Below are 72089 nucleotides of genomic sequence, written 5' to 3' on the forward strand. Positions count from 1 at the left end.
TCTACCCACAGATTTCAGTTGCAACCCATATCAAACACACCTGTCTGTAATTATCAAGTGTTGTTCAAATCCTAATTAATTGGTTCAGGTGTGTTTGATTATGGTTGGAGCTGAACTCTACAGGAAGGTAGATCTCCAGGAACAGGGTGGAGCACCCCTGCCATAGTCGCTGCATTAGAAACGCTTTGCATGAGTGATAATTAATTTTTTTTACAATTTGATGCAAAGATGATTTAATACATACATAAATACATTTAAATATACAAACATTATTTTTAAAAATAAATAAATAATATATAAGTTTCAAAGATTTAAGATGATGACAACAAATGCATTGCTTTCAAAAGTAACTTTCCCCAACACTGGTCATACTCATGTCATTACACAAATTTCTGTCCTTGTAAACCACCAAAGCCAGTACATACACTCACTCACTCACAATCACTCTATGTGTGTGTACAAAATATCCACACTTAAAATGCACAATTCATGTGTTCCTCCTACTCACTTCAATAGACTTTATCAAATACCACCAGACAAACACTGAATATCACACACACACTTTCATCTGTACCCACTAGCTAACTCATCACTAAGAATCAAAGGTTAGGGCAAGGGACCATGTGGGGCGGGACACGCAGCCTGCAGAACCGTGCTGTAGACATAGTAGTAGGCCACTCCTCGTCATAAATGCCCTTTGTTTTAATGGTGTGCTTTGCAAAAAAACATGCAGGCGAGCCTGAGGCCACATGAGATACACATATCTTAGCCCACCAGCTCAGTCATCACTGCACAATCTCTGCACTACAGGGGGCCGTGGGGGAAGACACACACAGATACAAGCACACACACACATGCACACAAGGCAAAATCAGACAGATGACCACACTCCCCCTCACCACTTGGGGCAGTGACACACGCTTTAAAGAGCAACAGATGGGTTTGGGGAGAGTGTGCAGATTCTTGAGTGTCTATGTCAGTTCATATGTGTGCCCTTTGACAGTTGCCAACCTGTACTCAGCAAGTGAGCAGTTTGAACATGTTTTTGCAGTTTTGTACATGTGCTTCTTACCAACCTAGACAAAAACCATTTAAATCAGCAATTTTGTGCTAATTGCAAAAACAGTGCTTATAGGTTGTCATAAATATTTTAGATTAGATGTCGCCTACAATATTGTTGTCTATTGGAAGGAATGTTTCAATAGAACCGCCATTTTAGTACAGGGTAGCGCTCCTTTAAAATCAATGTGGGGTCAAGGTGCAGTGGCGGACTGGCCATCCAGAGCCAGATATATATACACATATATACATGCATCTATAATTGGGAGTTTTCCCATTAGTGAGTACAATGTTACATCTCTTTTCTACGTCGATATGGACAAGTGATCACATGGGCATTGCTGACAAAGAACGTGTGTTTGTGTGCATGGAAATGTATTATCCTCTCTACCTGTTAAATTTGATCTAATCCATGTCCTGAAACACACCCTCTCTCCCCTTTCACTTCTAATGCTAATGGAGGGAGCGATTCATTTGTGAATGAATCTCTGCGTTATAGACAATTCGTGAGAATCATCGATTTCCCTGCATCTCAATGTGCATATCCACCTTTCCGTTCTAAATGGTTTATAACATTTATAATATTCAATAATTTAGGGTGGATAGTACGCACATTGAGACACAGGCACTATGTTATCAGGCACCCTTATAAGTTAACGTTATTTTAAAAAATGGCTGTTGCTTCACTTAGCCGACAATGATAAAAGTATCATGCACCACAGAATCTTGTTGTCATTTGTCTTTTACATTGTTAGCTTATCTTATGCAACAAAACTAGTATTAGCCTAGAATTTAGGGCAAGTTGGTGCTACTTTGCCTTATGGCCAATGCAGTAAGTGACTGTATTATCATCAATAACTTTACTTGTTTAGCACAAAAGTCTGTAACATATAAAAACGTAAAACACTAAATCTTACATATGAAATGTTATGCCTGTATGCTTTGTTGCTCGTAAGTACACCAATACGCAGCACTAAAGTCCAGCATCTTCACATTGGCTTTAGTCTTGACTAGTGCAGTTAAATGACGTTTGTCCTGGGAGCCCTGTACAAATTTGGCAGCGCTATTGACCCACGCTCAGGGTTCGTATGTGATATCTAATGAATATATCTATGATATGTTGTTAGCAACAGAGTGCTCCCTTACAAAAAAAACTGCAGTATACTGAAGTATAACTGCAGTACAACCGCACTGTATAGAAGTATAACTGGAGTCAAATTAAGTACAATTGCAAAATTGCAATACAATGAAGTATAAACACAGTTTAAATACAGTACAATAAAGTTCAACAGCAACATAAGTTGCAGTTAACTGGAGTAAAAACAAGTAAACTCCGTCTTTACTGCACTTGTGCTGCTGTAGTCTAATATGCCAATAGTGTGGTAAGAACTGTACTGCACTTGTGTTTGTTCTACAACATCTTCCAAATATATTTAGTACTTTTTTCAAGGATGTTTTTTGGATTCAAGTAATTTTCTAATTAGAATTTTAAGAGTTTAATTGCAAAAACGAATGCAGTGAACTAAACAGTACAACAACAGTAGCCTTTAAACAAGGAGAACTGTGGCAAAATTCAATGCAACTGCAATATCGCAGTATAATGAGGTATAAACACAGTTCAACTACAATGCAATAAAGTTCAACTGCAGTAAAATCTGCAGTACAACTAAAGTACCATTAAATAAACTGAGGGGCAATATAGTGATATGTTATATAATGTATTGCACTTAGGTACATAAGTATTAAAAATGCACTTTAGCTTTATTATGTCTTGCAATATTGTAGATGTATTTCTGTAGTTAGTTATACTTCTGAAAAGTGCAATACAATATACTGTGGTAGTACTTCAGCAATTCAACGGAAGTACTGAAACCTCATTTGGAAACTATAGTCCACCGAGCAGGAAAAGTAGTAGTTGTACTGCAGTTGTCTTACAATAGTGGTTTTGTAGAAGTACTTCAGTTGTATTGCAGTAGCAGTACTGCATTATAGTAGAAGTATCACTTCAGTACTGCTGTAGTTGTATTCCATTTATACTCTAGTAGTACTTTGCAGTATTGCAGTAGATGTACTGCAGTTGGTTGTATTGTAGTACTTTAGTTGTATTGCAGTAAAACTGCAATATATTTAAATAACAGTTTTTTTTTCGTGTCCAAAAAACTGCACTTTTCAGAAGTTAACTAATACTGCATTATTTCCTTAAAACTGCAGTATTCTTAAAAAAACTGCAGTAATTTTTTGTAAGGGCTGTAGGGAATGACAAACAGTATTGAAGTACTTTGGTCCCTGTTAACACCTTGAACTAAGATGCGATTTTGTCTATCCAATTCTATTCAATTCATCTTTATATAGCGCTTTTACAATGTAGATTGTGTCAAAGCAGATTAATATAGAAGTTCTAGTAAATTGAAACTGCATCAGTTCAGTTTTCAAAGTTAAAGTTCAGTTTAGTTCAGTTTAGTGTGGTTTAATTTTCACTGAAATTGAAAGATTGAAAGTCCAAACACTGAAGAGCAAATTCATTGATGCGCAGCTTCACAAGTCCCAAATAAGTAATTTAAATAGTCTCTGTTGTAATCTTAGCATGCTACATCTGTGAAAACATCGGTCTGGCACCCCACCTCACACCGCACTTCGGGTTCAGAGAACTGATGGAACTGTTGTACAACCGGTGTACAAGAGACACCCAACAAAGCATTTTCAGTCAATAATATTGAAGTAATATTGCTGTAAACTACTTAGTAACTTCAGTCATTTCACTAAGTAATGTCTTCAAAAACTGAATGAGTACTGTTGACAAACTTTGCTATCCAAATATTGTAGTGATGTTACTGTAAACTTAGTAACTAAATTCATTTTGACTAAGGTATGTCTTCAAAAACTGAAAGACTACTGCTGATAATAGTAACTTACTTTGTCATCTGGTGAAACATAAACAACGAACATTGATCATACACTTACCAAATCCGTAGAGACCGGGCAATCAAAAAAAAAAAAGAAGACAAGAGGCAAATCTGGATTTTACCATTTCCAGATTCGAAAGGCACCAGATTCGCATTTTAGCACACATGAGCTGTGCTCTCATCGAGGGGAAATGGAAACAAAACTTGTTTTGGCACATTTTAAAACAGAACACCGACGACCCATGCCACCAAACAATTCTTCTTCTTCTTCCACTTGTTTTAGTTACAGTTGGCAACACAACGTGGCGTCTCTCTGAACACTGTAACAGGTAAAAAAAAAAAGTCTAATTCACAATAGAGCATGCTGATTGGTTCAAACCAAGTCTTTCTCATGAATTAATGCTGAAAACTCAATGACATCACTTTGTATCAAGGATCTCATGGCCGTGACGTTGCTTCAAAATTTCTTTTCAAACCAGAAGAACGAATTTGCTCAAAACAATGCAAAAACAACCTATTTTCATTTTTTTGTGAAATATATGTGTCCTAATAGTGTTTTTAGCAACGTGGTACATATATATGTCAGCATCTCAAAAAAAATTATGTCTTTTGTGGCCCTTTTTAGTGCTGCAATACAAGTACAACACTGTCTAAAGTGAGCTATTAAGCAAACTGACCACACTAGAAATGTTGTTCACATGGAAATAGATTGGTAAGGCAAATGTATTAAATTACAACACTGTTAAGATGTTTTGTGGTAGTTGTGCAAAAAGCTGCAAGAACTAACCATTGATTCTTCTGTGTCCTTGTAAATATCACTAGTGTGAAAAGGAAAAAAAGATGTTGGCATCATACTGTCCCTTAGCGTTCATTTTATACAGAACTACAGTCAAACATATGTAGAAGTACGTTTTTGCGGTTTCATAAATTTCACAAAATTTGCGGTTTCACACTTGCTTTTTCAATGAGCCTGTTGCAAAAAACTATGCAACTTACTGTCAACTAACACTCACTGGAGCATTAATAGACTATCTGCATAATATCTGCTAACTCTTTATTTTGATGGTTCCAAACCAGATTTGTACTGATAATGTTCAAAAATAAAGAACATTAATTAGTTTTGGTGCTGGTAAAACTGTTTAAAAACTACAGTTCCAACACAATCTAGTGGCTAATTCATATGAATTCGTACGATCTAATTCGTATGATTTGCTCATTCCCCAATGATGGTTAGGTTTAGGGGTGGGGTTAGGTGCCACGTCTCCTTTTTAAAATCTTACAATTTCGTACGACTGAACTCGTACGAATTCGTACAAATTCGCCACTAAACTGACAAAATGTAAAATACTTACGTTTTCTCGTGAGATCAGGCTGACAGTTCCCAAAAGTTAAATTTGGTTTGAATCCTGCTAAAAGAGGATATAAGCAATGGTCAGAAAACATCTGTGAGATATCCTAGTCCAATAAATAGATGTCATGTCTATAAAATTAAGAATAAACAACGAAAAATCTGTCCTTCACATTCTGCCACCAAACAAAACACTCTCCCACCTGTTCAGTACTTTGTTTTTGTCTCAACACTGTCTACATCAGTGGCCTTTGCATAACTCCTACGATCCTTGCACTTCCTATAATAGAGAACTTTATCATCACCCTGTCATGTTTGTCTCAATGACTAATATTTACCTCAATTCCTTTTTACTGCCTCCATCATCTGTCTATCTGGTGCCTATTCATTCATGAGTCTCTATTTTTATACAGAGGCTGTCCCTGTCATATTTCAGTTCATTATGACGTGGAATGATTATGCGGAAAGAATAGAGAGAGATGAAGATAATTTGTTTGAGAGCGGAAACAAGATGCATTTAATTGTAAATGCTCTTGGCTGGAAGCATATAATCAACCTGCTTTTGAAAGTTTTATTTTCCGTGTTTTATCTCCCATATTTTTTTTTTTTTTTCTAAAACAGTGAGCATTCAGATACTGGAGAACAGATTGAAAGCAACTGACACAGAAAACAAAGTCTTGAAGCTGAAAAGTGTCAGCTCTGTGGGATGGCTGGGTTACAGAATGGAGTAAAGATGAGCAATAGTGAGTGGCTACTGAAGAAAATCAATGCATGTAATTAAAGGCCTCGAAACTGTGAAATCAAGGCTTAACGCACAACAACAACACTGATACACCAAGAAAAGAACACTCTTAATGTGCCTACTTACAGCTGAAGTGCCATAAGAGGACACCTGCAGTTCTGTGACCTTCACAAGTCAAAACAGATACCTTCAAAACAGCAGATGCCCAAAAGAGGGAGAACTAAACAACATCAGGCTCTGGTATTACTCATACTTATGAGAAAACTAATAGGACTAAATTGTTGCCTAGTGGTACAGATGATTGAACTCCTACCAGCAGATTGTTGCATATATTAGCTAACATGGTAATACAAAACTTGTAGAAAAAAATCTAGCATTGCTGGTAATCAACATAAGGGACGTTTTGGCATCTGGGACCAGCAAAACCAACATAAACCAGCCTGAACTAACTTGAATTTTTTGCTGGATTATGCTAGATTTGTTTTTCAGTTGGATTGCTCAGAATTGGAAACAACAATTGATCTTAAACTTTCAGCAGTTGAGTAAGATCCCACAAGTCAACAAACCATCATAAAAAAATAATGGTCATTAGGATAGAAGAACATACAGAAGAAGGTAAACAGGAGGTGCAGTAATGTGCCAAGACGCGCTCTACCAGAAGCTGGAAACGGCAGGACAGAATGAAAATACACAGGAACTAATCATGGCAGCACAAATGTGAGATCAATAGGAGAGTTCAAATCAAAAGAAATGTTTGAAGTGAATGGATAATTATAAAACAGACTCCTCTACCGTCTGAAAGCAGGATTCAATTACAATGGGACATTTCATAGAAAGATAAAGGCTTCCTGTAGTTCAAAAGTGTCTAATTCTGCTCCTGAAGGCCACTTTACATCAAAGTGTTGCTCCACCACACCTGCCTGGAAATTTCTAGCAGTCATGAAGGCACTGATTAGGAGGATCAGGTGTGAGCATGGTGGCTCTCCAGAAGCAGGATTTGACCCTTAAAGGCTGATTTATACATCTGAATGCTACCCTAATGTAGAAGTAGCAAAAACTTGCTCATTCAGAGAAGGGAACCGGCGGATGTGCAGCAAGTTTAATCATAAGGTAAACACAAAACAACAGTTTCCATCTAGAGCAGGCTTGCCCAAACTTTTTCTTATGAAGGGCCTTCTGCAATGTCTGCTTATCCATCAAATGACTGTATTTATTTATTTTTTTAAATCTGATTCATTCACAACATTTAATTTCAATTTGCCTTGTTGTAGCTTAACAGTTAAAAAACAAAAGTTATGTTAAATTAAACATTACAATCTCTGTTAGGTATTCCCCCCCAAAAATTCCCCATCATTCTCCCTCTTTTCTCAGATGGGATGGAGGGCCTAATCAAAGGTTATCATGGGCCAACTTTGGCCATCTCGGATCTAGAGCTACTTCATGGGACTCAAGGGACCCAACCTACTTCATGGGACCCAACTTTCTTGCTGTGAGGCGACAGCACTACCTACTGCGCCACTGCGTCACCATATATATATATATATATATATATATATATATATATATATATATATATATATATATATATATATATTTTTTTTTTTTTTTTTTTTTTTAATTTTCAAGTGTAAAAACCTATTAGAATGGTGTGTATATATATATATATATATATATATATATATATATATATATATATATATATATATATATATATATATATATATACCAAGGTTTTTACACTTAAAATTTAATTTAGAAAATTCACCATGCCATTTATGTAAACACTCAATTGAAAACACAGAACACATATTTTTTACTTGCAGCTCCGTACAAGTAAAAGTGCAAGACTGGTTGATAATAAAGAATGTGGATGCTGAAGGTTTGACTTTCTCATTCAAGATGTAATATATGGAATTACTAAAGATTGTCCTGTTTTGCACAGTTTGCATTAGCCAAATAATTTTTTCATAAATGCAGATATTTTAAAACCCATCAATGTCTTTATAAAAGAACTTAAAATCTTTTCGGAAGCCCTGACCAAAATGAAAACTAAAACTGTCTTAAAAATCATATAACTTGCCATAGCAGAGATCTGTCTAATATTGATTTCTTTTTGTGTGTTTTTTATTTTCACTCTTAATTTTACTTTAGTTTGGATGGTTTTTGTCATTTACATTTTTGTATTTTTTATATTATTTTGTGTTGAGCCTTCCACGTGGGATACTCAATTTGTAAAGTTGAATGCCATTTTGTTGTATTTGGATTTTGTAGTTCCAATAAAAATTAAAAAAAAATTTAAATAAAAAAAGTAAAGCTGTATGGGTCGTTCTGATATCATATGAGAAGAACTTTTCACAAAACAGATGATTTATAAATATAAATACTTGCGTATAAATGTTCGTTGCAACCCAGGCTCATTCTGAGAACGTAGTCCCGGGGACGTTTCTGGAGACCGCGAAATATGTAGCCCGGGGTACGTACGGCTGCATTTAATTTTTTTAAGCGAACGCAGCGGGGCGGTAAGACACCGTTCCCTTCGGCGCTTGCCGGCCGGCCGCTCGCCTCCGTGTGGAGGGCTTTCCCGCTGCAACCAGTTTGTCCGGTTAGCTCTTCGTGTACTCTGGTGGACTCAAGGCGCAGAGAGGGGCTGACCACGACGACGACCGGGTTCCAGAAGTTACAGAGCGGTTCCAGAAATCAGGTAAGACAACAAAAACAAAATCCAAAAAATGAAGCAAACAAGTTCGTCACAGGGCGAGAATGTGGTCAAAATCCGAAAACGTGGTAAAAATCAGACGAGGGCTTTTCTTTTTCTGGACGGCTTTTGTGAATCGTCGTTGGTTGGGTTGAAGGGACGAAGGAGGGTGGGTCAGCCCGCTGATTGGCCGGTCGCACGGTCAATCATTCTGTGATCCAGGCAGACAGGCGGAAAGTCGTTTGACAGTGGCCTCCAGCGGGTTTACGCGAGAACAAAAAATGCAAAAATACGTACCTCCCTGGACGTATTTCGCGGTCTCCAGAAACGTCCCCGGGACTACGTTCTCAGGTTCATTACTAACCTTTCTATGAACATGATTTGATTATAACTGCAGATGATAGTGCAAAATAGCCTACTGTAACATCTGCGATTATATAAAATAAATAAATAAATGCAACACATTTGAACAAATACACAGTCTTACATTCTCCGAGATGTTACCAATCACAGAAAAACTACACACAGCACACATTTAGTCCTTATCTGGGTTCAAAAACAACACGTAACATTTAGCATACAGTCAGTGCAAACCTCTCATGTTGTTAGAAAGTAATTCTGTCATAATAGTCCAAAAGGTGCTGATAATAGATAAACATGGCAGTTTGTTCATATTTTAGGTTGCTGAAAAAATTATTTGCTCCTTAGTTTTTTAAACGTCACTTTTGCGTTTAGCCGTTTCTAAAAAGATTGGATGTCAGAATCATGCGCACGTTATTATCATCAGCTCAAGAAGTTATTTCAAATATAGTCGTGCATGCGAGCTCTCTGGAGAAAGTGAAACCATTCACTTTAGACAGCCTTGTACACAACTATACGGTGCACAGGGTTGATTCTGCTCTTCTTCTAGGCTTTGAGGCTGTTCATCAAGTCGACTAGGTTTATTTGAGCTCGGGTCGACCATGCCTCGTTATTATATGTATGTATTATTACAGTGTAATATCTCAGCTGTGTATTTGAAAATTGCGCTTCCTGTTTTCATTCTGCCTGCTTGCGCACAAGCTAGTGATGTATCTCTGTAAACCAATAGCGTTCAGTTGCACATCTGGCTCCGCCTTTTGATACCATTTGTTGTGCTAGGTTCCTTTTCAAAAGGGTACCCAAAAAGTGGTACGGTACGGTTCGACTTTTGGTACCTTTTGACAGTGGAAACGGCTCTAAAAGCATACCGAACCGAACTGTATCTTACCGTATCACTCAGTGAAAACATAGTGCATGCATAGTTTAAACATGCCAATCAAACTGTATACATCTTAGCTAAAACAAAGATAAATTTGAGCTGTCTGTGAAAATCTAATAGACGGCTACTAGTCAAATGAATGAATACACATGTGAAGTCTTTTTAATCTGTCGATTTTGATGACAAGTCTATTGGTGGACTGTTGGTACACATCCATTAGATCTTTCGTTGGCCTTTCAAATACAAAATTGCTTGGTGGGCACCGCTCTAATAGACAGCTTATGAACCAATGATTAAGAATAATCAGAAGTAATGAAAATGGCAGACGGTGCAAAATAGAACTTCTCATTCTCTGAAGCTCTATTACAAATTATTTTGTGGTGAGAATAACTGATGGGAAAATGCTTCCTTTACACTTTTAGTTCTGTAGTTTCCTTTGGGAATGATGAATACAGATTACTGGCATCTGATGTAATGAACAGTTATTTATGTGCTGGTTAATTGGTGAATGTAGTGTATTCAAGCATAACATTTTGGCACAGATATTGGTGATGTGAGGCAAAACTATCATCACTGCTTTAGCATATAACACATCATCAGTTGGATATGCACATAAAATACTTCTAAATGCAAAATTCCCCCTTTTTTTCTTTATCTTATCAGTCTTATGTCCACATCATTGCACTTACGTGTATTTTATTTAACCAATGTTTTTGTTGTGCTTCCTTAAATCCTGGTATTTCCATTTATAGTATGTTTAGTGCCTTCGCATCTTTCTGTCACATTCATGTCACTGACTAAGATGCTCAATAAGTCATTTTACACAGCCGCCCTCATCTATCTATTTCTGCAAGCCTTTCTCGTAATTTTAGTGGCGCTGTCAGACCATGTCATATCCCAAACAGATGATCACACCGAATGAACGTTCAGTGAAAAAGATTACAACACATACATATACACACACATACAGAGCCTAGATAGTTCACACTCTTCCGAAAATAAATTCAGATTTGTTGATCATGATGTAATCTAGTACATCTGCTGGATTTGTTGTCATAATGTTTCAACATGCATATTATACACACTAAGGCAATGATTTCCTTTAAAATACAACCAACACTACTTTTTAAGATGGCACAGTGGCTCAGTGGTAAGCACGGTCGCCTCACAGCAAGAAGGTCTCTTGTTCGAGTTCCGGCTTGACCAACTGGCATTTCTGTGTGGAGTTTGCATGTCCTCCCTGTGTTCGTGTGGGTTTCCGGGTTTATATATATATATATATATATATATATATATATATATATATATATATATATATATATATATATATATATATATATATATATATATATATATAAACACAGCAAATAGTTGTATAGTATTATAAAATATAGTATAATAATAATAATAATAATAATAATAATAATAATAATAATAATAATAATAATGATTACATACAAATAAAAATAAAGAAATGAATAAAATAATAAATCAGAATAATAAATCAGCTCTCTCTTTCTCTCTCGTTACCATTAGTTTAATAAGAATAAATATTATAAATATAAGTGTGTGTGTGTATCTGTGCAGCGTGTATATACAGTATGTATGTGTATGCAGAGTGTATATACACTATGGATGTGTGTGTGTGTGTATGTATATATCACACACACACCACAGTATGTATGTATGTATATATATATATATATATATATATATATATATATATATATATATATATATATATATATATATAAATATAAATATATATATTTACTTACATGTAATGATTTTTTTAGTTTGTAAATAATAAGTGGTATCGGTATTGGTATCGTAAAAATTTAAACAAAAAGTATCGGTATCGTATCGCATTAAAAAATTGTGGTATCGCCCATCGCTATTATCTGACACTGAGGTTGACACTGAGATTGAGGCACACTCTGACAGGCACATGGGAACAGTGGGCGGAGAGAGCTAGCATTATAGGCACAGGCAACAAACAAAAACAGCTACTACATTGTGTTCAAAGTAGAACATTTCAACATTCTGAAAGTTATAATAAATAATCTAATGGGGGTTTTGAGCTGAAACTTTACAGACACATTCTGAAGACACAAAAGACTTCTCTTAAATCTTAAAAAAAGGGTCAAATAGGTGCCCTTTAACATAATTTTAATTAAAAACTAAAAAAAAATAAATGTCTACATTGTGAATAGCGAGTACATAGTAAAATTATTAGTAAATATATTCTCTACTATCTTGATAAAGCACAGTATGCTGATCTCAATAACAATAACAGTAAATAGTGCTGTAAATATGCTTATTATGCAGTTGTAAATGTTATTGATGTGTGACCTTATGGTCTCTAATCTGCTACTTGACGCAGCACATGCTGAAGACATTCCTGACAGAAGTCTGAGTAAATAAATGAGTACAGAGCTTTCCACAAAAACACCACGCTTTGCGCCATCTGCTGGTTCACTCTGGTAGACATAAAGTGCAGTATTGTCAAGTATGGTTTTACACATACTCGAAATTGGTCCTCTGCTTTTAACACATTCATATACAAAGGCGAGTGAGTAGTTAGAACACACACGCACACACACATACTAACAAATTGTCTATTTTTTTTTTTTTTAATTCTGTTCAGTGCTCCAATGTTTGGAAAACAGTAACAGGCTATGTATAGAGAACCATGGTCAACGTCTAGCTTTGTTTATTGGCAGTCAATTGACGTATGCCTAAAATTTGTTACTTGTTCATTCATTTTCCTTCCGCTTAGTCCCTTTATTCATCAGGGGTCGCCACAGCGGAATGAACCGCCAACTTATAGCATATGTTTTACACAGCAGATGCCCTTCCAGCTGCAACCCAGCACTGGGAAACATCCATACACACTCATTCACACACACACACAGCCAATTTAGCCTATTCAGTTCACCTATACCACATGTCTTTGGACTGTTGGGGAAACTGAAGCACCTGGAGGAAACCCACGCAAACTCCACACAGAAATGTCAACTGACCCAGCGGAACTCAAATCAGCGACCTTCTTGCTGTGACGTGACAGTGCTAACCACTGGGCCATCGTGTCGCCCTAAAAAAATTTATGCTAAATGAAATAACAAGTAAAAAATGTTAAAATATCAATGATTACAGGCCTACAGTACATAAAATGTTCTGTAGTTGATTGTTAAGTGTGCATGATACAGGTCAAAAACACACTGAGTGCTGTAGATATACAGGTTTACAGTTATATATGATGACACAAAAACAGCTGGATGTCTGGATGATCTCACAATTGTATCAAGTCAATCAATTTGTTGGGTGGGTAAACCGCACTCCTACGTCACGTTGCATGGGCCTCAAAATGGGAGAGATTTGGATCCTATTTTAACATCAGGAAATAAAAAAGAGACTTATTGTCTTTATATCACTCCAATATGACAGTGGACACACTATACCTACACACAGTTCTGTCCAAACAGCTTACAAATAAGGATTTTCATCATAGGTGCCCTTTAAATACTAAAGTAAGTTGTAAAAATGATATATACACAGCATTTAAGTATGTTTTTTGTTAATTATCTAGGCCTAAACAAATTGATGTCACTATGTAACATATTTTTAAATGATGTTCATATGACATTCAAAAGTGATGATACAGTAGGGTTATACTGTAAATAAAAATCGTACCTTCATGTTTACATTTTTAGTTGACAAGCATTACAAAATTACGTTCTCACGGCATAACTAAACATTCATAAAACATATTGTGCAGACTGGACATCAAGAACTGACACAAACCAATTCAACTGACTGCACAAAATGTCTTATAAAAAGTCCCTTTATTTGGAGTAATACTGATATATTTCAAAAGAACATCGTACAAACAGCAAATAATTTGGGGAAGTTGTTGGTCAGACGAGGACGTGTTTCGTGCAATGTCCAGCAGAGGTCCCTATAACCGACCAAATGGTTCTTACAGCATGTAAACATTGCAGGAGAAGCTAATGCTACAGTTTTCTTTACTCAAACGGAGTTAAGTGCTCAATTGACAGTAACAGCAATAATATCAAGACACATTAAATATTTACCTGTTAAGAGATACATTTGCAGACATTTCTTTCAGTTTGGTCAAAATATCCATGTCATATCACATATACTGTATAGATATATTTAACGGTGGTCCCTTTATGAATATCTCTAGTTTTACAGAAATATTCACATTCTTGTTCACATTCTTCTTCTGTTTTTTTTACAACAAAAATAGTTTCTGTTGAACAGTTGTCTATTATAAGAAAATGTTTTAATACTGTTTTAAAAAAATAGTATGATATACTATGTAAATACTTTCCATATTGTTTTGAACTTAACGGAAAATGTACTGGCAGAAAATGTCCAGTACTTTTCTGTTCAACTGTACAATGTGTTTACAGTGTGAACATGCCTGCGCATCTACATCTTAAGTGGCCATTGTCATACTTGAGATTATTAGTAAGTAGGGTGTAGCAGCAGTACATTTCCTGCTTTAATCAGCACTAATGACACACTGCATACCACCATGGGGTCAAGAGTTAACCACCGCAAAGACAGCTCAGTGAAAGGTTAGTAAAACATTTCTTACCACCACACATTTTTGTGTGTAGCCTTCTGAAGAAAACTAGCATGTAAGAGAAAGCAGTTTTGAAGGTCGGAGGTCAGGCTAATATTCCCTTGTGCCTGGAGGCCTCATGAAGATGATGTTTTGTTGGAAGCTCTTCGCTGGGCTGTCTGACGCCGACAGTGCAGGTAAACATACAGAGGGTTGATGAAAGCCAGGAGACTCAGAACAGTCAGACCGATGTTCACCTACAGAAGTGAATTATTACAATTTAGTCAACACTACTGATCTGAAACAAGAGCTGTACTGTACAGTCAAACAAAAGATTAGATAGACATCTTCATCTTTTCTCACATTATTGCAGTTTATACACTACTAGCTGGTAATAAAAATGGACAAGAACTCAAGAGGAGTTCTAAGCAAAGTTAAATTGTGTCTGAAAAAATGCATCTTGATAATGTCAGACAGCTTTCATAGAAAAGTACAGCCTGTAGTCACTGTTGTCAACCAGATTCATGCAAACCTTAACTTCTATATTTCCTCAGACTTACTGCAACAGTTTCTTCACTTCCTGTTCCTTTTTAGTCCACTATATATATAGAGAACTGTTACGTTCAAGGTTCCAACTTTAAGCCAAATATCAAATTCCTTTCACAGACTAAAAAGCTAAAATTCCATGACATCTAATGATGAATGGAAAAAAGGCTACTGTTTTGCTTATATTAATTATATGATATTAAAATCACTTCATTTCAATTTCCTTCAGCTTAGTCGCTTTATTAATCAGGGGTAGCCACAGCTGAATGAACCGACAACTTATTCAGCATATGTTTTACACAGCAGATGGCCTTCCAGCTGTAACCCAGTACAGGGAAACATCCATACACTACAGTCAATTAAGCTTATTCAATTCATCTAAACCACATGTCTTTGGACTGTGGGGGAAATCGGAGCACCTGGAAAAAACCCAGGTGAACATGGGGAGAACATGCAAACTCCACACAGAAATGCCAATTGACCCAGCTGGGACTCTAACCATCTTCTTGCTGTGAGGAGCCACTGTGTCGCTCTATATTAATAATATAATATTAAAATAATAAGTTCAATAACAATATTTAAATATTTGCATGACTTTACCTCAGATTTACCTCAAAAGTACAGAGAAACTTACTATTTGTTTGGCTGTGAAGTTCTGCCTCTCCTATACTTGATAGCTCAATAGTAGTTTTACTTTAACTTTATATTTAGCTTTTCTGTCATTTAGTTCTTAAAAGTTCTGTGATGTGGTCATTTTGAAACCAAAGCTTTTATAATGTACATTATCTTGACATGTTATCCTTAGCTAAAAGGTACAGTCTGTTGACTGCATTTGACTTCAGTGATTGCCAATTGATGAGCATGAAAGGAATAAAAATAGAGCTTAAAAGAAGTCTAACCAAAACAATGGACTTTCATTTTGAAGTTTACTTTCTTTGTTTCTGATGTCTTCTGAGATCTGTTGGTTCCTAGGTTTCTATGTACAGTAGGTATGTTCTCTTTTGTTGCTGTGGTAACTGATTATTCTGCGCACCTGTTTCTGATTTAGTTACTTATTATCTCTCATGTATGTTTTATTCTCTACATTTCAGCTCAGTTTGATTTTGTGGAATTATGTAAGAAAATAAGGTGTAGAAACATAGGGTCCTATCATACACCCGGAGCAATAAGGCACACAATGTGTGGCATGATTTGTTGCTATTTTCAGACCAGCAAAACCCTGATTTTCACGTTTTGCAGCATATTGTTTAAATAGCAAATCCATTTGCGCCACTCTGTGGACTCATGGGTGTGCCGGTCTATAATGGAGGTGTGTCAAGTCGCATTGTTGGTACGTTGCTATTTTGAGAAACTGAAATAGACTGAAATCTGTTCTAAAGTGTAGCACAGAGCACATTAGTGCCTATGCAGGTTCAAACGCTTAATACACACAGGATGTACTTCAATACACAAATATCTTTACATATGAAAAATAAATGGATTAAAATGTTACAAATATTATTGTTTTCTACATAGATGCCTGCATTCCGTCTTTGTGTCCGGGGGTATTATTTCAGTTTATTCATTACAATTTGCATTTTTATTTTAATGTTATTATTATTAGCAGTAATATTTATTATATACATATTTATATTTGTTTTAATAAAAACAAGTTTAAATTTGTCCACCTGTCGGGTTTTGGAGATACATCACCATATAGGGCATAAGAATAGGACGTGTGTTTGGATATAACTCTTCGTTATAGTATACAACGTTATCCACGTTATTATTGTTCATTTATTCCTTTGCTGGAAATTAAAACTGAATTTAAAAGTAGTTTTGAAACTAATCTTTGTAGGACCTCAAAGTGGCACAGTGGGTTGCACAATCGCCTCACAGCAAAAAGGTTGCTGGTTCGAGCCTCGGCTTGGTCAATTGGCATTTCTGTGTGAAGTTTCCTCCGGGTGCTCCGGTTTTCCCAACAAGTGCTATAGGTGAATTGGGTAATCTAAATTGTCCGTAGTGTATGTGTGAATAAGAGTGTATGGGGGTTTCCTAGTGATGGGTTACAGGTGGAAGGGCATCCACTGCGTAAAACATATGCTGCATAAGTTGGCGGCTTATTCCGCTGTGGCGACCCCAGATTAATAAAAGGACTAAGCCGAAAAAAAAGAATGAATGAATGATAAATCTTTGAGCTTAACAAACAAAACTAAATATGTAGGCTAACGGATGTCTTCAGTGGAGTGCGTACAACACTGTTTCTATATCCACGAAAGTAAATGAGAAAAGTAAAGAGTAGAGTAAAAGTAAAGGAGTAAAGAGTCAAAGTAAAGTAAACATGCCCTTAATGCTTTTGCGCCACACACTTTAGACTTTGCACCTAGATCGTTAAAATAGAGCCGATTACATGCTGATTAATGGAAACTACAATTTAAACCAAAACAAACAAAAATCCCTTTTATCCTTAACAAAAATCAACAAACAAAAATCCCTTATACACTAGGACAAAAACAAAAACACTGAATTTCAATATGTGGATTAAAACCTTTAAAATTGCATGATATTCCAGAAATGCCATGACCCATAGGAAACCTGTGCTATCTTCACATACTGTACGTAATTGTGCTACAATGTCCTGCACCCATCAGTAAAAACTAAACCAGTAAAATCTATGGTGTCTGATTAATTTTAGATTTGACTGTATATGTTATCTTTTTTGTCAAAATGAGTGCCTGTTTGAAGAAACTTGAACAGAAGAGAGCAGTTTCAAACATCTGACTCTAAAAACATGACAAATATGCAGAATCTGTATCTGCCAAACAAATATTTCCTAACTTTCAAGAACAGCTGTATCTTATCTTGCCTCCCACTTTTACTTACAAATCAAAAGGAGAAAAGCCTGGCAGACATGATAAGGCTAATGTTAGATAAATATTCAAAGAAACATTAACTACTATTAAAGCCAAAACATGATCTCCACTGGAAGGTTAGAAAAGTTTTGTTTTCTGTGTTCATAGTCATCAAAACAAAATCCAGTAATTTCAAATGTTATTCCTCATGGATGCACATAGTTAAAGATGGTATGATATGAATTTAAATCTACTGTAATGGCTTTGGAAATGACTTTTTTGTGTGTGAGTGCTTCATAAATCACTACAGGATTGACATTTAGACAATAGGCCTTTTTTGTGTGTGTGAAATGTTGTTAATGTGCGTGTACTTGTGGAAAAGACACATTGAAAGCATTGGGAAGCTTACATAAAGAGGGTCTCCACCCAAAGTCCCTTTAATGAGAGCAAAGCAGGGATACTGCAGCAGCGAAACCACAGCCGAAAGAGCCATTACTGTTCCATACAGCTTTCCAAAGTGTATGGACGGAAACCTGTATTTAAAATAAAAACAGAAATGAAACCATCATTTTACTTCACTTATGATATATACTACTGTAAAAAAAGAAGAAGCAGCATTTTTTACTGTACTGAATGTGGAAGTAATAAAAGCAGGGCTTCTGCAGGTTTGACCAAGACTTTTGAAGACATTTTTAAGACCATTATGAATGAATAAGGTGCACAATGTGTTTGGCACGATTTGTTGCTATTTTCAGACCAGCACAACCCTGATTTTCACGTTTTGCGGCATATTGTTTAGATAGCAAATCCATTTGCACCACTCTGTGGACTCATGGGTGTGCCGGTCTATAATGGAGGTGTGTCAGGTCGCATTGTTGGTGCGTTGCTATTTTGAGAAACTGAAATAGACTAAAATCTATTCTAAAGTGTAGCACAGAGCGCATTAGTGCCTATGCAGGTTCAAACGCTTAATACACACAGGATGTACATCAATACACAAATACCTTTACATATGAAAAATAAATGGATTAAAATGTTACAAATATTATTATTTTCTACATAGATGCCTGCATTCCGTCTTTGTGTCCGGGGGGATTTTTTCAGTTTATTCATGACAATTAGCATTTTTATTATGTTATTATTATTAGCAGTATTATTTATTATATGCATATTTATATTTGTTACTTGAAACTATATTTGAAACTTTAGATTCATAAAGGACTCATAAAGGACTAAACACTAAGAAATGTATTAAATTATATATATATATATAATTTAATACATTTAATAATACAATAATTAATTAATAATGAATAAATAAAATATTTTTGATATTTCTTAGCAAAATATTTAAAAATATTGTGTAAATACAAGCAAGCTCTAGTTGTAAACATACATTTTTTTCCAACATAAACTTTCTTTAAAATAATTTTTTAAATGAACAAATGTTTTAAAAAGTTTAAAAAACTAGAATAAACTAAATCTATGCACAACAATCTGTCCAGGGGTGCGTTTCCCAAACAACGACCTAACTTGCGGCTGAACAACCATATACGATGCTTAGTCACATAACCTGGGTGTTTTGAATCACCTTAGCCACGTGACCTGAGTGTTTAGAATCACCTTAGTCACATGACCTGGGTGTTTCGAATCACCTTAGCCACGTGACCTGAGTGTTTCGAATCACCTTAGTCACATGACCTGGGTGTTTCGAATCACCTTAGTCACGTGACCTGAGTGTTTCGAATCACCTTAGCCACGTGACCTGAGTGTTTCGAATCACCTTAGTCACGTGACCTGAGTGTTTCGAATCCCCTTAGTGACATGACCTGAATGTTTCGAATCACTTTAGTCACGTGACCTGGGTGTTTCAAAACACCAGTCACATGACCTGGGTGTTTTGAATCACCTTAGTCATGTGACCTGCGTATTTCAAATCACCTTAGTCACGTGACCTGGGTGTTTCGAATCACCTTAGTCACGTGACCTGGATGTTTCGAATCCCCTTAGTCACATGACCTGGGTGTTTTGGATCACCTTAGCTATGTGACCTGAGTGTTTCAAATCACCTTAGTCACATGACCTGGGTGTTTCGAATCACCTTAGTCACGTGAGCTGGATGTTTCGAATCCCCTTAGTCACGTGACCTGGGTGTTTCGAATCACCTTAGTCATGTGACCTGGGTGTTTTGAATCACCTTAGTCACGTGACCTGAGTGCTTCGAATCCCCTTAGTCACTTGACCCCTTTGCACTTAACCATCCCTACTCAAACGTTCAACTAATTGCATTTAATACTGTGTACAACAATACATTCAAATAATGCATTCAGTACTCACTTAAGTTACTTGTTTTTTTAAGAAAATATATTTTTGAAATTGGTAAATTAGTTTTTTATTGACCTCCTTTAACATGTATGTAACCTTTACTATCCTGTATGGATACTTCTAAAATTCTTTTTTTTCTCATCCTCATGTTACTCCAAATGTGTTAAATTAACTTTTTTTTTCTCAGAACTGCAGCCATTAAATAATGTTTGTCTTCCAAAGCCAAAAAAAAGTCATTCAGATTTGGACTACATGTATGCAAGTAAACAATGTCAGACAATTGATTATTGTGTGAACTGTTTCTTCAATGATGACTCACGCCACACTGATAAAGGCTGCGTTTCCACCGTAGAGGAAGGATCTATTGAGCACTTGCAGGATGAAGGTGAGGTACTGGAGGGGGAGGATGGGAGTCGCAGCACATACTGAAAACAGCACACACTGCAGAGCCGTCAGAGACAGAGACAATATGGCTGCCTTCAGGTCTGCTTCTTGTTCGCTTTGTCCTGGACAGAAAAAAAGGGAAGAAAAATCTTGTGGATTAATGGTTTTATTCAGAAAATGATGAACAGAAAACAGTCAGTGAATAGTATCCTTTTATTACATTCCTGTATAAATATTTGCCATATAAACTAGTGTACTTAAATTTAGACAAATTTAAATTAAAGACAAATTTAAATTAAATATTGTAATTAAATTTGATTATTGAACTAAAAGCAGACTAATAAAATATTTAAGTAAACTAAAGAATTACTTATAGACTTTATTAGAAAATGCTAATTACAAAGAACCTGCCGGTAGATTGGATTAAGGTTTTCTACACATTTATCAAGACTTTATTGTGCACTATTAGCCTCAACGACAGCCTGTAAGCTCTGCTGTCAGCCAGGTTCATGTAAAAAAGACTTTCTTCTGTTCCTGTTGCTTTGTAGTCCACTGTATGAAGAATTTCTGAGTACAATATGTCACAGTTTATTTTATTTTACACTCACCGGCCACTTAGGTACACCTTACTAGTACTGGGTTGGACCCTCTTTTGCCTTCAGAACTGCCTTAATCCTTCATGGCATAGGTTCAACAAGGTACTGAAAATATTCATCAGAGATTTTGGTCCATATTGACGTGATAGCATCATGGAGTTCCTGCAGATTTGTTGACTGCAGATACATGATACCAATGTCCCATTCCACCAGATCCCATAGGTGCTCTATTGCAGTGGTTCTCAAACTGGGGGTCACAACCCTTGCGGGGGTCGCAGAGTAATTTCAAGGGGTTGCGAGAGTGACTTAAAATTTTTGTAATTTTCATAATATATATTTTTCAGTATTACAAGTGAAAGCTAATACTTTCAGATTTTTAAAAAGATATAACTGATGAATTCATAAAGTATTTAGGACACATTCAGGCAGAATGCATCTTTGCACTTGAAACGCAGCGCTCAGGAACAGTTTAAAACTTGTCATGTCAACTTGCAGCCGCAACCCTTCCAGCCGCAACCCATCTCTGGGAAATGCTATTAAAATGACTTATGCAAATAATAAGGTAAATGTCAAAAGCATCTGTGCAATATCAGACACCACCCGTGAGAACACAGCACAGTTAACGTTAACAGATTCATTCATGTCAAACAGTGCGTGCTGGGCCGGTGAGCGGTTCGTCCGTGTATCTTTTGGTCACTCAATTATGTTATAAAAATGTATTCTTTGTGATAACGGCATTTCATTGAGACATATTTTCCTCACACATGCATATATATTTTTTGCTTGGTTTTTTTTTTATTAGGGTTGATTTCAAATGCAATAAATCTGTTTATAAAACTTGTAGTAACATAGCGATAATTGGTGGATGCCACTAAATTTTGGCTGGTGCGCCCAAATTATTAAAGTTAGGAGCACCAGTACTACCAAGCAAAAATGTTAATTTCGAGGCCTGTAATGTATAGTAAATATAGGTAAAATATTGTGAAAAGCTTAAAAAAGTTATTTTTATTGTTTGGATATGCTTTGGTGGTGGGGGGTCGCGAGTTCTTGACGATCTTACATTGGGGGTCGCTGGTTTAAAAGTTTGAGAATCACTGCTCTATTGGACTGAGATCTGGTGACTGTGGAGGCCTTTTGAGTACAGTGAACTCATTGTCATGTTTAAGTAACCAGTCTGAGTTGATTCGCGCATTATGACAAGGCGTATTATCCTGCTGGAAGTAGCCATCAGAAGATGGGTACACTGTGGTCATAAAGAGATGGACATGGTCAGCAACAAAACTTAGGTAGGCTGTAGCCTTGACACGATGCTCAATTGGTACTAACGGGCTCAGTGTGTCAAAAAATATCCTGCACAACATTACAACAAAGCATACAAAGATACAAAGCAGGATGGATCCATGCTTTCATGTTGTTGACGCTAAATTCTAACCCTACCATCTCGAAATCAAGACTCATCAGACCAGACAATGTTTCTCCAATCTTCTAATGTCCAATTTTGGTGAGCCTGTGCAAACTGTGGCCTCAGTTTCCTGTTCTTAGCTGATAGGAGTGGCACCCGGTGTGGTCTTCTGCTGCTGTAGCTCATCCGCCTCAAGGTTAGAAGTGCTGTGTGTTCAGAGATGCTCTTCTGCATAACTCGGTTGTAACAAGTGGTCATATACTGTTGCCTTTCTATCAGCTTGAACCAGTCTGGCCATTCTCCTCTGACCTCTGGCGTCAACAAGGCATTTGCACCCACAGAATTTTTTCGGACCATTCTCTGTAAACCCTAGAGATGGTTGTGCGTGAAAATGCCAGTAGATCAGCAGTTTCTGAAATACTCATAGAATCCTGTCTGGCAGCAACAACCATGCCACATTCAAAGTAATTTAAATCACCTTTCTTCCCCATTCTGATGCTCGGATCTCGGCAGATCATCTTGATCATGTCTACATGCCTAAATGCATTGAGTTGCTGCCATGTGGTTGGCTGATTAGGAATTTGCATTAACAAGCAGTTGTACCTAATAAAGTGTCTGGTGACTGTGTATATATAATTTTGTGTGTTCTCTTAATGTTTTTTTTCCATAGCTGTATAGTTCAGCTTTCCATTTAATTGTAGAAAATTAACAATGTAAAATATTCACAAATCTTTAGCAACTATGTGCTTTTGTGACCACAACCATCAAGTCAACTCCCTATAGAGATAATCAGGTCCTGTCCTACCTTTTTTCTTGTTTGTGCAAATATGCTGAATACTTTTACAAGATAAAAGAAAATTCAGTTTCTTGTGATTAGACCCAAAGGAAAGCATGTTTATGTACTGACCTGGTTCTCTCGACTTTCCCTTGTGGCGGTCCATAAGAAGGCCATTCCATGGGGCACACAATATCCCACACAGCTGAGTGAATGCAAACGCATTTGTGTATCTACTGACTAAAAATAAAAACAATATAAGACTGTTTACAGCCAGCACACACACACACACACACACAACTAAATTCAAACTCATGATGCACATATGACTGTTTACATCTCCCTATCTGTACATTCTGCTCAAAGGCATGGCTTCACCTGCACATAAATAGATGGTCATGAGGATAATAACAGTTTGTGTATGTGTGTGTGTGTGTGTTTTACCAAGGCTTGGATCTCCAGCAGTTAGATGATTCAACATAGGGTTTAAGGTCCCGATGAACAAATAATGTCTCAACTGCATCACAGAAAGCCAGAGCAGATGCCACAAGAAGAACCAGGAGAGGAAACAGCTCTTGAAACTACGCTCTGACAAAAATAAATAAAATAATAATAATAATGGCGTTAAAACACTTCACATGGTAAAATAGATCATTAAACTTTTATATTTTTTAGATCAGCAAAAAATAATCTATAAAAAATTAGAAAAATGTATCATTTGATTTATTTTATTTTAAGAGCTTCTGATTGTATTAAAATTTTAAATAAATAACCAGCTTCTGAATAATAATAACACATAAATAGTGCATTATTAATAATAATTAATAACCACAATAGTTATTTGTTATGCTTTAACTTTGTTTTTTAAAGACGTCAAACAAATACAATATATGGTAAAATCGGAAATTAATTGCAAATTAGTGAGTGATTCCCTATTTTCTTTTCTTTTCTTTTTATTTGATTAATATTAATCATAATAATTAATAATATTATATATATTAAAAATAATATTAATAATCATCTGAACTGGTTACATTCACTTAAGTCAGAGCTAGTTATGTTTATTTGAAGATATCATGAAATACTGTGTATCTGATCGTTAAAACATAATACCACACTGAAGAGAAATCAGGATTGCATGGCATTAATGGATCTGTCTCAGCTTGTGTTTAAGTTATGCAAGACTTTTTGTTTTTGTGAATATTCCCCTTTATTTGATTTCTCATCAGTGTACATATGCAAAAAAAAGTATATTCTGTATAGACAAGGATGAATAAACATGTATATAGTACAAACATATCTTATGTGTATTAGTTTCATTCATTCATTTATTTTCTTTTCGGCTTAGTCATTTTAATCTGGGGTCGTCACAGCGGAATGAACCGCCAACTTATCCAGGATGTGTTTTATGCAGCAAATGCCCTTCCAGCTGCAACCCATCACTGGGAAACATCCATACACACTCATACATTACGGACAATTTAGCTTACCTAATTCACCTATACTGTATTAATAAAAGTATTGTCTTTTGACATATACTGATATATACGTATGTCTTTCTGATCATTCAGTTCCATTTTTAATATAAAAGATTAATATATACATATATTGCATCAATTCACAAAATTATAACTAATTCACATACTATTTCACATAATTTCAGTTCCATTTTTAATATAAAAGATTAATATATACATATATTGCATCAATTCACATAATTATAACTAAATCACATACTATTTCACATAATTATTTTTAAAAATGGCTTTGCTCAACATATTGTAACTTGTTCATTTTATTTTACAGTGAAGCCAAAATACTTCCATACAAGAGTCTGCGATTGCACTTTTGGCATGGCTCATTTGAATACGTTTGAATAGTGTAGATCATTTGAATGTGTGTGAAGCCTGAATATCTGGACCTTGATGTACACAAAACAAGCAGAGTAAGACTTCTGAAAAAAGTGTTCTCTGTTTGCTTTAAAACAAACTCGAGTGTGAAAATGAAATATGAACGCATCACATATCAAAGACATCTAAACGAACCAAAAACAGGACATGATGTCAGAAGAAAACAGGCAGAATTCTGATCCCATTCTTTTCTTGTCACAGTCACAATGTTACCACTACAGTTCAGTACAGACATTTTTTGATATGTACAACAGGAATTATTGCCACTCTTTTAACTCTTTTAAGCATTTTATAAACTCTTCATGTTATGAAGCGGACAGGAGACAGAGGTAAGGAAACGTTAGGGTGTTTATTGAATGACAACAAGGAGCACATGAAGGATAGCCAGGAGGATCAGGAATGATGTTGGGGTCTTTTCCTCCGTGGCTGGGTAACAGGAATACACGAGGATGGACAGCACACACCAGATACAGCTGACAGAGGATGACACAGACTTGGAAGGACTGGAAGACAGGACGATTCGGGAGGACCAGGAAGACTAGGAGGAATACAAAGAGAACAGGTAAGTAAATCGTTTGTTTAGCTGAGGATGACTACGCTGAGTGGTCGCTCAGTTGTCCGCTTTCGTCGAGACGAGCCCGGACAATGAGCGACTGGAGTGCTGTGCTTTTATCTGGTGCTCGTGAATGTGATGCAGCTGTGTGCTCATTAGAAGTCAGGTGATGGTGATCTTCGTGAGTGGGGATCGTGAGAGCCTGACCAATCCGTGACAGTACCCCCCTCCCCAGGGCCCGCTCCTGAGGGCCGACACCTCCGACGCCGTGGTGGTCTCCCTCTGCCTCTAGGCGCTGGGAACTCAGGGTGGCTCTCATGAAACTCCACCATGAGACTAGGATCGAGAATATCAGCTCTGGGAACCCATGTCCTTTCTTCGGGGCCGTACCCTTCCCAGTCCACCAGGTACTCCAACTGGCCACCACGACGTCGGGAACGCAAGATCTCCTCCACTGCGTAGACGGCTCCTTCTTCTAGGAGCAGTGGAGGAGGGGGGTTCCTCTTCGTGGTCAGGCTCTGTGGAGGGAAGAACAGGATCGTGATAGGGTTTCAGGAGTGATACGTGGAATGTAGGGTGAATACGGTAGTGAGAGGGTAATTGTAGTTTGTAGGTGACGGGGTTAACCTGTTCCACGATGGTGAAGGGACCAACAAATCGGGGACTTAACTTGCGAGAGGGCAGTCGCATGCGTATGTCCCGGGTGGATAGCCACACCTTTTGTCCGGGTGTGTATCTGGGTTCTTCAGACCTTCTTCTATCGGCGGTTACCTTGCTTCGACGGACTGCCCTCTGCAGATGTTGATGAGCCTCGTCCCAGACTCTCTCGCTCTCCCGGAACCAGTGATCCACTGCGGGGACATCAGATGGTTCGCCATCCCAGGGAAAGAGCGGTGGTTGGAAGCCCAGGACGCACTGGAATGGCGTGAGTCCGGTGGAGGGTTGCCGCAGTGAATTTTGGGCATATTCTGCCCAGCCCAAATACTGGCTCCAGGAGCTCTGGTGACCACTGCAGAAGGTCCTCAGGAACCGTCCCACCTCCTGAATCTTCCTCTCTGTCTGCCCGTTGGTTTGGGGATGATATCCAGAAGAGAGGCTGACGGCCACACCTAGGAGCTTGAAGAAGGCTTTCCATAGACGTGAGATGAACTGTGGACCTCTGTCCGACACAATATCTTCTGGAATACCAAATGACCTGAAGACTTGATTAAAGATATTGTCGGCTGTTTCAAAGGCTGTGGGAAGACCTTTCAGAGGGATTAGTTTGACAAACTTTGAGAATCTATCTACGATGACTAGAATACAGGTATTACCTTCTGACGAGGGGAGGTCAGTGATAAAGTCCACTCCTAGGTGTGACCAGGGACGGTTCGGAATCGGCAAGGGATGGAGCTTTCCAGCGGGTAGATGACGTGGGCTCTTGGATTGGGCACAGTCCTTACAGCCCTGAACATATTGCCTCACATCCCTTGCCATGTTTGGCCACCAGAATCGTTGGGATACTAGCGAGAGAGTATTGTTGATCCCTGGATGTCCAGTGCCTAGCGAGGTATGTAAGGAGTGGATCAGATCTACCCGGTGTTCAGGTGGTATGAACTGCCGATGAGGAGGGCATCCCGGCGGAGCAGGGGCTTCCGGAGTGGCAACGACTGGAGGAGCGTTCCAGGTGATCGGACAAATGGAGATGTGTTCGGGAAGAATCTTCGTAGGGAGTTCTTCATGATCGTGATGCTCGTGTAAACGAGAGAGAGCGTCTGCTCTTAGATTCTTGGGTCCTGGACGATAGGAAATGGAGAAATCAAAACGTGAGAAGAAAAGTGACCATCTGGCTTGACGTGGACATAGTCTCTTGGCCTCTTTGATATATTGGAGGTTTTTGTGATCTGTGATCACCTGGAACGGATGTTTGGCTCCCTCCAACCAGTGACGCCACTCCTCCAAGGCTAGCTTGATTGCTAGAAGCTCCTGTCTCCTATGCTGTAATTCTGCTCCGCCGGGCTCAACTTCCGAGAGAAATAGGCACAGGGATGCAGTCGGGGCGGTGTATCATGATGTTGGGATAATACTGCCCCGACGCCGGTGGTGGATGCGTCCACTTCCACCACGAAAGGAAGATTTGGGTCAGGATGAGTCAGGAGTGGGGCCCTTGTGAACTCCTTCTTAAGAAGGCGGAAGGCTGCGGCTGCTTCTTTGGTCCACTCCAGTCCTTTGGGTTTACCCTTGAGGAGATTAGTGAGAGGTGATGTAATCCTGCTGTAGTCCTTGATAAACCGTCTATAAAAGTTAGCAAACCCAAGAAACCTCTGGAGCTCCTTAATGGAAGTGGGTTCTGACCAGGATAGAACAGCCTCAATTTTCTTCCCATCCATACGTATACCGGTTTGGTCAATGATGTATCCCAAGAAATGAATCGACTTCTGGTGGAATGAGCATTTCTCCGCTTTGAGGTAGAGGTGATGTTCTCTCAATGTGTGTAGGACCTCCGCAACGTGTTGGCGATGTTCGGCCTCACTCCGGGAGTAAATGAGGATGTCATCTATGTACACTATTACAAAGTGGTGAAGAAACTCCCGGAGGACTTCATGAATGAAGTTTTGGAATACGGAGGGGGCGTTGACCAGACCGTAAGGCATGACCTCATATTCATAGTGGCCAGTAGGGGTCACGAATGCTGTCTTCCATTGGTCCCCCTCACGTATTCTTATCAAATTATACGCGCTGCGGAGGTCCAATTTAGTGAAGACTTTAGCTTCTCGGAGCTGTTCCAAAGCGGCTGGTACCAGAGGAAGGGGATATCGGTATTTTACTGTACCGTTATTTAGGACCCTGTAGTCGATGCATGGACGCAGCCCTCCGTCCTTCTTGGCCACAAAGAAGAAGCTTGAGGCGGCTGGTGATTTGAGTGACGTATGTACCCCTGACTCAGAGCCTCCCTTATGTAATCTTCCATTGCCTGATTCTCTGGAAGCGAGAGCGGGTAGATCCTACCTCTTGGCAACTGGGCATCTGGAACTAGGTCGATCGCGCAGTCCCATGGCCGATGCGGCGGTAGCTGGGAAGCTCTCTTGGGGCAGAAGACATCATGAAAGGAGCTGTACTCCTTAGGAATGTGGATAGACTGCTTCTCAGGAGGACTCTCGACCGATGTTGTAAACAAAGAAATGGGGTTCCGACCTTGAAGAGGGAGATTTGGAAAACAGGTAGGTGTACATCCAGATCCCCATTTCTTTATCTCTCCTGTGCCCCAAGAGATGATGGGATCGTGCTTCACCAGCCACGGGCGCCCTAGAATGATGTCCATATTTGCACCCTCCAGAACCAGAAATTGAATCCTCTCTTGATGTAACAACCCCACTTGAAGAAGGATGTCATCGCATTGTCGATGGATACGGGTCGAAGATCGAGTGCACTGGGTTATCGGTTGTATCTGGTATATATGCGAGGACGCCTCAGTACGTAGGTGGAGTTGACGACAGAGGGATTGGGAGATGAAGTTCCCTGCTGACCCGGAGTCGATGAGGGCTGTGACAAGGAGAGAAATAGAGGCAGTAGTTATTTGTACGGTGGTAGTAAGTGGTTTACATTGTTCAATATTCGTACTGAATACACTCACTGAAGTCCGAATGGGACGAAGGGGACACTCCATACGGGTGTGTCCACTGACACCGCAGTATAGACACAGACCCCGGGTCAGCCTCCTCTGTCGTTCCGCTGATGTCAGTCTTCCAGACTCTATTATCATGGGTTCTGGTTCTGGAGAGGCTGTTGACTCAGGCGATTGGAGGAGTGCAGACGAGGGGGTGATGGTGTCCTGTTGATAGGAACGGAGACGATCGGAACATCGGAGAGAATGTTGGATGAATCTCTCCAGACCCATAGTATCATCTAATGTGGCCAGCTGGATTCGGAGAGTGGGTTCCAAGCCGAGCCGGTACGTGGTCAACAACGATCTCTCATTCCATCCACTTGCAGCTGCTAGAGTGCGAAACCGGAGAGCATATTCCTGTGTAGATAGAGTACCTTGCTTTAGATGATACAGCTGCTCTCCAGCGGCTACTTCCCCATCAGAACGTCCAAACACCTCTTTGAAATACTCCGTGAAGGTAGTGATGGAATTCATGACCGGCCCGGCTTGGTTCCAGATCGTCTCAGCCCATTTAAGTGCAGGCCCAGAGAGTAGTGATACGATGTAGGCGATCTTTGACTTATCTGTGGGATATAGAGAAGGTTGCATTTCGAATATGAGGGAACATTGTAACAGAAAACCATTGCACTCCCCCGCTCCGCCTGAGTAGGGCGCTGGTCGGGCCATGGGACTGGAAGGAAGGGCCGAAGAAGAAACTGTGGAGGCGGAAGTGCTCGGTGCTGGTGGTGCGTTGGAAAGTGGAGCTGGTGGCTGTAGAATCCGCTTCAACTGGTCCACCAGCTCTTGAAAGTGATCGGGGGTGCTCATGTTGTCGTCGTTATAGGTCCGGGCTTCTGTTATGAAGCGGACAGGAGACAGAGGTAAGGAAACGTTAGGGTGTTTATTGAATGACAACAAGGAGCACATGAAGGATAGCCAGGAGGATCAGGAATGATGTTGGGGTCTTTTCCTCCGTGGCTGGGTAACAGGAATACACGAGGATGGACAGCACACACCAGATACAGCTGACAGAGGATGACACAGACTTGGAAGGACTGGAAGACAGGACGATTCGGGAGGACCAGGAAGACTAGGAGGAATACAAAGAGAACAGGTAAGTAAATCGTTTGTTTAGCTGAGGATGACTACGCTGAGTGGTCGCTCAGTTGTCCGCTTTCGTCGAGACGAGCCCGGACAATGAGCGACTGGAGTGCTGTGCTTTTATCTGGTGCTCGTGAATGTGATGCAGCTGTGTGCTCATTAGAAGTCAGGTGATGGTGATCTTCGTGAGTGGGGATCGTGAGAGCCTGACCAATCCGTGACACTTCACTGATAATAAAGTATGCTTTTGACTTTCAGTAAATTGCATAATCAAATCTACAGTATAAAAGTCTTTTTTCTCACATTTATATGTTTAGTCTTAAAATGACCATGTCAATGCAAAGTGAACCAGGACTGAACTGACCCAGTAAAAAATTTTGTGTTTAATAGACGTCTAATAGACATCTAAACATAGACAGCTTGGCTAAAAAAGCTAAACTTTAAGGCTGTCAGTGAAAATCTGATAGACATCTAAGAATAGCCCAAAACTAGACTAGTGGTCAAATAGACAGATTAGACAGATTTTATATGTGTAGTAATTCACTTCTGTTTATTTGATGACAAGTCTAGTTTTGGCCTATTCTTAAACGTCTATTAGATTTTCACTGACAGCCCAAATTTAGCCTTGTTATAGCCAAGACAGCTATGTTTAGATGTCTATTAGACATCTATTAGACATCTTTTAAAAATAAAAAATGCTTGTTGGGGAACTACAAGTGTGAACACATCCTTAGATAGGAAGTGACATGCGAATCACAGACCTTTAGGAAGGAGCTTTAGGAGCAGGCAAATTATTCAATGTTAATATCAGTACTGATTTAAGATACATTGTACAAATAATATCCTTTTAAAAATAATAATAATAATTCAGTGGGTGCCAGAAAGTAGTAGTTAAAAATATAATAATGCCTGCAGATGTGTAACTTACAGAATGACTTGTAATGCTAATATACCACTATTTATGAATGACCATCAAAATGCTATTTTTAACACACACACATAAAAATTCTTATTAAAAAATGTGATTTTTTTAATTTTTTATTATACAAACTTTTTTTACAGCTTAATTAAATAAACTGCATTTAAAAAAAGGGGCATTGCACAATAAAACATGCAAGAAATAACATAAAGTAGCATAATAAATAAGTGTGTTAATTGCACTAATTTGAAATTTGAACACTTACAGTATGCTTACCCGATTTATTTGTGTTTTGGCCCTGGGGAGAACTCTCAGTAAATGCCACTTCCTCTTCAGCTAGGGAAGTCTGGATGTTTTTCTCGTCGACCTTTGCAATGGTATAATCTTGTGTCCCTCCACAGTTTATGCTAGAAAATCAGAGACAGATGAGGTGAACTATTGTTGGCAGAAGCATACACTATAGAGGGTGAAGAACAACACAGCACAAATCTATGAAGAAAAAGCAACTAGTATTCTGAAAAATAAATAAATAAATAAATAAATAAAAAGGCCAAAGAAACTGGGTAACAACTGATAAAATCTGACTGCTGATCCTGGTGTTTGATGTTTTCCTCCAGGCAATGTTCTCATACTAAGGATAATAACACAAAAATGCAACAAAATTAAACAGTTTCATACTGCAAGTATCTATTTCTAATGTCTATTTTTATAGTTACTAGTACATAATAGTGCTTATTCTTTCTCGTACTTATTATATGTACTTATTGTTCAATACTTTTCACTACATTTTATTTTTTTTATTAGATATTACTATTTATATGTTACACACTGGTCTCTTTAGAAGTAACAACTAGTAACAATTCATGTACAAGTCACAACCAAGATATAATTTACCCATTTATGTTATGACTAATTAGAATGGTCAGAGTAAAGCTTAATTATAAATCTTACTACTAAAATATGTGAAAGATACAGCTAGTTTCAAATAAATAAGAACTACTATGTAATAAAAAATCTCAAGTGTGTAATGAATAAAAACTATTATCTATTTAATAGCTTGGAGTATATCATAAATAAGTAATAGCATCTAATGATTAAGTATTGTATCTATTAATACACACTTGTAGCTAATAATTATTATTAATATAATGTACTAAAAAATAAATACTGGAACCTAATTATTCACTATACTACTATAAAAAATATGCATTAGTCCCGAACTCTCACATTCAATCTGCCCAGTTGGTGGAATGAACTCCCTAACTACATCAGAACAGCAGAGTCACTTGCTGTCTTCAAGAAACGACTAAAAACGCAACTGTTTAGTCTCCACTTTCCTTCCTAATCTGCAACTGCCTCTCTGGCTATACCACTAACTGTTTTCTCTCTCTCTATCTCAAAAAAAAAAAAAAAAAAAAAAAAAAAATTTTACTAATGCTTAGCTTCTTAGACTTTACACACCTGAAACTTGTCTATAGCGCTTGTTCACTGCTGCTCTTATAGTTGTGTAAATTGCTTCCTTGTCCTCATTTGTAAGTCGCTTTGGATAAAAGCGTCTGCTAAATGACTAAATGTAAATGTAATGTAAATGTAGTCACAACTGGGATACATAATGTACTAGTCAAAATGAATAGTTAATATCTCAATGACTGATCTCCAATGTGGTCAATGACAATTTTTAATTTTTAATTTAATTAAAAAAATATATTTTTAGTGACAATTTAGTCACTACTAAAGGCACTACTGAGAGACTCATATCTAAAGAATTAAGTATTGGTTTTAATGAAAACATATTCAATTAAAGTAATCTATTAAGTACTAGTATTAAATTATAAATATTAGGTTGATCAGACGTTTAGTCACAGTATGATTTAATATTGATACTCTTAGCCAGTCATACAATATTTGTCGATACTTCAATAACAAAAAAATACAAAAAATTATGTGATACATTTTCAGTTCAATTCAGTGGAATATCAATAAATATATCAATATTATGTGCCTAAGTTACATGTTTATTTAAACAAAGAATGTAATATGATCATCAAATTAAACTCTACGGGCTCTATTTTAATGATCTAGGCGCAAAGTCTAAAGTGCATGGCGCAAAAGCATTAAGGGCGTGTCCGAATGCACTTTTGCTACTTTAAGGATGGAAGAATACAGTTTGCGCCCCTGCGCATGGTCTAACATGGTTGTGCTTATTCTCTTAATGAGTTATGACATATGGTATTTGCTGTTTACATGGCGGACTTTGTAAGTGGAAAAACTGAATGCTTCACTAGCGAGAAAACAGTTAAACAGATCATCTGCAGCGCTAGGATAAAGAATGAACCTCCTCCATTCAACCTCTTTACTCCTTTACTTTACTTTTACTCTTTACTTTACTCCTTGACTTTTGAGGATAAGGAAACGGAGCTGTACGCACTCCACTGAAGACATCCATTAGCCTAAATATCAATTTTGTTTGTTAAGTGCAAATATTTGTTTTAAAGCAATTTCTAAATTCAGTTCTAATTTCCAGCAAACAAATAAATTAACAATAATAACGAAGCGTGAGTTATATCCAAACACACGTCCTATTTTATGCCCTATATGCTGATGCATACTGTACGCCTCATAAACCCAGGTGAACAAATCTAAACTTATTTTTATTAAAACAAATATAAATATGCATAGAATAAATAATACTGCCATTATAACATTATATAACTATATATAAATGCAAATTGTCATGAATAAAATGATAAAAGACATGGAGGCATGAAGAGGGCATGGAAGCAATGGTTTTCATATTTATGTAGAAACTAATAATTTTTAAACATTCTAATCCTTTAATTTGTTTTCATATGTAAATATATTTGTGTATAGCTGTACATCCTGTGTGTATTAAGCACTGTGTGCATTTGGACCTGCAAAGGCGTATAACTAATGTACTCTGTGCTGGACTTTAGACCAGCTTTTAGTTGGTCAATGCAGTCCGTTTAAGTTTCTCAAAATAGCAACGTGCCAACAATGCATCTTAACACACCTCCTTTTTAGACCGGAACACCCTTGAGTCCACAAAGTAGCGCAAATGGATTTGTTATTTAAAGAACGTGGTGCAAAAAGTGAAAATTAGGGTTGCGTTGGTCTGAAAATAGCATTTATGCTATTGCAATTGTGCTTAAGTATTATGAACTGGTTTTGAAGCTCCAATATCAGTGTGTTTTAAAGGAAAGAGGTGTTAAATATGTGTTTTACCCATAGGTGTAGTTCTCTGGGAGCGGGTATGGGATATGAGTACGAGGCATCAGCACAAATGTCCTAAAGAGATGAATGACACTGCAGCAGGCCATGAAGACAAAACACCCCCGCAGAGACACTCCATCCTCAAACAGCAACTAAAAGAGATTCACGGGCACAAACGTTATTAATGCAGTCTTATACACCAGCATTTTCATTTCCCATAATCATTTTAGCTGAGGAGATTTGTTTCTTACTTTGATAATGAGGAATACAGCAGAGGAAGAGTCAAAGGCTCCATTATATAGAGTGATTATGGTGGAGCGGTGAGTGCCAAAGAGATTTCCCACCTAAATCAAGCAGATGATAAGTTTTCATCATATACCAATACACTAAATGTACACTGCTGAAATTCTGAAATGCTAAAATTGAGAAACCTCAAGGTTTGGTTAATTTTAGTGAAAATAAAATCTTAACGCGTGAACAGTGGAGCTTGATTCTCAAGATTTGCCTCAAGATTTGGTTCTTTTTCATAAATCAAAAACATACAGCATTAACGATTTGAACATTCCAGTCTTAAACAATTGACAATAACACAACTAACTTGATGTAACATTTAACAATAGCAGTTAGAGAATTACAATTAACAATTACCTCAAAAACATACTTAAACTACTAAAGTATGATGTCAACATCTGTTGTTCCTTTTCACACTAATGATATGATCAGTATTATCAGATATATTATCAGTGAAAATTTGATAGTAAAAATTGTTTCATGCAGTTCTTTGCACAACACCAAATAAATACCACAACCGCAACTTTGTCTAAGATTTGTACATAATATATTTGCCTCACCTAAAGAAATAAATACAAGATAAAATCATTGTAAAACAATGTAGTCACAGTGCAATTTTCACTAATGTTTGGTTTTGAAAACACTATTAGCTGGGGATATGTCAGTGGTGTGCAGGTCTGGGGGACATACAGAAAAGGTAAAAAAAAAACAGATCCTAAGTAACACATTTCAGATTCTTAAAAAAGCAGACAGCACCATCTAGTAGATTTGTCATCTGAAATGTGCAACAAAACATATGCAGAGTAATGTATTTTACGTTTCACAAATAATGTAGGAAGATGTGTATTTCCAATGAGCCTGGGTTGCTATAAGCAACTGATCTCTTTAAAGCTGAATTATTATTGATTGTCCATGTATCTATGTTTCATCAGCTAAAACTGAAAATTAAAAAAATTATTTTAACAATATGCCATTGTTGTTATAGCTACAGTTAAAACAAAAATACAAGAAACATAAAATTCATAGCTTTTATTTGAGTTTCTCCTGACGCATCATTCGTACTTGAGGACATCTGATGCATGTCTTTCGAATCAGTAGTACTATCAACTATATTACGCTAAAGATTAGAACAAAACAATAATAACAATGGTAATAAACAGCTAAAATTGAATTAGTTTCTTAACTGGTGAATTTCCACACATTGAACTGAACTGAATCAGCTAAACTGAATAGTTTCTCATGCTATGTACACACTGATAGATGTTTGACAGAAATTTCAAAAACCTGTAAAAACGTTTTATTTTGATGGTCCCTTAACAAATATTCTACTTTGCAAGTGCATGTCAGCTTACCCTAACCTAAAACTTTAGTAAATAAATCATTATGGTCAGAGATAGTAACTAAACCATGGTTGGCAGTAAGCACTGTTTTATGTTTGAAACGCTGCTTCACATAGAGCAGTGTTTCCCAACCCTGTTCCTGAAGGCACACCAACAGTACACATTTTCACCCTCTCCCTAATCAAACACACCTGAATCAACTCATCAGAAGATTAGAAGAGACTCCAAAACCTGAAGTGAATGGGTCAGATAAGGGAGACATTCAAAATATGTACTGTTGGTGTGCCTCCAGGAACAGGGTTGGGAAACACTGACATAGAGCACTCTTTAAGTTTTGCCAATCCATCTTATTATAAGTAATGGTTATCACTGTATATGACTTAAAGCTTAAGTAACTGATCAAATTTATGAAGTTAATAAAGTAGGATGGGATTTTAGTATGTGACTTATGTATTTCTATTTATTTATTATTTATTATATATTATATAATATTACATTTTAAATTATGTATAATTATTTATTTTATTACAACATAGTAGTTCAGTTCATATATACAGAATTGTTTTTTTTTTTTTTAATGAACAATTCCCTTTTTTACTGTGTGTCATAATGGTCAGGTCATAATCCGCCAGTGCTTCATTCAGTTAATTTACTCATAAATTAAGTCAGTAACTTTCTTTATAAATGGCTCATTGATTCATTGGTTGAACTGATTCATTCAAAACATGAATTCATTAAACAAACAACATTCTTTGTTGTATTAACAAATGTTCCGCTGTGTCTTTATAGCTAATAATTTCACTGGCAATATCACATTTGTATTTGTGCTATTGGTAGAAAAAAATCCTCTTGTATAATACTGACCTTGTTGCCACTCGTTTCGAATGTCAACTGAATAGGCGTTATCATTGGTTATCATCTGATAGATATAGGCCAGTAGGGGCCTTCTGCACCTACTGGTAGACTTAGAAGGCTGTTATCATCCATCCACATGGTTATTCAGCTATACTTTTGTATATGTTTTTAGATTACTGTATATGTTTTTTTTTTACTGTATATGTTTTTACATTACTGCAACCCTTGGGTTTAGGGTTGGGGTAGGGGTAAACATTAATGAAATACAATTAATGGGAAATTTTATCAATTATATCAATCTCGTTACTTCCAGCCGCAGCTGTGTGTGATCTATAGCTGATTAACCATGTTGATGGATAATAACAGCCTTCTTCAACCAGTAAATCCCCCCCCCCCCCACCTTGGTTGTAAATATTGACGTATTTTCACAATATTGTTGGATCATATATCCAACTAAAAGTAGCTAAAGAAGGAGGCATTGACAGAGCAATACAGTTGGTAACACTTTATAATAACTACACACTACGAACCATTTATTAAGCATTGGCAAATAGTGAATTCATTATCCGTTAAGCACTAACTCTAATCTACTGTCATTTCTAAGGGATTTATAAAGCATAAATAGTCCTCACTTTAGATTAGGTCACAAAACTGCATGAAGTTGAGTTAATAAAGCATTTATTAACAAACATAGTAATCATTAATATATGCCTGAATAATAATATATATAAACGTTGATTTCAATATTTCATTAATCATTTACTAACTCATTCTGAATTATCTTAAAAACCACCGACTACTGTTAAATAAAAATGGTTTGTAAATAATGCAATACTTAATTTAGTAATGAAAAATAAATCATTAACAAAGTATGAAAATACAATTATTAAGCACATTATAAATGTGGTTTTAAGTCAACAATACAGCAATTGTAGCTGCAGTTATAAACTGCTTACTAACGTTTATTAATATAGAGTTAATGCTTAACAGATAATGAATTCACTAGATGCTAATGCTTTGTAAATGATTCATAGTGTGTAGTTATTATAAAGTGTTACCATATAGTCTAGTTCTCTATCATCTACTCATCTCAGGTTCATGTAGGGTAAACTCTCATGAAGGGTCAAAATTACTGCAAAATATATGCAAATTATCTACAAAAATATGTAGAAGAGGGATTTTGTGTAAAAAAACATACCCAAATTAACACATTTCTGATCCGCAAAAATGCAGACAGCATCCTCTGGTGGATATGTCAATTGAAATGTGCAACACAATGTATCAAGAGTAATACATTAAACGTTTCACAAAAAAAGTAGGAAGACTTGTGGTTTTCAATGAGCCTGAGTTGCTATAAGCAACTTTAAATATTTTATATCTTTAAAGACGAATTATTATTGATTTTTCATTAAAAAACTTTTTAGTGCCTTGTGCTATACAGTTAATATGGCTCTATATAATTGCCTTTTTAGTGAACGTAGTGTTCAAAAAATGTAACGTTTGTCAAATGTAAAAATTCTCCTAAAAGATCAAAATTACTGCAAAATATCCAACCCAGGCTCATCAACCAAATATCTGCAAATTACTTTGTGGTTTTACACAAATCACACCCTTATTGACTTTTTTTATTATTCCTGAAACAATGTTGGTACAAGATAGGCTCTTAGCTGTATTAGCCACTGTAGCTTCAGAACTTGCAAGCATAATGCTACTGCATAAATACTAAAGAGGTTGAATACTGCCATAATAGTACGGCTTTTTTTTACAGAAATATAATATATAAAAATGATATTTGGATATGTGGGTGTCTGGATCACACAACTCACCCATTCTTTTGCCCAAAGTCTATGCCCTAATATCTTGAACTGTAAAGCCATATAACTGCATTTCAATGGCAGAACATGTGTTGGTAACACTTTAGTTTAGGTAATCATTAATGCTATGACCTACTGGCTTTTTATCTGCCTATTATTAGTAAGTAATGTAAGGAATGTGTATTTATATAGCACATTTATTGTATACAGGAGAAGTGGAGAAACAGTGATACAGCCAATTCAGTGGATTTTTTGAGACCATGATCGGTAAGGGCCGATGGGGGGAATTTGGTTCGGATACCAGGAAAACACCCCTCTTTACGAGAAGTGCCATGGGATTTTTAATGACCACAGTGAGCCAGGACCAATTATTAGTATATTAACTGTTCACTACTTATAAAGTATGATTTTATTCAATATACCTAATCCTACCCAAAATTGGTGGCGGGCGGTGTTAAGGCTTAGGTGAGTTATTTGGCGGCGGTGTTAAGGCTGAGGTGAGTTATGATCGCACGAAGGGGCTGTTTATCGTGGGGGCCCATCTGCTACGCCACTGCTTCTACCTTACTAGATGTGAATAAACAAGTAATTTGTAGTTTATTAAGCTGGTAGTGTTAGTTAATGTAATACCATGAATTGTGATTTAAACTAGTGTGACTCATATGGTTTTTAAGGTTGCAGACAACAAAACAGCCAGATATCATGGGAAAACCCGCTGAACACTTCCTAGAGAAGTGCAGCAGCTCGTATGTTTGTTATTAGGATCCCAAAGGGTGGTTCAGTACCTGTATGTTGGTCATCAAGAACAGAATTCCTCCCACAGAAATGAAGGACAGCGCGGGGAAAAGAAGGATGGAGCTCGCTGTGGGAGAAAACAATGGAATGACTACAAGCATACTCACATGTATCAATATACTAAAGGTCAAACAAAGATAAAACTGCTCACCAGTTGTGGAAAAGGCTATTAACAACATTCCTGCAGAGTAAACTGATCTGTAAAGTAAAACAAAACAGAGTAAGAATATGAGAGAAGTGTAATAAATGGAGTAAGTGGTAGATTCTGCTGGATATTTTCTTTGGCCTCTGTCTCTGTCTGTGAAACATGCGGATTGTGTTATTGTAGATTTCTGAGCTGCAAGATAAAGTGGGCTCCCAAAAATATTTGGATACTTGAGCCATACAAAAAAATGTGCAATGCTGTTCAAATAAGTGCACAACTTCAAATAAACATTTAAAATGAATTCTGAACGTTCTAGTCATCAAATAGCCCTAAAATAAAACATCACAGTTTCCACTTTTTTATCAGGCATTTTAATGCTGATAATTATAACAAATGATTCCTGAGCAAATCGACATATTAGAATAACTTCTGAAGGATCACGTGACACAGACTGGAGTATATTTCGCTTGAAAATATGCTTGAGATATCTTTTTTTAATATAAATTCCATTGGATACATTGGGTGTGATTTGGACTTGGATTTAGTGAACACTATATTTCATCAGTTCTGCCTTTTTTCTCAGTATACCACAGGTCAAACTGTCCTGCCAAATCTCGCTTCTGCCCTCATCTGCGATATCACCCGTCTCTCTGCTAGCACTCCTCTCTCCTCACATAATCTCTCTTCTCTTTCCCACAGCAGAAATACAGGTCAGTTTCTTCTCAAAGAAGTGCTTTTGAGGCACAGACATAGGTAATGGGAGAGTGGGTGACCTTTGATCATGACTACACACACAGGACAGCAAATTTGAGTGTACAGTTATGGTGCTTCTAGGAAGACTACAGAGAAACACATTCCTTGCATAAAATGCAGTTTGTGCAGTATGACAGTGTCAGATGTCAATACTGTCTTGTTGAATGATTACCATGTATTGTTAAATCATTACAAGACACTACAATTTTACTCTTCTTAAATTCAGAGTGTTACTTGTTGCCTAAAACATACATTCTACCAAGCCTGCCAATTGGTGGGGATTTGAAAATAACTATTATTATTATTATTATTATTATTATTATTATTATTATTATTATTATTATTATTCATTCATTCATTCATTTTCGTTTCGGCTTAGTCCCTTTATTAATCCGGGATCGCCACAGCGGAATGAACCGCCAACTTATCCAGCACATGTTTTACGCAGCGGATGCCATTTCAGCCGCAACCCATCTCTGGGAAACATCCATACACACTCACTCACACTCATACACTACGGACAATTTAGCCTTCCCAATTTACCTATACCGCATGTCTTTGGACTGAAATCGGAGCACCCGGAAGAAAACCCACGCGAACACAGGGAGAACATGCAAACTCCACACAGAAACTCCAACTGACCCAGCCGAGGCTCGAACCAGCGACCTTATTGCTGTGAGGCGACAGCACTACCTACTGCTCCACTGCATCACCATTATTATTATTATTATTATTATTATTATTATTATTATTATTATTATTATTATTATTATTATTATTATTATTGTTACTATTAATAGTATTGATATTGTTATTATTACAATTATTAACGGCAACACTTTATAATAACTACACACTAAGTCATTTAATAAGCATTAGCATATAATGAATTCATTATTTGTTAAGCATTAACTCTACATTAATAGATGTTAGTAAGCAGTTTATAACAGCAGCTAAAAATGCTGTATTCTTAATGTGCTTAATAATTGTACTTTCATAATTTGTGACTGATTTATTTTTCATTACTAAATTAAGTATCGCATTATTTACAAACCATTTTTGAGTAGTTGGTGGTTTTTAAGATCATTCAGAATGAGTTAGTAAATGATTAGTAAACTATTTGAAATCAATGTTTATATATCTCATTATTCATGCATATAATGACTGATACATGTTACTTAAAGCAACATACATGTTACTTTGTATGTTAATAAATGATTTATTAACTCAACTTTATCCAGTTTTGTGACCTGATCTAAAGTGAGGATTGTTTATTATGCTTCGTAAATCCCTTATAAATGACAATTAAAGGCTCAGTATCAACTGAACAATACATCTTTGCAATCTTATCTAAAAAATATAATTGCTGTAAAGTTTAAACATTGCTGAATAACAGGAGTGTCAAATACAACATAAAACTGGATAAAACAACAACAATATAATAATTTAACAATATATTATGATACAACATTTCAATGTTATTTAGCGAAGTTTAAACTGCACAGTACGGTTATTTTAGATAAGGTTGCAAAGAATTAATTTGCTGTCTAGAATATAACTGAGCCTTTAATTGTCATTCAGTAGAGAGTTGTGAAGCATTAATCGTCCTCACTTTAGGTCACAAAACTGGATGAAAATTAAGTTAATAAAACATTTATAAGCATACAAATTAACTATTACTATATGGTTGAATAATTAGATTCATAAATGTCAATTTGAATAGTTTATTAATCATTTAGTTACGCATTCTGAATAATCTTAAAAAAATATCATTCTTAAATAGCTGGTTAGCTGTTAATAATGCCATAATTAAATTAGTAATGAAAAATGAATCATTATCAAAGTATGAAAACCCAATCATTAAGCAAATTATATATGTGCTTAAAAGTCAAGAATACAGTATGTGTAGCTGCAGTTATAAACTGCTTACTAACATTTATTCATATCGAGTTCATGCTTAATAGATAATTCACTATTTGCTAATCCTTAATAAATGGTTCCTAGTGCGTAGTTATTATAAAGTGTTACCGATATAATTATAATAATACTAGTACATGTGAACTAATATTTTAATACATGATAATATTGTTCGTAGTTGATTTTCAATCGTTTAAACGCTAAACCATATAGCTTTTTGAGAGTAAAAATCGCAGGAAATAATTAAATTATAATTAAATTATAATTTCTGATTGTTGAAATGTGTTTCTCTACTATAAAAAAGATATGCTAGGAAACAAAATGTTTTGGTGTTGTAAACTGCAAAACCAGTCAAATTTCCCAAAAGAGAGAAGTATATTTTACTCAAACATTACTGAAAGTTCAATTTACTAATTTGAAAGTTACAGGAACTCATTACAAATTAGGTAGAACTTCAATGGATTGAGTTACGGTAAATTTGTTCCCATCATTCTTTGCTGTTTGACTGTTAAAAGGGAGTACATGTTAAAATTAAGTGTTGTTTGAGGTGATCAGGATACTTTTTGTTTTTGAAGTTACCATTGTGTTGAAGATTAAAAGCTTTGATTAGGTGGACAACTGGTGTAAGTCCATCAAGGCCGTCTATTGTTTTATTTAAAGGGCAATGGCTGTGTATTCTTCATCACAGTAATAGTCTCTTTGCTGATTACATCAGTAAGTGTACTTGTTATATGTTTAACTAGCACTTAACAATGAAAGATATAAGTTTATCTAGTTAGGATTTAATTGGTTTAATGACACTAAAATGAATAGTTCACCCAAAACTGATAATCCTGTCATCGTTTACTCATCCTTTTACTTTCTCCAACTTTCTTTCGTCTGTTAAAGAAGATATTTGGAAGAAAGCTAAAAACCTGTAACCATAGACTTCCATATTAATTGTTTTCCAACAATAGAAGTCAATGGATACAGGTTTCCGGCCTTCAAAATATCTTCTTTTGCGTTTAACAGAATAGAAAATCAACAGGAAAGAAACATTTGGGAATTAGTTGAAAATAGTAAATAGTAAGTATATTCACATATTTGGGTGAACTATCCCTTTAATTGTTATTTAATTTCATTACAATTATGTTTAATATTTAGTGGAAGTTAACAGTACTCACAAATATAAGTATCTAAACTTATATGGCCTAAGTTTCCTTAAATGTGTTGAGTTGTACAGTGTAATGTGACACATAATTCAAACACACATGCAAATCTGACTCACATTCCCAGTAGCCTGGCAACTGTGGTACCAAAGCGGTCAAACAGGAAGCCGTTTGGAAGTGTAAGAAAGTTGTTCATAAAGGATGCAATGGTAAAGATTAGGGAAAACTGCTCATCCTGTCTGCTGCAATCTGCAAAACATACAACAATGGTTAAAGGGATTGTTCGTCCCAAAAATGAAAAATATTACTCACGAAACATATTTGGGTGTCTTACTTATGTTGAACACACAAAAGAAAGTAATGCTGGTTGTTTGAACTCATTTAATTTTTATAGTAATTTTTCCCTCCACTATGGAACTCCCAGTCCCAGCATTCTTCAAAATATCTTCTTTTGTGTTCAACAGAAGCAGAAAAAACTCCTAAAGGACCACATGAGGGAGAATATACTGTATGACGAGGTCATTTTCATTTTGGGGCGAACTATAGCTTTAAATCTACCTCCACAGTTTAAACAGGTAGATGTGCTAAACATTTACAAACTGACCTTCAACAGCTGTTCCATTGATGGTGGTGTTCACACACAGACTGCTGAAGTAGCCTTCGTTCTTGAGCACAAACACCAGCGATGCCCAGCCGAAAACAGCCCCTGCAAAGCCCAAGCACTCCACCAACCCTGAGATCAGAGTAATCCAGGATCGGACCCTCAACCCGTCTCCCTGACAGCCGAACATCTCCCCTGCTTCTCTTCTCTTTCCTCTTCTCAAACAGCCTCAGAGTTTCTCTGACCTCCTTCAACAGAAAAGTAAGATGTGGACTGTTATTAAGTAAACCTCAAAAATGCACAATAACAAAGTCTTTAACTCACTTCACAAAGTGCACAGGCACACACTCCTCCCTCCGTCTCACTTTCTGTCTCTTTATATGGGCCTCCGAGTGTCTATACCCTCCCATTTTGTGGAAATCCCTCCCAATTTTTTAAATCCCTCCTCTTATTCTCTTCCAGAACTCCCTCACAAAGCTATGTTTGCACGTGTTCTGTTAGAGCAGTTTTCTTTAAAGATAACAACCTTGTGACTTTCCATTGAACATTTCTGATGAGACGAGATCCAACTGATGCTGGTGTTTTAATAAATTAATGTGTAAATTAATGCTGTCAATGTTGTTTTAGAAAGTTGTGTGCTCCTATGCTCCCCATTTTAACCTTATACAGTTTAACTCATTTTTGAAAGAAACAAGTGAATGAGCTACTAAGAGCGCTGCTAAGCCCTGACAAACCAGCATGTTTGTCTCCCTTAAATCATACATTACATACTTGAGTTAGGCTTAAAAATGTCACTGAGCAGGACTGTCTGTCTAGCATTTTGTAGTAGATTCTTGCCAGATGCACTTCACACCCAAACACAAGCTCAGCCCGGGTCATTCCGCACAATAGATCGTGACTGATAACTTGTGACTTTTTGTTCTGAAATATAACAAAGCAGAAGTCGAGTGTGTGATTGGCACGCGAAGCACTATTTTTGAAGTTCTGTGCCTTCCTTTAGTTCCTTTAGTGCGTGTAGCATTCGGTGATGCAACAGCGCTTGGAATAAAATGACTCTTAATTGCACTTTCACAGTTGCTATCACAAGACCACCAGAAGATTTCCTCTTAAGTGTGACCGGCTACAGTACGTCAAAGTCATGCATGAGGCAATGCCAATCACAAAACTGAGCTTACGAAGAGGTTCACTCTGTATTCACTTTCCTCTCTCTCACTTAACAAATCTAACTATGCCTACCAAATTATTGAAGAAAATAATAATAATAATTATAATAATAATAATAATAATAATAATAATAATAATAATAATAATAATAATAATTATTATTATTATTATTATTATTATTATTATTATTATTATTATTATTATTATTATTTTACATGATTTACAGAAGATGTGGGTAAAATGTAATTCAATATAACAAGAGTTTATACATATAAAAATCGTATTTATATTTAAATATAAATATAATAATCACATATTTAGAACAACAGACTACATTTTGCCTTTTTACAATATTACTGTGATCGCTTATTCTTTTACATATTTTAATAAGTACAGGTCAGAATAAGCATGCTTAATTTTTGTATTAAAATATATTTTGCACTGAATGATGATGGAACTTATTTCACCTTTTTTACCAAGTTAATTGAAAAAATAAGGTAAAAGCTTTATTAATTTTTAAATTAAATTTAATTAAATTTAATTAATATTATTTTATAAGATTTACAGAAGACATGAATAAAATGTCATTCAATGTAACAATAGTTTATACATATAAAAAAATCTTATTGATATTTAAATCTATATATAATGACATATTTAGAACAACTGACTACAGTTAGACTGTTTTACACATTTCATATAGATTGTTTTACATATTTTAAGTACAAGTCAGAATAAGCATGTTGTTTAATTTGTATATTTTTTGCACTAAATGATAATGGAACTTATTTCACCTTTAACCTTCAGTTAATTGAAAGAATAAGGTAAAAGCTTTACTTGCGATTATAATTTGTACGTAGGTAAATATCAATTGAATGTTAATTTGATGCAGGACACTAAATACTAGAAATGTATTCATAAACAGTGTTACAGCACTTAAAACTATCTTTGTATGCATAAATTACATTCTGAATTGTAGATCTAGGCAAACAACTCTTGCAGTATGTTCCTGACCATTTTACTATTGGCAGAATTGAGATCACAAAAAATGTCTAATTTGTTTTCTATAATTATTAGTAAAACTTATGGATTTCAATAATAGATGTTGAAGCCCACATAATCAAATTTATTTTCCTTACTAAATGATATTTAAGTGTGATGTTAGCTATTCATAAAAATAGACCCAGTCAATGCAACAAATCACATGAGAAATATAATTTGCCTGTCAGCAGTTTTGTCTATATATATATTTAATTCCTTATGAAGATCATAAGATTTCTGACTACACTTCCTCAAAAAGGGGCATCCCTTAGAATCAAAGACATTTCATCTGAATTTAACCTAAGGACCCAAAACATTTCCAAAGTCCAAAAGGACTGATGTTCTATGCACAGAATGTTTTATTGATTTTTCTGTGAACCTAAACCTGTTTGTTTTATGACTGGACGTGTTTAACCTGTGCTCATCCACTGTACAGCAATTGATTCTGCAGACAGTTTCTACAGCTATAGATCATACCAGTCTTGTGTAATTTTTATCTTACTATTATTCAGAAATTCTCGGGCCTTATATGATAAAACAGAGGTCTAAAACAGATGTTTCAAGTGATTCATTACACCATGCTTCAACATTTGCAAATCAAAATATAGAATTTTTTTTCTTGTAACAGAAAGAACAAGTGCAAGACACACCTTTAGTGTGTACATCAATCCTTAGTGTATTCAATAATATTAGCTATTATTTTTATATCTATCTATCTATCTATCTATCTATCTATCTATCTATCTATCTATCTATCTATCTATCTATCTATCTATCTATCTATCTATCTATCTATCTATCTATCTATCTATCTATCTATCTATCTATCTATCTATCTACCTACCTACCTATCATCTATCTATCTTTAATTCCAACCCTGCTTTAACAGACTTACCTGTAGGTTTGAAACAAGACTTGAAGGACTCAATTAGTTTGATCATGTGTGTTTAATTAGGGTTGGAACTAAACTGTGCAGAGCTGGGGCCCAGTAGGAACTGAGTTTGATACCTGTGATCTAGAGTTTGTCATCTTAATGGAATGAGTTGGGATGGACATATCCCCTGAGTTAGCTGGCAGATGTTGTATAAACCTCTAATTGATAAACGCACTGGCAATTTTCAGTGGAGAATTGTACATGAAGCAATAGAAACAGACACATTGTGTACCTCAATCCAAATGTTGTGGTTGTATGGAAAACTTAAAAAGTTTTCATTTTTTGTGCACGCCTGGGCAATTTGTTTTTTCTTTTTTCCCAATGGGTAGTATGTTCAGGTCAGTTTTTTCTCACATCAATTGTTACTTTTCAGTTTCATCTAAAGATTTTGGGGTTTTATCAAATTTCATATTTGGAACTGCTAAACTTGCTATATGGAAAACAAGAAAATGCAGGTTACTTAACAAAGACACAATGGACACCTTGTTGATGGTTATCGGTTTAATAGCATCGCAGACTCAGAATAGAACATTCATACTATAAACTTATAGAATGTTTACCAAAGTTTGTGAAAATTCCAGCGTTTAGTTTTTCTGGTTACTGTTTTTTTGTTTTTAGTGTAGATGTTGAATTTGTTGTTGTTTTTGTCATTATTATTATTATTTCTTTACTTTAATTAATATTATTTTCTGATATTTTGTAATTGCTAACTCAGGCTATAAAATACCATTAATAAAAATTAAAAGTATGGAAATACTTAAATGTTGTAAATAAAGGTGATTCAATCTCTCTCCCTCTCTATCTCTCTACTCAGAAAATTCACTCGCTTTCTTTTAGCTCATTTCCACCTTTATCAGCGGTCGCCACAGCACATGTTTTACCAGCAGATGCCCTTCCTGCTGCAAAACACCCATACACTCTTCTATTCAAACACACTCACACACTATGGTCAGTTTTTTTTTTTTTATTCAATTCACCTATATCTCATGTCTTTGGACTGTCGGGGAAACCTATGCAAACATGAGAAAAAAAAAAAAAAAAAAAGGCATCTTGGCTCATATGTATGCATGTACATATTTACTATGTTCCCCCTCATTTAAAATTTATTTTTGAACTTCTCGATAACCCCCAAAGGATATTTTGGGAATTCATTATGAAATAAGGCAATTTTCACTTTAAATTCAGAATTAAATTGTTGCTATTTCTTGACAAACTTCACAGTACCCTCAAAGCAAACTTCTTTCTTGCTTTTATATTTTAATTTATTTTGGGTTACACTTTATTTTACACCATTTGTTACATTGTAACTATAAATTTACATACTGAACAGTATTAATCAACTACAAGGATGTACTATATGGTTAATAGCAGCAGGAGTTTAGGTTTAGTTGCATGTAATTATACATAATTTGTTGTTATAACAAAAACTAGGACGATTTTATTGTGTAATAAGTATAAGCTAGCATATACGGTAGTAAACCTGAATTGTTTTAATGTAATTCTACTTTATGTTTTGTATTTTACCCATGTAGATGCATCATTTTGTTCCATTTTAAAATATCTGTTGGCCTCAAGTGCACCCTTCCTAGTTTTCACTTTCAGTTCGTCAATATTTGGTGGTTTTGCAAAGTCGTTGATTTTAACTTAGCTTGCTTTACCTTTATCACATCACCTATCAAGACAATACGTCGAAATAAAATAATATGCTAAATAAATAAACATCAAATGGTTATAGAACCTACAGTGAGGTAAAATCAAGCAGCATGCTGCTATTAGCTAACGCTATATAAAATACATTAGGCTAAACTAAACAATACCAATAAACTACTATCGGTACAAATTCTCTGTCTTTAGAGAATGACAGTTCCTTCGAGTTTTGTTGTGCTCAACGAGCTTCTTTCTCGTGAATTTACGTTCACATTCATATGTATCATGAATCTTTGATATGTGTTCACATTAAAGGAAATGGATGACGTACTCACCGGTCAGAAGCGTTTGCTTTGCTGCACCATAACAGCGACCAAAGATGCTGGTGCTGAAACACTGCCGAAACACCCCAGCGTTTGAGCAGCGTTTACGCGTTCACGACCACTTCATATTCACCGTCCCGTTTCTACATGAAAACATTAGCAGAATATTGCATTGTGAACGAAGACATCTGACTGTGACATCAGCAAAACCGATTTACAGTACACTTATTTAATCACATGATAGCAACCGTCCGATAACACTAGAGCCTTTCATCACTTTGATTTTAAGATGATTGTGCTTGGTAGGCTTATTTTTTGCTTAACCCATGAGGAAGTGAATAATATGAACTGATTACATTTAGAGTTTTGAAGTTAATTCTTAAGTCAGTTTATAATTAATCTTATTCGTATAATAATAATAATAATAATAATAATAATAATAATAATAATAATAATAGGGCTAATAATAATAATATTGCATCTAAATAAAATAACAATAGCTATTTATTATTATTATTATTATTATTATTATTATTATTATTATTATTATTATTATTATTATTATTATTATTATTAGGGTTGGACACACCAGAATGTATGTACTATATAAAATACTAAATTATACTGTATTTAACAAATATTATGACTGTATTTGTCTATATAAAAAATGCCAAAAATTGCTTTCATGGGGGAACATAAAATGTCTCCACAAACCTTCCATCAACTGACCTATTTTCCCTTCATCATTGCAATGACTAATTAAGTAAGCAATCTTTTTCTTTCTGAGTCATGATCTGACATCTGCAAACAGATATAAGATCAAATATTCATATATCACTGTGATCTCTTAGATGAAGGATAGTTTTAAAGTAAGCGACAGTTTAATGTTTAACAGTTTGTGAATGAATCATAATTGTATCTTAATTTAGCCTATTTACCTGGTGTTTGGTAATGAAGGGCCTATACTTTGCATCAATAACACTGACTCAGTGACAAACAAGTCACTGATAAGAAGGCAACCTTTATGGCAGATGGCACCCTAAATTTATAGCAACTAGTTTTAAACTAATTAATCATTTTGATTGAATCATGAATACAATAATATATTTATGTGTCAGGCAGTCATTCGTGCAATAGTATGCAAGAACATGATAATTTATGTCTACATTGTGCAAAAGTCAGGATACTAATATTTTCAACACAACCAGCAAATAAGGAAGTTATTTGTTTTGATATGGTGTAGCCACATTTTATTTTATTATTTTATTTAATTTTATTTTGTTTTGTTTTGTTTTGTTTTGTTTTGTTTTGTTTTGTTTTGTTTTGTTTTGTCTTGTCTTGTCTTGTCTTGTCTTGTCTTGTCTTGTCTTGTCTTGTCTTGTCTTGTCTTGTCTTGTTCCGTTTTGTTTTGTTTTGTTTTGTTTTGTTTTGTTTTGTTTTGTTTTGTTTTGTTTTGTTTTGTTTTGTTTTGTTTTGTTTTGTTTTATTGTGGGGGTGCTGAAAAGTTGCTACTACGACAACGACTACTACTACTACTACTACTACTACTACTAATAATAATAATAATAATAATAATAATAATAATAATAATAAAATCATGACAACAAATGTTTTATGTTAGCCTATACTTTAACTTATTTTAATTAGTTAATCAGGCTTAAAATTATTCAAAGTTTAACTTAGTATTTTAGTCAGTTTTATTGATGTAAATTAAGATGACTATAAAAGTATATTTTACTTAGACTTGTTGAAATCAGAACAGAAAACTGATCACATAGGCTTGGAGTAAGGATGGACTCAAATCTAGCTTTTATCTCATAAAAAAATTGGCAACAAATTTAAAAAGGGAAGTTATATACTAAGATGTTTAATGGGGGTAGATATGGGAAGCAAACTTGACAACCAATGGAGAAAGAATACGGTGCAGTTGACCAAAATAAATGCATTTTATTATTAGATTAGATTATTATTACCTTATTTTAAAAGATTGTTAACTGAAGAGTAAATATGTGTGTATCTGGTGCCCCCTTCTGTAATGAGCGCGCATCTACGTATTATTCTCTTGAAATTGTCATGACACATATTCTTTGTATATAACTATTTGCAAAGATGACAATATTAGAGGTAATTTAAATTTTGATCCAGTAATTGCCAAAACAAAACAAAAAAAAATTAATTCCTGGCTCCAAAGGCACTACTTTCCAAAACAGAGGGTATTTCGTGAGTAACATATCCTGCTCTCTTATTGTTTGTGAACAAGTCTTTCTGTGCTGAGGTTGATAGAATTTTGTAAATTTTTTGGAAAAACAGAAGACACTATATAAAAAAATCTTTATTATAAACAGTTATGATTATGGGGGTCTAAACTTTCTCGATTTTTCTTCCATGAATAATACATTCAAGATAAATTGGTTGATGCAGTTTTTGAATAATCCTGATTCCCAAGTATATTTTATCTAAAGTTGGTGGTCTCCCTTTTTTGTTAGTATGTAATTATAATATTGTAATTATGTAATTATAATATTTCTAAACTTCCTATTAAATTATCCAATTTCTATAAACAAGTAATATTGGCATGGCATCTAATATATACACACAACTTCAGTCCCCATAGGTATCACATCTGGAATAACCATATTTGTTCTAAAAATAAATCTATAATATTCCTAATTGGTTTAAGAACTTTTAAATATTAATGACTTTTTACTTTCTTTTTCCGAGTTCTTAAGTAAAGTATTCCTACCCCACGATAGTTATGGATGCAATTCCCAGTGGAGCTATTGCCCTATATATATATATATATATATATATATATATATATATATATATATATATATATATATATATATATATATATATATATATATATATATATACTTTTTTAAAAATTATTTATTAAGTTGTGTCAACAGTTAATTCATTAGTTTTATGTACTCTAGCATGCTAATGTGCATTTAATATGCTTTCTATGTATATAAATTAACTTTTGCAAAAGTGACAAAAATGTGACACCAAAACGTCTCGTCACATCTAACCCATCTGTGAGCCTCGTCACATTTAATGTACACGTATCATTATATTATATTTTATCATAGTTTATCATAATGTAATGAAGTATATATATATATAGCCAAACCAAAATTACTAGTCGAATTATTAGCCCCCCTGTATTTTTCCCCCATTTCTGTTAAACAGAGGGAAGATTTTTTTAACACATTTCTTAACATAATAGTTTTAATAACTCATTTCTGATTTATTTTATCTTTGTCATGATGACAGTAAATAATATTTGGCTAGATATTTTTCAAGACAATAGTATTTATCTTAAAGTGACATTTAAAGACTTAACTAGGTTAATTAGGTTAACTAGGCAGGTTAGGGTAATTAGGCAAGTTATCGAATAACAATGGTTTGTTCTGTAGACTGTCAAAATATAGATAGCTTAAAGGTGCTAATAATTTTGACCTTAAACTTTTTTTTAAAAAATAAAAAAAGAAAAAAAATATTATCAGGCATACGTGAACATTTCCTTGCTCTGTTCAACATCATTTGATAAATATTTAAAAAAGAAAAAAGAAATTCAAAGGGGGGTAATAATTCTGACTTCAACTGTATATATATATATATATATATATATATATATATATATATATATATATATATATATATATATATATATATATATATATATATATATATATATATATATATATATATATATATATATATATATATATATATATATACACACAATAGACTTATATAATATAATTACATATAATTAAATATAGAATTACAGAGAATTAATTAGTTAAATTTTATCAAAATATAGCTTTAATTTAATATAAACTTTACTTGCATTTATTTACTTGCATTTCTATGTAAATAAATATCATTTTCATGGTAATTTGATGCAGGGAACAAAATACTAGAGATAAATTTATAAACACACATGTGCATGTACACATATCATAATCATTATATTAATAATCATTATATCAAAAGATATATTTAATGTAAAAAGCCCAATAACAAACATTCAAACTAACATATAATGGTAAAAATTTGTAAATATGCAGTTCATGGTGTCACAGTATGAAAAATATTATCACAAAAAAAAGTTCAATGTAAAATGTAATCCGATTACCTTTTAATTGTTTTATTGACTTTGTTACATTATGTGCCCTACAGCAAAACATACTTTTGAAACATCTGATCCCACAAATAAATACATTTGAACTCAAATCAAGCTTATAGGCTACAACTCTGGGGGGGGGGGGGGGAGGTCTGTGTTTTGAGTAAAATGTTAATTGGTGTTTTTTGCTTATAATCTGCCTTTTTTAGCTTTATTTTAAACTTTATTTAAAAATCTTGTTTAAAAGTAGTCATGCAATAAAGTCATTAAAAAAAAACATCACAAAAGAAGTTTCTTTTTCCACAGCTGTATATTTTCATATTCTTTTTGGCTTAGTCCCTTTATTAATCAGGGGTCGCCACAGAGGAATGAACCGCCAACTTATCCAGCACGTGTTTTACGCAGCGGATGCCCTTCCAACAGCTGTATATTTTATTCACGATATTTATAGCATCATATCTCCATTTAAAAAATCCATTGAATTAAAAGGTTATGAAAAGTTTAAAAATGAAATAAAGTGAAATGCACATCCACATCTGTTGATTCTAAGAGGACAACCCATAGCACATAATCGCATGAGAGCAAAGATAGCGGTTTATTTTTACAACCATCTGCTTTGTGTTGAAGGAAGAGATGCTCCTCTGAAGGATAAGAAGAGCTAAACATGTCCTCTCAGATAATGAACCACCGCCTGCTTTGATAAAGAACACATTCAAAGTGAATGAGCAAAAGACAAAGTGCAGAGCTCTCAGTCCCACTTTATATTAAGTGGCCTTAATTACTACCTACATTTCAATTAATAATTTGGTAGTACAATGCACGTACCATGTTTTTACTTATATATAATTTTATATTTGTAATTATTGGTAACACTTTTAATTTAAGGTGACATAGTTTAATTTAAGGTGACACGTGCCATGTAATTACTATGAATGATGCATAATTACATGTAACTAAACCTAACCCACCTTCTAAGCCTAACCATAAAGTACATGTAATTAATTACAATTACTCAGTAGTTAAATGGTTAGTTACACTGTAACTATGCCACCTTTAAATAAAGTGTAACTAAATTATCTGAATATAATAATTAACAAAAAAGTTACCTCATATTGTATCATACAAACTGTTTTTCAGGGTCAACAAGGTCCAACAAGTTAAGCCAGCTCATTGATTTGATTGTATGTCTTCAAAGACTATTTCTGTCATATATGTTGACTTTTGAGTACTTGGATGCGTGTCAATACTGTTTATTCCTACTACGTGTGTGTTTGTGTGTGTGTGTGTGTGTGTAATGTTGTATATTGGTTACCAGCAGTAACAGCTGTCAGTGGGTCTGTGTGTGCCAGTGTTACACTATTTCTGGAGCGTGTGTTGTTTAAAAGGTCAGATAGGAGAGAACAGATTGAGAGAGAGAGGAGGAGGAGGAGAGATCAACTAAGAAAACCAGAAGGAAGACAAGAGGGGTGGAGGAGGACAAGGACACATCGTCTGTCTGTCAGTTTGACTGGAGAGTTGCTGAGTTTGACCAAATGGAGGATTCAGAGAATATCGCAGTGGTCAGTGAGAAGGAGGTAATAAATGAGCAGGTAATTGTTGCAGTGAATTAACATGTTTTTCTGTCACTGTATTTTTTAAATGCTCATATTAACCGCAGTGTCTGAGAGACACTAGGGCCCCTTTAACATCTCATAAGCAAATGTGTCCTAGTCTATTGACAGTAATGAAAATAACATCACATAAATAACATGATGAATGCTGTGCTGTTTGTGTTATGTTTGTTGTTGTGTTCAACCCAAATTTGTGTAAAAAATATAGACAAACCTACAGTTGAAGTCAGAATTATTAGCCCCCTTTTGAATTTTTTTTCTTTTTTAAAATATTTCCCAAATGATGTTCAACAGAGCAAGGAAATGTTCACAGTATGCCTGATTATATTTTTTGCTTCTGGAGAAAGAATTTCGGCTAGAATAAAAGCAGTTTTTAGTTTTTAAATAATAATTTTAAGGTCAAAATTAGCCCCTTTATATTTTTTTCAATAGTCTACAAAACAAACCATCATTATACAATAACTTGCCTAATTACCCTAACCTGCCTAGTTAACCTACATAATTAACCTAGTTAAGCCTTTAAATGTCACTTTAAGCTGTATAGAAGTGTCTTGAAAAATATCTAATAAAATATTATTTACTGTCATCATGACAAAGATAAAATAAATCCGCTATTAGAAATGAGTTATTAAAATTATTGTGTTTAGAAATGTGTTGGAAAAATCTTCCCTCTGTTAATCAGAAATTGGGGAAAAAATAAAAAGAGGGGCTAATAATTTAGGGGGGCTAATAATTCTGACTTCAACTGTAACTGTTGGGTAAAATTTATATTTAAACATTTATCGCAATCACTGGACTTCATGTTTAACCCAAATTTAGTTGATTTTTAAACATAACTATGTTGAAAACAATCAAATCAAGCAAACTAATTATTGATCAAATATCAATAATTCAAATATCAATTATTAATCATATATTAACTTTTTTTTCAGAATTTTTTTTTTAATTAAAAATTTACAAAACATCTTTTGCTCTTTTCATTGATATTATTGAATTTCAGCTCTTTTTAGTTGAAAAAGTATGACAACTATTAAAGCTAATTTTAAAAAGTGGACTAAAAACAAAATCCCAAGAACTTTAATTCAATTTCAAATTAAAAATATAAAATGAAAAATAAATGAGATGTAGTAATCTATATGAGATTGGATTAATTAAGTTGAAATATCTCACTGGAAATTGCTTCATTTCAATTTCACTACAACAGATTATTCACTTGGGTCTCTGGGATCCCAAACATAATCAATAAACAAGTCGGCAGAACATTAAGCATATGATTCCTAGAAGATGCCTTTTTCACCAAAATGAAAATAAAATGCATGCATTGTGTTTGGTGTTACTTTCTCTCTCTCTTTCTCTCTGTCTTTCTCTCTCTCTCTTTCACACACACACACTGCATGTTGAAGGTGCTATTTTTCCATGTGTTTTGCACTCCAAGTCAAGACATATACCGATGGCAGCTTTATGTAATCATTATCAGGAGTGCTATCAGACTGCTAATTATGAAGGTTCAACTGACGTGGTCATTTGATCTGAACACGTTTACTAAAACTCACTCAGCCACACACCTGCTCATTCAGAAGAATGTTACTGCGCTTTTTACAACTGATGAGTCATGACCTCGTGTGACACCTGGGACAAAACCATACACACACACACAGACACGGGGCAATGTTGTCTCAGATATCAAACTGAGAACATTATACAGAACCTTTAGGCAGAGATGAAATGCCATTCAGTAATACGTCAGAAGAGATAAAAAGATTACATCTTGAAGAAAACTCATGAAACATAAGAGGAACATGAGAGGAATGATAAATAAGTAAACTACAGATTTCACTTAATGCCATTGGCTGCTAATTAAGTTTTTCAGGTTATTACTTTGTAGCTTCTAAACAAAATTTTAGCTGTACTTATTTGGATAATAATTACAAAGGGGGCTAGTAAATCTGACTTCTACTGTATATCATAACAAATAAGTGGCAAGCTGTGAGGTCAGTGTTGTAGCTGAAAGCTTCCTTAACACAACAAAAATAACTGTATGATGTACTACACACACAATAAAACATGGTTATTGTAGTTAAACCATGGTAACCACACTCCCACTATGGCAGTGGTCTAAAACTCAATTCCACAGCTCTGCATAGCATAGCTCCAACCACCTCCAAATCACACTGGCTTAATAGTCTCTAGTAGTCTTGAATACTTTGATTAGTTAAATCAGCTGTGTTTAATTAGGGTTGGAGCTAAACTGTGCAGAGCTGTGGCCATCCAGGAATCGAGTTTGTGATCTATGCACTATGGTTTCGCTTTAACCATATTTTGTAGTGAAACTGGGTTATAAATTGTAATGAATGCACTAAAAAACATGGTTACTGCAGTCTGCTTTTATTTAGACCATGGTTAATTTTTTAATTCACCCAAAACTGAAAATTTCTGCAATCATTTACTCATTCCTCACCTGTTCAAAGCCTACAATGTTAATGATTTTTGTAAATTATACAGTATTTAACTGTAATATTAACTATATTTTACTGTAGGTTTTGCAGTATGTTACTGTATTTTAAAGTTACATTGTGAAAATCACTGTATTACAGTATTACAGTAAATATATGCAATACTGTAAATACATGTGCAGGAAGCCATAGTGCTGTGAAGTATTTTTGCTGTAATTGACTTACAGTAAGTTACTGGCAAACTGTTGCCATTATGTTACTGATTCTACAGGAAATGGTTAACAATGTATTTGAGTTTATTACTTCTGTTGAACACAGAAGAATATATTTTGAGAATTGCTGATTGCTGAGACCCGATGACTTTATTGCAATTTTTTTCCTACTATGGAAGTCAATGGATCCCAGGAACCAGCATTTTTCAAAATATCTTCCATTGTGTTCAACAGAAGAAAGAAACTCAGGACGAGGATTTTAAACCATGAGGGAGAGTCAAAGATGACAGTATTTTTATGTTAGTGTGAACTATGCCTTTAAAGAGTTTGCTAAACTAATTAATAGCAGTGTCTCATGTGATGCTCTTAATATATTCATTATGTAATAACCATGTGATGTATGAATTTTAGATGATTATTTTGTCTGTTAGTCCTCATGAAGTCATTTCACACTTTGTTTTTTTGTTGAATTAAATGCAAAATCTGAGTTTTTTAATGTAAAAAAACACAAAATGCATATAAAAAAGCATATACAAGTACATACAGAAAACTGGGATATACTTTATGATAAGCTATTAAGTGAATAATCTCAGTACTATAAACTATAAAACAGAATAATGATTTGTATATTAAGTAAAGCAACTTCTGATATATGAAGTAGGACATTGCTTATAATTTAAAAGACATTACAACTCATATTGACACAGTTAATATATACATAAAGCAATTCTGAAATACTGAAGAATCATGCAATGATTATATCATAACTGTTTTTTTTACCATTAGACGGGTTTCTCAAAATAAGAATCCTTTTTATGCGGACCGCAGTGTAAATTTAAGATAATATAAGATATATACACTACCAGTCAAAAGTTTGAGGTCAGTTTATTTTTTCAGTATTTATTAAATGTAGAAAAAAATAAGTTGTTACATATTTATTTGTTAAATATTTATTTATTACTTATTGTATGTAGTTTCAAGTGAAATTATTACTCCAGTCATTATTGCTTTTATTACTATTACTATTATTATTATTAATAATAATAATAATAATAATAATAATAATAATTAATTAATTAATTAATATAGTAATTTCTGAAGGATCATGTGACTCTGGAAACTGAAAATTCATCTTAAAAATCACTGGAATAAATTATAAATTAAATGAATAACCTACTTTTAGACAGTAATTTTTTAGTGCAATAACATTTCACTATTTTACCATTTGTACTGCATTTTTGATTAAATAAATGCAGCTTTGGTGAGCTGCATAAGCTTATTTTAAAACATTTAAAAATCCTACTGACCCCAAACTTGTGACAGGTAGTGTATATACCATCATGTGCCTCATTTCAGATGTTTGATGTAACTAACAAATTTTCATTACAGACAAACAAACAGAAAATAATTAAGTACAAATTAAATTGAAGTTCAAATTCATGTAAAGGCAGTGCAAAAGATAAACAATAAGCAAATGCTCTGTATTTCACATTCCCTTCACAGGAATCCAAACACACGGAGTCTCAGGAGCCAAAATGTGTTCCAGCTGAGTCAGAGCCAGGAGGCGGAGCTCATCAAGACAACAAAGAAAACCAAGAAAAAGAAGAAGCTCCAGCCAATGACAGTAAGGCTTGTGAGCAAAAGGGTGGAGTCACGGAGAACGCCAATGCAGTGGAAGAGAAAGAGAACCAAGAGATCACAGAAAATCAAACTGGAGAATTAAAAAAGGAGACAGAGCTAAATGATATCAAAGAAGGTGAGGTAAAAGAAGGAAAAGAAAGTAGCAATGATCCACCTGAGAATGAGAACAATTCCTGTGACAAAGAAGAACAACTTGAGGAGAAGCGGGAGGAGAAAAGGACAAAAGAAACTGAAGGCAAAACTGAAAAGAAAGAAAATGAGAAAGACATGAAACAAAGTAGTGATGAAGTCAAGAAGAAAATGGAAAATCCAGGCAGAAAAAGTGCAGCAGCTTCATCCTCTGCTCTTAGAGCTTCAACAAAGTCATCTGTATCGTCACGTTCTGCTCGACCCTCGACGAGGAGAGATGCTATGGCCAAGTTTCAAAAAGAAGAGTAAGTCATCATATTAAAGGGATAGTTTGCCCAAAAATCTAAATTCTGCCATCGTTTACCTACCCTTGACTTGTTCCAAACCCATTTGGGTTTTTTTTCATCTGTTGAATGCAAAATAAGATATTTTGAAGAATGTTGGAAACCTGTAACCATTGACTTCCTTAGTAGGAAAAACAAATACTATGTAGTTAAGAGGATACAGGTTTACAGCATTCTTCAGTATTATCTTCTTTGAGTTCAACAGAAGAAACTTATTCAAACTGGTCTGAAACAAGTCAAGGGTGAGTATATGTTGGCAGAATTTTCAATTCAATTCAATTCAATTCACCTTTATTTGTATAGCGCTTATACAATGTAGATTGTGTCAAAGCAGCTTCACATAAAAGGTCACAGTAAATAGGAACAGTGTAGTTAAGTTTGTAGTGTTTAAGTTCAGTTCAGTTTAGCTCAGTTCAGTGTGGTTTAATAATCACTACTGAGAGTCCAAATATTGAAGAGCAAATCCAACGATGCGCAGCTCTACAGATCCTGAACCATGCAAGCCAGTGGCGACAGCGGAGAGGGAAAAAAAACTTCACTAAAGGCGAAAGTGAAGAAAAAAAACCTTGAGAGAAACCAGGCTCAGTTGGGCACGACCATTTTAATTTCTCCGCTGGCCAAACGTCTTGTGCAGAGCTGCAGTCTCAGTGGCGGAGGCTGGAAGCTGGCCTCAGCGAAGACTCGTCTGTCTCTGGAGCGTCATAGGAAACAGTCTCATGTTCTCCACTCTTCCATGACCATCGCAGTAGTTGTTCAGGATTCGGCCAGGTCCAGGATATGGAAACCTTGGGATCATCTCGTCGTTGGTCTTGGATCGAATCAGTGACTCTGCATAGTCTGAGGGCCTCGGGAAGAGTATCCCCAGGTGGAAATGGAGAATAAAGAAAATAATTAGCGTAGCTGATGTTCACAGTGTATATCAGCAAGATGCATAACCTGTGTGGAAGCCCCCTAAGTGGTGCACTAAGTGTATGCTTTACTGAACAGATAGGTCTTTAATCTAGTTTTGAATTGGGAGAGTGTGTCTGAGCCTCGGACGTTATCAGGAAGGCTATTCCAGAGTTTAGGAGCTATAAATGCGAAGGCTCGACCTCCTTTACTCGACTTTGCTATTCTAGGTACTACCAGAAGTCCTGAGTTTTGAGATCTTAAAGAGCGAGTTGGATTGTAGCGAGACAGAAGATTGGTTAGATAAGCAGGAGCTAGATTATTTAGAGCTTTATATGTAAGAAGCAATATTTTAAATTCAATACGAAACTTAACAGGCAGCCAGTGTAAGGAGGATAAAATTGGGGTGATGTGATCAAATTTTCTAGACCTGGTTAGAACTCTGGCAGCTGCATTTTGTACTAATTGAAGTTTGTTAATAGAGGATGCTGGGCAGCCAGCAAACAGAGCATTACAGTAGTCCAGCCTAGAAGTCATAAAAGCATGGACTAGCTTTTCTGCATCTGAGATGGATAGCATACTTCGTAACTTAGCTATATTTCTCAGATGAAAGAAAGCAGTTTTTGTGACATGGGAAATATGATTTTTAAAAGTTAAATTGCTGTCTAATATGACACCCAGATCTTTTATAGTAGAACTAACGCTAACTTTGTATCCCTCTAATTGTAGATCGAGTTGTGAGATCTGCTGTGTACAGGATTTAGGCCCAATAAGTAATAATTCTGTTTTGTCTGAGTTTAAGAGAAGATAATTGTTGGTCATCCAGTCTTTAACATCTTTAATACACTCAGTTAGCTTGGACAGATTAGACGTCTCGTCAGGTTTAGTTGAAATATATAATTGAGTATCATCTGCATAGCAGTGAAAGCTGATCCCATGTCTTCTAATAATGTCTCCCAGGGGTAGCATGTATATTGTAAACAGTAAAGGGCCTAAAACTGATCCTTGAGGCACCCCGTATTTTACTGGGCTGATTTGTGAAGGCTGTCCATTTATATTTACAAACTGGTAACGGTCAGATAAGTATGACTTAAACCATTGTAGGGCCTGTCCTTGGACACCTGTAGACTTTAAGCGATTAATAAGGATACCATGGTCAATGGTGTCAAATGCCGCACTAAGATCGAGTAGAACTAATAGCGAGATGCACCCTTGGTCAGCAGCTAAGAGTAAATCGTTGGTTATTTTCACTAATGCAGTTTCTGTACTGTGATGAGCTCTGAAACCTGACTGAAACACTTCAAAAACATTGTTGGTCTGCAGAAAGGAGCATAATTGAGCAGAAACAACTTTTTCTAGTATTTTAGATATAAATGGAAGGTTTGAAATAGGCCTATAATTAGCTAAGTTGCTGGGTTCCAGTTGTGGTTTCTTAATAATAGGTTTAATAACAGCTAACTTGTAGGGATTTGGAACATGGCCTAAAGATAAAGAAGAGTTGATAATGTTAAGAAGAGGTTCTCCTATAACAGGTAGCAATTCTTTCAGTAACTTTGTTGGAATTGGGTCCAATATACACGTAGCTGATTTAGAGCTATTTATAATTTTGTCTAGCTCTTCCTGTTCTATGATTTTAAAGCACTGTAGGTTATTTAGATTCAGAGGCGTGTTTACTGGATCTGAAGTATAAGGCGGTGCAGAAAGTTTAATATCTCCTATGTTCTCTCTAAAGCCTTCTATTTTATCACTGAAAAAATTCATGAAGTCATCACTACTAATTTGCGGTGGAACGTTTTGTTCCAAAGATGACCGATTATTTGTTAATTTAGCGATGGTGTTAAATAAGAATCTAGGATTGTTTTGATTATTTTCTATCAGTTTGCGGAGGTGCTCAGCCCTGGCAGATTTTAAAGCCCTCCTATAGCTGGACATACTGTCTTTGTATGCAATTCTAAAGACTTCTAAATTAGTTTTTTTCCATTTACGTTCCAGGGCACGGGTTGCTGTTTTGAGAGCGCGGGTATGACTATTATACCACGGTGTAGTTTTATTCTCTCTAGTCTTTTTAGTTTGATGGGTGCCACAGTATTTAAAGTGCTAGTAAAGATGGCATCCATACTGCTGGTTACTACATCAAGGTCATTTGCGTTTGCGGGTGCATTTCGAAGTAGAGAAAGATCAGGTAAGTTATTTATAAATTCATCTTTAGTGGATGGAACAATAGTTCTACTAGGACGATATATCGGAGCGGATCTGCTAATTTCAGGTAAACACAGCTTATATAGTAAGAGGTAGTGGTCTGTAATATCATCACTTTGTGGTATAATGTCTACATCAGTGACCTCAATTCCATAAGACAGAATTAGATCTAGTGTATGCTTTAGGCGATGAGTTGGACCAATAACATTTTGCTTTATTCCTAGTGAGACCAGCAAGTCCGTAAACGCGAGCCCTAACGTGTCGTTAGCGTCATCTATGTGGATGTTAAAGTCTCCTACAATTAGTATTTTATCAGTTTTAACTAGTAAGTCAGAGATAAAATCAGAAAACTCTTTTAGAAAATTGACATAGGGTCCTGGAGGTCTATATATGGTGATTAGAGCGAGAGATAACATAGGTTTTTGCATAGTGTTTGGAAGGACAACATTAAGCGCTAGTACTTCAAAGGAGCTAAACATAAGTCCGTTTCTCTGATTAACATTAAGAATATCACTAAAGATTGATGCAACTCCACCACCACGACCAGTTTGACGAGCCTCATGTTTATATAAGAATCCTGGAGGAGTTGCCTCATTTAAACTAATATAGTCATTTTGTTTCAGCCAGGTTTCAGTAAGACAGAGTGCATTAAGATTGTTATCTGTTATTATTTCATTTATGATAAGTGCTTTAGGTGCTAGTGACCTGATGTTTAGGAGACCAAGCTTCATGAAATTTGTATTTTCACTTTTTCGTGTTTTTTCTGGTTTAATTCTTAATAGATTATTTTTGGAGCACACAGTACGTTTGTTTCTTGATCTAATAATACGAGGAACAGACACAGTCTCTATGTGGTTAGTTAGGTATGCATTACTGTTATTTATGTGGGACGAATAGGAGTCTGTGTGGCTAAATTGTGAGTTTTGTGAATTTTTACTTACTAGTCAGATAGAGCGAAGTATTCTGGTGATGTTGTCCGACAGGAGTTCAGCTCCAGCTCGACTGGGGTGCAGCCCATCAGCGCGGAAAAGCCTAGGACGCTCCCAGAAAAGATTCCAGTTATTGGCAAAGAGCAATTTCTGTTCTTCACACCATGTTAATAGCCATTCATTCAGAGCAAATGAATTTTCATTTTTGGGTGAACAATCCCTTTAATCATATTCTATTTAATCATATTGTTCACTTACACAACACCATGCTAAGGAGTCTTGATCATCCATATAACTGTTATATTCCTTAATGCACAAAATGCATTGCCATAATTACTACTGAATTATGTTTGTGAAATAGGTGCATTTGTTCACAGGTAACACTCTCTCTCTGATACTGTATAATGTCTTTACTGTGTTTTTACTATTGTATATATTGGCTTGTTGTAGGACTCCAGGTGTCCGAAACTTTAAGGTTCAACGGACGTCTGTAGGTATAGCTGGTGGAGCATCAATCAAACAGAGAATTCTCAACTGGTGCAAAAGCAAAACACAAAAATATGAGGTACGGTAACTTTAAACCTCAGTTTGTTTTAATTTTTTTAATCTGTCAATTAAACTGTTAGTTTAGTAAAAGGGTTAGTAAAAATGCTGTTGTTATTTACTGACACTTATTGTTAAAATCCCTCGTGACCTTTGTTTATCTTTGTAACAAAAATTAAATATTTTACAATAAAATGTCTTAATTTGCGTTCTGAAGATGGCCGAATGTTTTAGGGGATTGAAATGACACGAGAGTGGATAATTAATAACATAATGTTCATTTATGACAGCTCCTTGTCTGTTGTGACTGGGTTTATATATATATATATATATATATATATATATATATATATATATATATATATATATATATATATATAGTTGTTAGACACTTTTGTTGACTTGTCTATATAGTTCCTATCGGTTCTGTTTGTGAGTTAATAACCATTTACACGGATAGTGGGGGTCGCGAGTCACTGCAATCGTTATTTTGGGGTTGCGAGCTGGAAAGATTGAAAACTCCTGCATATGGGACCTTGATTTCTGTTCTGTCAACTTTAACAGAAGAGTTTAACTAAGTGACATTAACTAAAATTGTTACTTGAAGACAATATGTTGTATATGAAATACCATACATGTTAAGTAGCAGATAGCATACTGGTAACTCTTGCCCAGTTTTGTGTCCAAGGTCCCATAAAAAAAAACAAAAAAAACACAATAAATCATAAACTCCAAGATGCTGTTTATTAACAAATATATTCTTACAATGACTTAGTCACTGTTCAAGTAATAACCCACAAAACCCCTAACCCCTCTTAAATCTTAATTTGGACACCTACAATTGAATTTTATTAAACAGACAAAAACAGAGCTGTGAGGAACCAGCTCTTAAATGACTTTCAAAACAGATTTTTTATGTTTTTGTATACTGACTTACTAAAGTTGTGTCTCTTTTTGTTCCTAACAGTCTCATTTCTGCTATAACTTCAATATGCTGAAGTTATAACTACCCAGACCAAAGTCTAAACAGCTGAAAAGAATGACAAGAAGCTGTTATTACAGAGAAAACAAGACTGACCACACTCAGGAATTAATGGGGAATTGAAATGTATAAATGCAAAAAAAAAAAAAAAGTTGATTCAAGTTTTAAATTGGGGTTGAAACTTGTTTACATTTTTTATAGAATGTTCATTGAGTTCTAAACCCCCTCTAGTGGCAGTAATCATAAAATGCGAGTTTATATGACGTGTGCGTTTATCCCCACGAGAGGGTATCAGAGACACTCAAAAAAGTTACATTTCTCATTTAGACAATTTTAAAACCAGGACTGGAGGGTAGGATGAGGGTTAACTCACGTTACCAGGACTGGAGGGTAGGATGAGGGTTAACTCACGTTAAATTAAACGTATGCTAAATTAAGCTTGCATAGTGTTTTAAACTGATGTTTGATTTCTACATGACATGATCCTGTGTCACTCATAAAATCCTTTCAGGAAATATATAAACTTTAAAAATGAAAAGGGCCCCATGACAGAACAAAACATGAAGGAACAAAATGTTTCAGCTGAACATTCAATGCATTTTTTTTATAATTTAGGTTTACTTAAGCTTAAATGAATCATAATACCAGAAATAAAACAGTCCTAGCTGTCTACAGTGCATAAAAACCATTGGTGATCTTTACAAATTGAGTCAAGTGTCCCAATATGGCCCTGTCCCAAATGGCATCCTTAACCCTTGCAGTCTTTCCTGGTCCACAGTCTTATGATATAATGTTGCTTTGACTGTTGGGAAGAAGTCTCTTCAAAGCTCTCCTCGCCTCATGCAGTCTCTGAAGAACATTAAAAGGATACAGTAGTTTACCCCAAAAAAAAACACATTTACTTACCTCAAGTGGTTCCAAATCTTTATGAGTTACCTTTTTCTGTTGAACACAAAAGAAGATATTTAGAAAAATGTTAGAAACTTGTAACCAATGACTTCCATATTACCATAAACGAATCCTATGGAAGTCAATGGTTGCAAGTTTCCAACATTCTTCAAAACAACTTTTGTGTTCAGCAGAAAAATTAAACTCAGATTTATGACAAAAGTGAAGGGTGAATAAATTATCACAATTTTTTTTGGATTAACTATCCCTTTAAGAGTGCCTTATCAGCCAAAACAGAGGTGCATGTGAGTCTTGAGCACCTTGTGAGAACTAAAATGATGAATGGGACACCCTACAATCTTGTGGACTTAACAGACATGAGTTGTGCCATTTGGAACCAGCATGAGTAGGCCCACATGGAATCTGTGCCCGCAGATTCTATTTATGCTTACATAAATTTATACTTCTGTATTTCTGTGTAAACATATATTTATTCAGTTTTTTTATTATATAATTTCATTTTTAGGGGGTTTGTTTCCTATACTCGAAAAAGCATTCTCCATTATATATATATATATATATATATATATATATATATATATATATATATATATATATATATATATATATATATATATATATATATATATATATATATATATATATATGTATATATATACAGACAGCTGATTGGAGAACCACTGTTATTTTTACAGTTATGCTAATAATGTTTTGACAGTGTGGAGTTTAAATTTAGGCAAACTGGTGTCTAATTAATAAATTCACATCTGTTCACATCATACAAGTTCCATACAAGTTCCTATGTCAGTATAGGTGACCATAGGTCGAGGTGGACACCCATGACATGTGAAGTCCCACAGATTCAATTCTGGCACCTCTCCTGTTCAACCTTTATATGCTCTCACTGAGCTAAATAATGAGAAAGAATCAAATCTCCTACCACAGCTATGCTGATGACACTCAGATCTACTTAGCCTTACTGCCTAATGACTACAGCCCCATTGACACCCTCTGCCAATGCATTGATGAAATGAGCAGTTGGATGTGCCAAAACTTTCCTCAGGTAAACAAAAAGAAACCTGAAGTCATTGCGTTTGGGAACAGAGATGAGGTTCTCGAGGTAAATGCGTACCTTGGCTCTAAGGGTCAAACAACAAAAAATAAAGTCAAGAATCTCAGTGTGACTCTGGAGTCAGATCTGAGTTTCAGTAGTCATGTCAAAGCAGTAAGTGAATTTGCATACTATTATCTCAAAAACATTGTAAGAATTAGATGCTTTGTTTCCAGTGAAGACTTAGAGAATCTTGTTCATGCTTTTATCAGCAGCAGGATGGATTACTGTAACGGCCTCCTCACTGGCCTTCCCAAAAAAGACAGACAGTTGCAGCTCATCCAGAATGCTGCGGCCAGGAATCTGACCAAAACCAGAAAATTAGAGCACATCACACCTGTCTTTAGGTCTTTACACTGGCTCCCAGTTACATTCAGAATAGATTTTAAAGTGTTATTACTTGTCTATAAATCACTAAATGGCCTAGGACCTCAATACATTACAGATATTCTGACTGAGTACAAACATATCACAGATCACTCAGATCTTTAGGATCAAATAAACTATAAATTCAAGGGTTCAGTCAAAGCAGGGTGAATCGGCTTTCAGCTACTACGCCCTCCGCTGCTGGAATCAGCTTCCAGAAATGATCAGATGTGCTCCAACATTAGGCACATTCAAATCCAGACTTAAAACACATCTGTTTAGCTGTGCCTTTACTGAAAGAGCACAGTGCTATGTCCGACAGATCACACTATTATGTCTTTCTTTTCTTTTTCATTCTTTTATAACCTGTTTCAACACATTTTAATCTGATTTTATACAGTACTTGTTTCTTTTATTCCTGTTTATGTAAAGCACTTTGAATTACCACTGTGTATGAAATGTGCTCTATAAATAAACTTGCCTTGCCTTGTCAAAATTGCCACCTAAAATCGGTTGTGTACTTTTGCTCTTCAGATTAAATTCAATTCATGATTACAGCAATTTTCACATCATCAGTGATTTGTTTGTCTATCTTTTTAAAGGGCGTCTCCATAGAAAACTTCTCTTCTTCTTGGAGTGATGGTTTGGCATTTTGTGCTCTCGTCCATCGCTTCTTTCCTTCTGCTTTTGACTTCTCCACCCTTAAAGCCAGTGAACGGGAGAAGAACTTCACTCTGGCCTTCAGCACAGCCGAGTATGTTGACACTGAAATATATGTCAGGCCTGTAGCCAGGGAAGGGTTAGACACACTGACAAAAGTGCAGAATTTGTCCCAAACATGAGCTCAATGGTCATATTTTGACTGCTAAGACACTATAAATTGTGAAAATAGCCCATCAAAGGAAAGGCTTTAAGACCAAGCGGAATCTGATGTAAGTGAAGTCATCTTTCACTTTAAATTTAATTTAATTAAATTTTAAATTTTATTGTTAAATTTAAAAAAAAAAAACATTTTACAAGGAACTTTTATTTAAAATTTTGGACCTTATTCTTGAAAGAATTTTATTATTATTACTATTTTTACAAATTTGAAGACTAATTAGCCTGTTGTTGTTATCAATTTTTTTTAAAATGTGCATTTTACAAGAGAGTCTATGTTCAATATTCAAATGGCCAAATTCTGACTGAGGAAAGTTGAATGTGCTGCTCAATTTGTTATTTGCCTAATAAATAACAATAGGTTACAATTTTTAATTTAAAACTTCATTTCATAAAGTTATAATTTATGAAATAAAAAACTCTTTAATCTTTTTTTAATGATATATAATGTAATAAATTTGTATTTTAAAAATGAGTACTTTTTTTCTTCATATTTCTTTATTTTAAATCTTCAGGAAATATTTAGTATACATTAAAAAGTGTGGTTATGATGATCATCTGACAAGCTAATCCAGCTAAAAATAATGGTTAAAATGTCACTAAATGCAGTATTAAACTTCATAATAAAATAGAAAATGAAGCGAATAACTGCAAAAAAGTTCACTTTTAGAGAAAAAAAGGGCCACCCCTTTCACAATGCTGTCTATGGGCCTGTATGTGACTGTGAGAGATGCATGAGAATATGAAGAATATTTTTTCTACATTTGTGTTTCTATGTAGATGTCGAACATCTAACAGTCTAAAGTTAAACAATCTAAAGCCAAAAAAGAAAACAAAATCCCAAAACTCTTTCTTTCTCTCATTTACAGATCTCTTGCTGACTGCTGCCCCCTTCTGGAAGTATCTGATATGTTGCTAATGGGCAAAAACCCAGACCCTCTGTGCGTTTTCACCTATGTGCAGGCTCTCTGTCATCACCTCTCTAAGATAGAGAAAGAGAGACGAGAGAAAGATAGCATGGAAAAGGACAAGGGCAAAGATGAAGGGGTTTCTGAAGTAAATGAAAAAGGAGACGGAGAGAGGGAAGAGAGTGAACAGAATGAGGAGACAGAGCAAAACGGGTCAGATTCAGCCATGAAGACTGAACAAGAGACAGATCAGAATGAAAATGTAATAAATGTGGATGTTGTGGATGAGAAATAGAAAAGGTGAATGAATGAAAGGGAGAAAACTGAAGCAGAATGTGAGAATAATTTATTCTGGTCATAATGTGGTATTATGAACATGCAGTCATTTTTGTATTTAGTGTGGTTGACCACTGTTATTCTTAGATAAACTGTTTGTGTAGATATGTCATATATACAGATTTTCATTCTGTTACTAGAACACATTAATGTTTTGCATTTAAATGTTTTTATATTTTATTTGGTTTGACTTTTGACTTTAAATTCATGTATTAAGTTGACCTCAAATTGTCACCATTAAGCCTGTAATTCTGAAATGAGCAATATAATGTGATAGAGCTAGAATGCTGCTATGTGGAATCACATCAGGGCTCCTCATTAATTATGGTCTTTAAACTCGTTCAAACTTTAGATTTATATTAAAACAATATAATAATAATTTAGTTGCTTAAGTAAGTAAGATTTGATTACAGACATCTTCACATTTGCATTGTTATTGTTTTGCATTGTTCTGTATTCTTAGTTCCAAAATAAAAAAGCTATTGTGTCCTCAAAGTCCATCAGGCCAGAATGAAATGCATGGTGAAGGTGGTGCAGCTGGAAGAGCCCAGCCAGGAGTCGCTCCACAGAGCTCAGTCCCTCTCTGCACTACAGTCTCCAGCAGAGTAGTTCACTAACAACAACGAATTAATTGGCCAGCAGCCAGAAAAGGTGGTATATGGTTGCAGTTTGACAGAGATGTAATGAGCATCCTCCAAGCTACAGCAAATAGAGATGCAGATCGCTGACTCACTGTGAGCCAATAGAGCTGGGCTGTAGAGCATAGGTCTCAAACTCGATTCCTGGAGGGCCGCAGCTCTGCACAGTTTTGCTCCAACCCTAAGCAAACACAGCTGATCTAACTAATCAAGGTGTTCAAGACTACTAGATCAGTTGTGTTTGATTAGGGTTTGAGCAAAACTGTGCAGAGCGGCGGCCCTCCGGGAATTGAGTTTGAGCTGTAGAGGGTTTGCAAGGTGTGCACTCTGTAAAGTCTTCAATCAACTAGGCCTAGCAGTAGTAGCTAAGAATAGGGCCATTAAGTCAGTTTGCAAAGCTGCAGAGAAAGCCAAAGGCTATGGATAAAGAGGGCTGATTCGTGGGTAATTGCTACTGTGACGCAAACTGGGGTCTGATCAGCCTGATCTCACGAGAAAACGTAAGTATTTTACGTTTTGTCAGTTTAACGGCTAATTCGTTCATGGCTAGAGTTCAGTCGTACGAAATTGTACGATTTTAAAAAGGAGGCGTGGCACCTAACCCCACCCCTAAACCCAACCGTCATTGGGGGATGAGCAAATCGTACTAAATAGTACAAATTAGATTGTACGAATTCATATGAATTAGCTACTAAATCAAAAAGTTACGAATTGCTGTGAGATTGTGTTGGGTCTGATCAACCTCAGCTGGGTCACCTGGGTGAGGGTGTCTGATGCTAATGTTCTCTCTTGTCTTACTTTTCCATACAATCTAAGAAAATCCATATAAAAAGATCACAGTGCATCAGATTAGACGCATTTGTATAATTACAATGCAGGGTTTTGATCATTTGTATTGACAGTGGTTAAACCATATCACATTGTCAGAATTAAAAAACACAAAAAAGTTCCCAGAAAAACAGTATGTTTCATATACTGATCAACACTTTGTTATAGGTCCTGATTACATCCTAAAGCTTTTTGACTTCTTCTATTCTAAACTTTAACAAACATTCCAGAAATGACAGGTATTCCAGTCATGCAAACTAAAGTATGGGGTGGATTATCACTTGTAGACATCGTAAACTTTTTTCCTGCATGAATCCATTAGGCGATTTTAAAATGCATTTTATTTCATGAAAGGACGGGGAACACATGACAAAACCTCAACCCCCTTATTTCTGACAGGAAACCGATTGCGACAAATCTTTTAAGTTTTGAAACAAAATGGTTTGAGTACTGTAAACTTTCAGCATTTCATCAAACATTTAGAGTATTAGTAATACATTTAAGT

General features: G+C 35.3%; 2 protein-coding genes across 4 annotated transcripts; one reads left to right on the plus strand and one right to left on the minus strand.

Moving 5' to 3' along the window:
• Positions 1 to 13815: 13815 nt before the first annotated feature.
• On the minus strand, positions 13816 to 49715 carry slc43a3b (solute carrier family 43 member 3b). 2 transcript variants are annotated; one of them, XM_056472585.1, is made up of 13 exons: positions 49557 to 49715; positions 44439 to 44683; positions 43954 to 44083; positions 40023 to 40069; positions 39862 to 39938; positions 35028 to 35120; positions 34789 to 34928; positions 31822 to 31952; positions 23882 to 24025; positions 23570 to 23677; positions 20600 to 20786; positions 18365 to 18488; positions 13816 to 14835 (listed from the first exon to the last, which is right to left on the minus strand). In XM_056472585.1, the coding sequence occupies exons 2-13, from the start codon at positions 44623 to 44625 to the stop codon at positions 14716 to 14718; spliced, it is 1488 nt and encodes a 495-aa protein (XP_056328560.1). In that variant the 5' UTR covers positions 44626 to 44683; positions 49557 to 49715; the 3' UTR covers positions 13816 to 14715. The 2 variants fall into 2 exon arrangements, with proteins under 2 accessions (XP_056328560.1, XP_056328561.1); XM_056472586.1 differs by lacking the exon at positions 49557 to 49715 and adding an exon at positions 44760 to 44794.
• Positions 49716 to 55081: 5366 nt separating this feature from the next.
• On the plus strand, positions 55082 to 70607 carry smtnl1 (smoothelin-like 1). Of its 2 annotated transcripts, none has more exons than XM_056472397.1 (5): positions 55082 to 55268; positions 59458 to 60029; positions 64535 to 64649; positions 68598 to 68749; positions 69744 to 70607. In XM_056472397.1, exons 1-5 carry the CDS (start codon positions 55212 to 55214, stop codon positions 70075 to 70077), a joined length of 1230 nt encoding a protein of 409 aa, XP_056328372.1. In that variant the 5' UTR covers positions 55082 to 55211; the 3' UTR covers positions 70078 to 70607. The 2 variants fall into 2 exon arrangements, with proteins under 2 accessions (XP_056328372.1, XP_056328374.1); XM_056472399.1 differs by having other exon boundaries at positions 55082 to 55253.
• Positions 70608 to 72089: the final 1482 nt, after the last annotated feature.

The sequence above is a fragment of the Danio aesculapii genome, chromosome 14, assembly GCF_903798145.1.
Source record: "Danio aesculapii chromosome 14, fDanAes4.1, whole genome shotgun sequence".
NCBI classification, from domain to species: Eukaryota; Metazoa; Chordata; class Actinopteri; order Cypriniformes; family Danionidae; genus Danio; species Danio aesculapii.

What these genes read in the sequence shown, in the direction of transcription:
- slc43a3b (XM_056472585.1), bottom strand. Translation starts at nt 44,625, where the DNA reads ATGTTCGGCTGTCAGGGAGACGGGTTGAGGGTCCGATCCTGGATTACT. An exon ending in TCTTGATGACCAACATACAG is followed by an intron (nt 35,121 to 39,861) that starts GTACTGAACCAC and finishes TGCTTGATTTAG; the next exon opens with GTGGGAAATCTCTTTGGCAC. An exon ending in GCAGCCTTTATCAGTGTGGC is followed by an intron (nt 18,489 to 20,599) that starts GTGAGTCATCAT and finishes TTTTAAATACAG; the next exon opens with GTTTCCGTCCATACACTTTG.
- smtnl1 (XM_056472397.1), top strand. Translation starts at nt 55,212, where the DNA reads ATGGAGGATTCAGAGAATATCGCAGTGGTCAGTGAGAAGGAGGTAATA. An exon ending in AGGAGGTAATAAATGAGCAG is followed by an intron (nt 55,269 to 59,457) that starts GTAATTGTTGCA and finishes TTCCCTTCACAG; the next exon opens with GAATCCAAACACACGGAGTC. An exon ending in GCAAAACACAAAAATATGAG is followed by an intron (nt 64,650 to 68,597) that starts GTACGGTAACTT and finishes ATCTTTTTAAAG; the next exon opens with GGCGTCTCCATAGAAAACTT.